General features: G+C 45.4%; 1 long non-coding RNA gene across 1 annotated transcript; it reads right to left on the reverse strand.

Moving 5' to 3' along the window:
• Nucleotides 1-50,107: 50,107 nt before the first annotated feature.
• On the reverse strand, nt 50,108-60,201 carry LOC141407443 (uncharacterized). The gene is made up of 2 exons (XR_012416565.1): nt 54,389-60,201; nt 50,108-50,763 (listed from the first exon to the last, which is right to left on the reverse strand). It is a non-coding gene; the product is annotated as an uncharacterized lncRNA (long non-coding RNA).
• Nucleotides 60,202-72,089: the final 11,888 nt, after the last annotated feature.

Below are 72,089 nucleotides of genomic sequence, written 5' to 3' on the forward strand. Positions count from 1 at the left end.
CACAAGTTTTTTAAAGTTCAACGATCTAAATAGGTTTCTTCCATGGGTAGAATATTTTTCCCCATTTGTTTTGAAGATCAAATAACTTTAGGATTCAAAAGAATGTGAAAGTCTTAGTACACGCTCAGATGAGTTGATCTTAAATTGCTATTCATGGAAAGCTTTTCAAGTCTGAAATATTAAGGAAACTCACTGTTTCCTTTAAAAAAAAAAAAAAGCTGGCTTTAGTTGTTGGTCTTTACTGAATGAATGGATTTTCCAGATAGACAAAAAATAGTTTTCTATTACTAGCACAGAAAGGGAAGAAATAAAGTGAATTACAAGAGGCCAGCATTCAGATGATGGCAAATCCAGGGCCCTAGTCTTTGATTAGAGGCTTAAGTGCTTAGAACCTATTAGAAGTTGTATTTGAAGAATAAAATAGTAACCAAAATAGTTTAAGTGGGTAAAAAATGAGTCAGACCTCACCTGAAATTTCAGAATGGTTAAATGTGGATGTAAAAGAAAACAAATGTATGAGAATTTAAGAAGAAAGTATATGTACATGTTTATAAATCTTAGATGAGGGAAGTCTTACTAAGCTAAACATATTGAAGCCAAAAAGGCATCAAAGGATTGACATAACCTGGGCAACGTGGCAAGACCCTATCTCTACAATAAAATTAAAAACTTAGCTGGGCGTGGCAGCCTGTGTCTGTGGTCCCAGCTACTCAGGAGGCTAAGGCAGGAGGATTGCTCAAGCCTGGGCGGTTGAGGTTGCAGTGAGCCATGATTGCACCACTGCACTTCATGCTGGGTGACAGAGTGAGACCCTGTTACAGAGAATAAATAAACTAAAACAGAAGATTGATAGATATGAGCACACGAACATCCAACATCTTCCATAAAACCTGTTTATGGACTAAATGTTTGTGTTCCCACAAAATTCACATGTTGAAGGCTTTACCCACAATGTGATGGCATTTGGAGTTGGGTCCTTCGGGAGGTAATTAGGGTTAGATGAGGTCCTGAGGGTGGAGACCTCGTAATAGGATTAGTATCTTCATAAGCAGAGATGACAAAAGGCCCTCTCTCTCTCTCTCTCTCTGTCTCTCTGTCTCTCTCTCTCGCATGTGAGGACACAGTGAGAAGGCAGCTATCTTCAAGCCAGGAAGAGAGCCCTCACTAGAAACCAACAATGCTTGCGCGATAATCTCAGATTTCCAGCCTCCAGGACTGTGAGAAAATAAATTTCTGTTGTGTGAGCCATCCAGTCTATAGTATTTTATTACGGCAACTGGAACAGAGTACTACATAGTAGCCTAAGGAAAGTTTAAAAACTAGAAGTGTGGAAAAAAGTGTTTGCAACCTATGTAATTGGCTACATGTTTACAACTCCAAAATTTATAAAAATTTTAAAATAAATCAGCTAGAAAAATACAAATATCCCAATAAAAAAATGAGCAAATGACACAGAGAGCATTTATGAAATAACTGCGAATTAACAACAAACAAAATAAAATGTGTTCTATATCATTACTGTGATGGCGGGAATAGCCCTTGAAAGATGTCCATATCCTAATCTCCAAAACTGAGTATGTTGCCTTACATGACAAAGGACCTTCGCAGGTGTGATTAAGTTAAGGATTTTGAGATGAGAGGATTATCTTAGATTATCTGGGTCAGCCCAATGTAATCACAAGGGTCCTTATAAGTGAAACAGAAAGTCAGAAGAGTCCAAGTCAAAGAAAGAGATGTGATGAAGGAAGCCAAGATTGGAGTGCTGTGCTCTGAAGACGGAGAAAGGGGCCACAAGCCAAGGAATGCTGGTAGCTTCTAGAAGCCGGAAAAGGCAGGGGAAATGAATTCTCTTCTAGAGCTTCCAGAAAGGAATACAACCCTGCCAGCATATTGACTTCAGCCCTGTAAGACTCATTTGGGACTTCTGACCTCCAGATCTGTAAGATAATAAATTCGTGTTGTTTTAAGTCATTAACTTTGTGGTAGTTTGTACAGCAGCAATAGGATACTAATACAGTCACTAGATAAGGACATCTAAATTAAAGGAATGATATGTATGCTTTTAAATCAGTATAAATGAAAAGTATTGGTGTGGCAGAATATAGGCACATATACTTTTGGTAGAAATGTAAATAAGTATGCCCTTTCTTGGTGAACAACAGTATTTATCAACCTGTATCAGATCTTTAAATGGGCATCTTTCACCTAACAACTTTATTTTTCTTTGACTATATTCTAAGCACCCGATTTCCAGTTGCATTTGTAGTGAAACTCTTCCTTCACACAAAATCGAGCAGAGGGAAGTGCATCTGTAATTGCCAAAGCAGTGTTAGGGGCTGCAGCCCTGAAGCCTGGCCTCCACCTCACCCCTGCAGAAGTCCCTCAGGCATTTCCAGGGCTCCATGCAACACACTTGAAGAATCACTGTCTTGGGGGAATAACCGGACAGGCAAACAAAAACTCCATACAAGGATGTTTATCACAACATTGTTTCCATTGCAAAAAATTAGAAATCACCTATATGCCTCCCAAGAAAAGTGACTTGTTAGGAAAAAATATTCAAAATCACTAATCATCAGGAAATGCAAAACTATAATGGGATATCACCTCACCCCTGTTAAAATGGCTATTATTGAAAAGATGAAAGATTAAAACTGTTGGACTAGGATGTGGAGAAAAGGGAACCCTTGTACACTATTGGTGGGAATGTAAATTGCTGTAGTCACTATGGAAAGTAGTATGGAGGTTCCTCAAAAAATTAAACATAGAACTACCATATGATTCTGCTGGGTATAGATCCAAAAGAAATAAAATGAGTATGTCAAAGACATATCTGCACTCCATATTTATCGCAGCACTATTCACAATAGCCAAGATATAGAATCAACTTAAGTATCCCTCCACAGATGAAGAAACAAACACAGATATGCAGACACACACACACACACACACACACACACACACACACACACACACGATGTAATACTAATCAGCTTTTAAAAAGAAGGAAATTTCTTTTTTGACAACATGGATGATCCTGAAGGACATGCAAAGTGAAAAAAAGCCAGGCACAGAAAAATAAATATCTCATGATCTCACCTACATGTGGAATCTAAAAAAGTGGCACTCGTTGAAGCTAAGAGTGGAATGGTGGTTGCCAGGGGCTGTGGGGTGGGGAATGGGGGAGATGTTGGTGAAAGGGTCCAAAGTTTCAGTGAGGAGAAATAAGTTTAGGGGCTCTATTGTATAATGTGATGACTGTAGTTAATAATGTATACTTGAAAGTTGCTAAGAGATTTTTATGATCTCAAAACAAAAAATGGTAAGTATGTGAGGTGATGAATATGTCAACTAGCTTGATTTAATACTTTCACAATGTGTGTATATATATATATATATCTATATATATATATATATCTCAAAGTATCACATTGTAGCACAAATATTTACAATTTTTTTATATTATTTTATTTATTTATTCTTTTTAGACAAAGTCTCATTCTCTCCCCCAGGCTGGAGTGCAGTGGTGTATCTCAGTTAGCTGCAACCTCCACCTCCAAGATTCAAGCAATTCTCCTGCTTCAGTTCCCAAGTAGTTGGGATTAAAAGCGCCTGCCACCATGCCAGGCTAATTTTTATATTTTTAGTAGAGACAGGATTTTGCCATGTTGGCCAGGCTGGTCTTGAACTCCTGACCTCAGGTGATCTGTTTACCTCGGCCTCCCAAAGTGCTGGGATTACAGGTGCCAGCCACCATGCCCAGCCAATATATACAATTTTTATTTGTCAACTATACGTTAATAAAAAATTTTAAAAAGTGACTTATGGCTGAGCACGGTGGCTCATGCCTGTAATGCCAGCACTTCGGGAGGCTGAGGCGGGTGGATCTCCTGAGGTCAGGAGTTTGAGAGCAGCCTGCCCAACATAGTGGAACCCCATCTCTACTAAAAATACAAAAATTAGCCAGGTGTGTTGGCAGATGCCTATAATCCCAGCTACTAGGGAGGCTGAGGCAGGAGAATTGCTTGAACCCGGGAGGGTGAGGTTGCAGTGAGCTGAGGTCACACCATTGCACTCCAGCCTGGGCGACAAGAGTGAAACTCCATCTCAAAAGAAAAAAAAAGTGATTTGTTATGATTTATTCATAAAATAGAATACTATGCAGCCATTAAAAATGTTGAAGTATGCCTATATTGACATAGAAAGAGTTATGTAATTTATTGAGAGGGAACATTATGTTATAAAACATCTTGGCATGGTAGGATTCGTTTCTGAAATATGCATACAAATGTGTATAAATTATAAAGATACATAAAGAGATAGGATTAAAGCATTAACAGTAATCATCTCTGGGTGGTGGAATTAAATTGATCTTCACTTTCTTCTTAACTTCTTTGTGTATTTTCTATATTTTGAAAAAATCTATATTGTATATTCAGAAAAAAAGCTGATTATACCATGAATAATGAATGAACAAAAAAAGGAATAAATGGCATGTGTGTGTATGTGTGCAAGTGCATGCATGTAAGAGAGGGAGAAAGAAAGAGAACAGAAATGGAGTCAGAAATTTATCTTCATGAGCTTAGGTAGCTAATGGAGTGAGATATAAACATATTTTATGCGACAAGGTGTGAGCAAAGCATTAATGTTGGGTATCTTCCATTCGCCCCTGTAGCTCCACTTTCTCCCTTTCTCTTCTGCTCTGCTCTTGGTGAGGTTAGCCCATGTGGACACCATCGACATCTCCCTTGCCTCTTGGCTTCTAGTTGGGTTTCCCATGGGGATGCACCAGGAGAGATTAGAAAGTGGGGGTGAGATATACTCCCCAAGCTCCCTCTCTATGTCAATGCCAAGAGTGTGCTTTGGGCTGCACATGACCTCCTTCTAGCAAAGTCCACAGCTCCTATCTGGAGGACCTGGCCCTGAAGCATCCTCTCTGGGTTCCCCCCTCTCCCTTTTCAGGTCTAATGGTGAAGTTTCTTGCTTTGGTTAACCTCAGGGTACAGCATGATCCCTTGATAGTTTTGGTAAAGCCTACCTATAAATGTGTAAATTACCCATCTTGAGCCTGTCATCTGTTTTCAGCTGGAATCTTTACTATTAGGTTGACGCAAAAGTAATTGTGGTTTTTGCCATTGAAAGTAATGACAAAACCTGCAATTACTTTGGCACTAGCCTAATAATACGCAATAGGTGTGTGTGTGTGTGTGTGTGTGTGTGTGTGTGTGTGTGTGTGCATGTAAACGACTATAAAGGGAGACGGTTTTCTTCAAATATGTTACAGTCTTATTTAAAAGTCCCATTTATCTCCCATGAGTATGTGGCTGGTATGTATCATACATCTCAGTCCACAAAAACAGGCACTAAAGAAATAATATTTTCATCATTTTCTGTAGCTCAACTTAATTCTATCTTGTGTCACTATTCCACTGGGGTGGCAAAATGCAGGGTCACTCAGTTTGGGATTTACTCTTCCACCCACTTTCCCCCAGTTTTGTGACTAAATGGGAAGCCTACCTGGTGTCAAGATGTAGTGGATGGATGTCATGTCATCTGGTTAGGCGGGTAACTGCCAGGGCACCCCATGCTCAACCCCATGCTCGGTGAGCACTACAAGAGCTTGTATTTCCTTCTCCCACTGCTATGCTACCCATGGGCGCTCAGGGATGGCTCTGCTGCTCCTGTATGATTCTTCAGTGTAGGAAGCTCTGGGAGGCTGCCTAAGCCCCATCTGGCAGGTGATATGATATAGCCACTTCTTCGTTAGGGTCTTGCAACTTCCTTAGGGATCTATAGGAAAACGCAAGTTTCATTGCTGCTCACACCCTCACGTTCCACACCCTACTTGGGCATCTTACGGTCTTCCCAGGGCTTAGCTTGTGGTATGAGGACAAGACCGCTTTCTCTGGAACCCACCAATGCCCACACTAAATTATTTCCCTTGCGGCTTTCCTTGTTTTCCCCCTACCCAGGAAAATATATTTTCCAGACTGTGTTTGGGAAGCTTTCTCATTATGTATTCTCCTAAATATTTGGTTTAGATAGTTAAAAGATGTAAAAATGTTCCCTAAATTGATATATTGATTCAATGCATTCACTAATGTATTGAAAATCCCAGCATGTTTTTTGGGAACATTCATAAGCTGATTCTAAAATGTATATAGAAATGCAAGAGGCCAAGACTACTACAGACAATATTAAAGAAGCAAGTTGGAAGATAATCTATCAGATAAAAAAGACTTACTATAAAGCTACAATAATTAAGGCAGAATAGTAATGGTACAAGAATAGGCAAGTAGACCAATGGAACAAAATAGGGAGTCAAAGAACAGACCCACACATTAATGGACACTTGATTTATGACAAAAGTGGCATGTTGAGCCATAGCAGAAAGGACAATCTTCTTACTAAGTGGTTCTGGGTCAATGGGATATCCATACACAAACATCAATTTCAGGTGGACTATAGCCCTAAATGTGAAAGGTCAAAGAATAAGTTTCTAGATATCACAGCAGAAGATCCTAATGACCATAAATTAACTTTTTAAAAAATTTGAGATAGTCTTGCTCTGTCATGCACGGCTTGCTGCAGCCTCAACCTTCCACACTCAAGTGATCCTCCCATCTCAGCCTCCTGAGTAGCTGGGATTACAGGTGTATGCCACTACATCCAGCTAATTTTTTTAAAGTTTTTTGTAGAGACTGGTCTTATTATGTTGCCCAAGCTGATCTCCAACTCCTGGGCTCAAGCCATCCTCCCACCTCAGACTTCCAAGGTGCTAGGATTATAGGCGTGAGCCACCAGGCCCAGCCCAATTAAATTTTTAATTGGGCTGCTTTAAAATTAAGAAGTTTTCTTTTTATCATGAAAAGATACCACTGAAAGACTGAAAAAGCAAAAATGAGAAAAAATATTTGTAGCACATGTACCCACCCCATCTGTCAAGGAAGCTGTTTGGGGTTCATGACTTCAGAGCAGAAAAAAGCGATGGCAGAGAAAAGAGAGTGCCACCCTGGCTTTTGAGTTTCCAAAAGCTTGATCCTTCAGGGAACATAAAAGACTTACAACATAAACCAAATGTTTATTTTTTGTAAATAGACTCACATCCAGAATATATAAAGAAGTTCTACAGAGGTGTTGTTTGTTTGGTTGGTTGGTTGGTTGGTTGGTTGGTTGGTTTTTTTGTTTTTTGTTTTTTTTTTACTTTTTTTTATTATTATTATACTTTAAGTTCTAGGGTACATGTGCATAACGTGCAGGTTTGTTACATACGTATACTTGTGCCATGTTGGTGTGCTGCACCCATCAATTCGTCAGCACCCATCAACTCGTCATTTACATCAGGTATAACTCCCAATGCAATCCCTCTCCCCCCCCCCCCATAATAGGCCCCGGTGTGTGATGTTCCCCTTCCCGAGTCCAAGTGATCTCATTGTTCAGTTCCCACCTATGAGTAAGAACATGCGGTGTTTGGTTTTCTGTTCTTGCGATAGTTTGCTGAGAATGATGGTTTCGAGCTGCATCCATGTCCCTACAAAGGACACAAACTCATCCTTTTTTCTGGCTGCATAGTATTCCATGGTGTGTATGTGCCACATTTTCTTAATCCAGTCTGTCACTGATGGACATTTGGGTTGATTCCAAGTCTTTGCTATTGTGAATAGTGCCGCAATAAACATACGTGTGCATGTGTCTTTATAGCAGCATGATTTATAATCCTTTGGGTATATACCCAGTAATGGGATGGCTGGGTCATATGGTACTTCTAGTTCTAGATCCTTGAGGAATCGCCATACTGTTTTCCATAATGGTTGAATTAGTTTACAATCCCACCAACAGTGTAAAAGTGTTCCTATTTCTCCACATCCTCTCCAGCACCTGTTGTTTCCTGACTTTTTAATGATTGCCATTCTAACTGGTGTGAGATGGTATCTCATTGTGGTTTTGATTTGCATTTCTCTGATGGCCAGTGATGATGAGCATTTTTTCATGTGTCTGTTGGCTGTATGCATTTCTTCTTTTGAGAAGTGTCTGTTCATATCCTTTGTCCACTTTTTGATGGGGTTGTTTGTTTTTTTCTTGTAAATTTGTTTGAGTTCTTTGTAGGTTCTGGATATTAGCCCTTTGTCAGATAAGTAGATTGCAAAAATTTTCTCCCATTCTGTAGGTTGCCTGTTCACTCTGATGGCAGTTTCTTTTGCTGTGCAGAAGCTCTTTAGTTTAATTAGATCCCATTTGTCAATTTTGGCTTTTGTTGGCATTGCTTTTGGTGTTTTAGACATGAAGTCCTTGCCCATGCCTATGTCCTGAATGGTATTACCTAGGTTTTCTTCTAGGGTTTTTATGGTATTAGGTCTAACATTTAAGTCTCTAATCCATCTTGAATTAATTTTCATATAAGGAATAAGGAAAGGATCCAGTTTCAGCTTTCTACTTATGGCTAGCCAATTTTCCCAGCACCATTTATTAAATAGGGAATCCTTTCCCCCCATTTCTTGTTTCTCTCAGGTTTGTCAAAGATCAGATGGCTGTAGATGTGTGGTATTATTTCTGAGGACTCTGTTCTGTTCCATTGGTCTATAACTCTATTTTGGTACCAGTGCCATGCTGTTTTGGTTACTGTAGCCTTGTAGTATAGTTTGAAGTCAGGTAGCATGATGCCTCCAGCTTTGTTCTTTTGACTTAGGATTGTCTTGGCAATGCGGGCTCTTTTTTGGTTCCGTATGAACTTTAAAGCAGTTTTTTCCAATTCTATGAAGAAACTCATTGGTAGCTTGATGGGGATGGCATTGAATCTATAAATTACCTTGGGCAGTATGGCCATTTTCACGATATTGATTCTTCCTATCCATGAGCATGGTATGTTCTTCCATTTGTTTGTGTCCTCTTTGATTTCACTGAGCAGTGGTTTGTAGTTCTCCTTGAAGAGGTCCTTTACATCCCTTGTGGTTGGTTGGTTTTTGAGACAGGGTCTCACTTTGTCACCCAGGCTGGAGTGCAGGGCTGCCATTACAACTCACTGTGCCTCGACCTCCTGGGTTCAAGGGATCCTCCCCCTCAGCCTCCTAAGTAGCTGGAACTATAGGTGCATGCCTCCACACCTGGCTATTTAAAAAAATTTTTTTTAGTAGAGACGAGGTCTTACTATGTTGCCCAAGCTGGTCTCAAATTCCTGTGCTCAAGCAATCTGCCCACCTCAGTCTCCCGAAGTGCTGGGATTACAGACATGAGCCACCCCGCCCAGCCGAAAAGTTTTTAATAGAGTCATTATATTCTAATTTTCTCTCTCACATGCTATTTGTAACTGTGTGCATTTAAAACTTTGGAGGAAAACAGTTTTAAGATAGGTTTATGGGACTTTTTTATTAAAGACAATACTGTACTCCTAAAAATTAAAAACCTGTCCGTTTTTCTTTCGACGTAATTTAACCCAAAGCCTCCCAAATTGGATGGGTACAAAAGTTTCACAATTTACAACTTTTAAAAAGTCGTTTATTTGGCGTGGATGGGCCAGGACTGCAGGTATAATTTCCTGCCACTAGATGTCTCTGAGTCTTAAAGTAGCAGACTCGTGGGTTTTTGTCTATTTATACATACAGATCACCTACCTCCCTGTTAACAGAGTTTCATAATCCTCTTATGTAACGCTGGGTTGTCAGCTACAGTTAATCATCAGCTGGGAGATGGGCAGGCGGGGACCCCAAGGACTTCATGTCCTCGAGACAGGGCTGGACGTGTTGAGAGAAGGGTCTGACCAGGTGTGACCAAGTAAAACCCCATGACTCTGAAATTCATCCCCGCCTAGGCCAGGGAATGATGGAAAACAAAGAGCTGGCTGCTGCAGCACGTGACGGCTGGATGCGGAGACCACGGTATCCACTTCTTACAGTTGGGAGCCAGCAGAGGAGCTAGTGGGCCGGGAAAGCCCTCAGTCCTGCGTTTCGCCTTGGCTGGCTGCGGGCGCCACTTGAAAACACGCCAGTCACGCCTCTCCCAACCCTACCCCCATCCGCTGGAACCTAACGGCCGGCAGAAGCCACGAATTCTCTCCGGAATCCTGGAGCACATCTCCAGGGCATCTAATCAGTCTGTTTTCCATGGTGTTTTCTTGTATGCTTCTGTCTGCCAGACTAGACAGAGAGGCCCAGAGGGCACAAACCTCGTCTTGTTCAGCACCACATCCAATTATTTTTGTACACAGTAGGCAAGTGTTCATTGAAATCAATGTGTGATTAGAAAAACTGCCTGAAAGACTGATGAAATAATCACTGATAAGTTATTGAATCTTAAGAAATCCTGGCCGGGCACGACGGCTCACGCCTGTAATTCCAGCACTTTGGGAGTTCGAGGCTGACAGATCACCTGAGGTCAGGAGTTCGAGACCAGCCCTGACCAACATGGTGAAACCCTGTCTCTACTAAAAGTACAAAAATTAGCTGGGTGTGGTGGCAGGCACCTGTAATTGCAGCTACTTGGGAGGCTGAGGTAGGAGAATCACTTGAACCTGGGAAGTGGAGGTTGCAGTGAGCCGAGATCTCGCCACTGCACTCCAGTCTAGGCAACAGAGTGAGGTTCCATCTCAAAAAAAAAAAATCTTGTATCCTCTGATAAGAGAAATGGCTTCTCATTAATGGCCCCAAATTGTTATTTGGAGGCTGGTTTATGCAGCTCCTTAAATCCTATGTGTTTCAGTGGAAAAGTAAAGGGGATGAACTCTGGAGTAAAACTGTGTGGGTAAAACCCCAGCTCCAACATTTATCAGCTATGTGACTTTGGGCAAGCGATTTAATCTTTCTCCATCTCAATGGAGAACGGGAACAATAATAGTATTTATTTCATGGGTTTGTCATGGGGATTAAATAAGTTAAATACTCATAGCAGGCTTCACACAGCTTCTGGCACATAGTGGTGTCTCAACAATGGTTCAGAATTAGGGTCCTAACAAGAATGCCTCCAGTTCAAACCCTTGTGTGTAATTGACAAGTTATCTAACCTCTTTAGGCCCCAGTTTATTCATTGTAAGTTGGGGGTAACAGTACTCACTACATAGAGTTGGTATGGGCAGTAAGTGAGACAGGAAGCTTCTAGTCGGGCCACTGCTGTCATTGCCCTGAAGCACTTAGAACATGATGTGAACAGCCCGTGGATAGTCAGGCAGGCGCTTAGTAATCAGTCATCAAATTAACTTTCCCAACACTGGCACCCCCTGACTTTTCTTTAACTCTTTACTTTTGTAGAATTTTAGAAGGTATTTTTATGTTTATTATTTTACTTGGATCATAAAGCCCTTTTTAATCCTGAGGTTGGTTAGTGATGAGTGAAGCAATTGGGTCTCAGTATAGTGAGGCATCAGGCTATGTGGGGAGCCAAGAAGAGGGAAGATGCTTGTGCAGAGGGAAGGAGGGAGGAAGGAGAGTTTGGAAGGGGCCTGTGAGCTTCATCTAAGCCTCTAAGCTTCCTGCCCTTTTATGGTTGGTGGGGTTGTTTTAGAGCTCTTTTGAACATGCAGCAAAAGCTATGAATATTCACCCAGAAAACGGTACATGCACACAACATCCTCATTCATTTTCATAGACTTTATACAGTGTCAGATTGAGAATTGTGGCAGGCCACAATTTGGCACCCCTTTCGAATTGATTTTTTTAATTTAATATTTGTAGTAGTATCAGTGAGAAACCAATTGTATACTAATAAAAATCACGCACCCCTTTGTGTCTGAGATTACAATCGATCACATACAAGCAGTTTTCTGAAACTCGAACCCATTTAAAAGTTAGGTAAATAGCTGACTGATTTCTGGTAGTCAGCACAACCCCATGAATTACTCTATTGATTGTGAATATCAAGTAGCTGTCCATGCAAAGTGTTCAGCAGAAAGAGCCCCAGTGAGGGGCATTCTCTTTCTCTCACTCGAGGCTGAGAGTGAAAGCGATTTAGATTTTTCCACTCTGGAAGGGTTGTGTGGGAGCCTTAGTTAGCTGACACCATTCTTCCGATTTACTCTAATGCTGTCTGTGGGCACTTCACAGATGAATGCCTCAGCACCTGCTGACCTGCCCACCCTTCAGTCCCCATCTGGATTCAGGTCCCAGGTTAAGACATGTGGACTAGACAGTCCGTGTTTAAACACCGACGAGGCCATTAGCAGCTCTGAACATGCAAATGCCTTACTCTGCACCTGAAGTACATAGAATAGGAAGAAGCGGCCAAGGAGGGAGAGAGGACAAAAGAAAAAGAGACTGCCTGAAAGTCAAGGAGTCCATGGAAGCTTTGAGAAGGGGCACCTGAATGCATTTTCTGGAAGGCTGGTGTTCTAGAATCCCCAGCCAAAGTGCCTTCTCTTTGCCAGTCAGGGCACTTGTCTCAGGTTTTTGGTTTGCTTTTTGGGACAAGGTCTCACTCTCACCCAGGCTGGGGTGCAGTGATGCAATCATGGTTTACTTCAGCTTCTACCTCCTGGGCTTAAGTGATCCTCCCACCTCAGCCTGCTGAGAAGCTGGGACTATAGATACACCACCACATCCAGCTAATTTTATTTTTTGTAGAAACAGGGGTCTTGCTATGTTGCCCAGGCTGGTCTCAAACCCCTGGACTCAAGTGATCCTCCCACCTCGGCTTCCCGAAGTCCTGGGATTACAAGTGAGCCACTGGGCCCGACTCTGGTTTTGAATACAAGGCTGGGGGACAGACTCTTTATGGCTGAAAGGACTCCTGTGTAATATATTTATTCATGCCTCAACTGCCAGGCCCTAGGGGTCTTGATATCAGTTGGCAGGGAAAGCCGTTCTCAGACCTCCTGCCGGGTCATGTCCCAGCTCGGGGCCTTCCACAGCAGGTCTGAAAGAGGGTGTCCCTGGGGTGGGTTGGTCAGGAGATCAGGGGAGCTTTTGCATCTGTTTTCAGAGCCAGGAATCCATGGGTCTAATGGTTGTAATGATTTGGTTCATCCCCAACACAGTGGGGTGCTTGTCAGCAAGTTTGCGCCACAGCGAACACTTTGTGTGGGGAATCAGGACAGCAGTGAGAGGGCTGCGGCCACGGGGTGTCTGTCTTCTGGCCTCCAGGCAGCTTTTGCTGATGCTGACCAACTCAGCGCTAGGAGAGGCAGAACGGATGGCCCCCCTGGCCTGGCTGGCAGTGAAAATTTAGCAGTCAGTACTGGAACAGTGTCATGCCTCAGAGGCCTCAGAGAGGAGAAGGCAGTGTTACAGAAAGCAGTGGCTGTCAAAATGCAGCTCCTTTTGCAGCAGTAGCCACATCATCTGGGAGAGCTTGTAAGAAATGCACATTTTCGGCCAGGCGCGGTGGCTCAAGCCTGTAATCCCAGCACTTTGGGAGGCCGAGGCGGACGGATCACAAGGTCAGGAGATCGAGACCACAGTGAAACCCCGTCTCTACTAAAAATACAAAAAATTAGCCGGGCGCGGTGGCGGGCGCCTGTAGTCCCAGCTACTCAGGAGGCTGAGGCAGGAGAATGGCGTGAACCCGGGAGGCGGAGCTTGCAGTGAGCCGAGATCACGCCACTGCACTCCAGCCTGGGCAACAGCGTGAGACTCCGTCTCAAAAAAAAAAAAAAAAAAAAAAGAAATGTACATTTTCCTCAGATGCTGATACTTTGGGAAGCTGAGGCCGGATGATTGCTTGAGTGCAGGAGTTCGAGATCAGCCTGGAGAATATACCAAGACCTCATTTCTACTAAAAAGCAAACAAACAGACATAAAAAACAGGCATGGTGGTGCACACCTTGTAGTCCCAACTACTTGGGAGGCTGATGTGGAAGGATTGCTTGAGTCTAGGAATTTGTGGTTACAGTGAGCTATGATGACGCCACAGCAATCCAGCCTTGGCAAGAGAGTGAGACCCTGTCTCTAAGAAAAAATTTTAAAAAAGAAGTACACATTCTCAGGCTCCACTCCAGACCCTTGGAATCAGAAGCTCTGGGGTGGGGCCTGGTGCAATGAGCCCTACAAGGGAGGCAGGCTGGGGGGCAGGCAAGGGTCTGGTTGTGCAATTCCAACACTCCCTTCACCCTTGGAGCCAGCCAGAATTCAGTCTTGGGGATGCGTGCAGGGAAGCTGCCGCTCTGCTACAGCCGGAAGTCTTCTCTGCGAAATCCTGCACTGCCCACAGCAGCCCCCGTGGCCAGACCCAGGAATCTGCAAAGCCCTGTGCCACGTGCCCCGAATGGCATGGGTCCCTGGCTCCTGAAAGGTGCTGAGGAGGCTGGGCCCCCACACTCACATCCTTTCTTGGGAACGGCCAGAGCTGCAGCAGACATGGATGAGGGGCTTCTGAGCAGGAGGGCCAGTGTGTACAAAACGCTGGGAGGTGAGTGGGCTGCCCAGGTCCCTTCTAATGGCCGACCCACTCCATGGTAAAAGAGCTGGAGAGGTGGCCTGCCATCTCTGTGACTCCCCATGACTGAGGCAAGATGAATGCTCACTGTGGAGGACCTCCACGCTGTGGCTACATGGGGAAGGCTACTGTGTGTTTTCCCATAAGCCAAGGGAAGAGTACTGGGGCAAAGCAGATTACCTCATACTGAGAAGTACAGAGAGGCACAGGACACAGAAGCTTCTCCAGGGCTAGTCCCAGCCTGGGGGCCTCAGCTCCCAGGAGCACAGAGCCTGCGGAGAGACATGAGGAGGCCACCTCCGCTCCCGGGAGCCTTCCTCATCTGCTCTGCTGGCAGGAACTGCACCTGTGAAGTTAAAGCAGGGAGCCCAGCCAATGCAGAATGCAGATCTTCAAGCAGTGCACTTTATGTTGACCCTCTGTTTACTAGAACATAGATTCCTGAGTGCAATATAGATTCATCAACCCGTGTCCATTGGGAGAGTCCAAAATTTAAAAAAAAAAAATCCAATAAACAAACAGTTCTCAAATAAGACCTGTGCAGTGCACCAGTTTTCACTATTAAACATCCACTTGGCCAGGGACAATACTTCTTTTGCATGGTGTGGTGGTGGAGCATACAGGCCCCGGGGGCGAACTCTCTGGGTTTAAATCTCAGCTCTGCCATTTACTGGCTCTGTGTCTTTAGGTAAGTTGCCTCACCTCTCTGTTCTCAGTTTCCACATCTGTAAAATAGGGTTATTAATAATAATAGCTACCTCATAGGAGCATTACAAAAGTTAAATAAGTTAATGTACATAAATTGCTTAGGATAGTAGCTGGCACTCAGTTATAGGTGCGTTATGAATGTTAAATGTGCTATATGAGTGTTAAGCAAGATCTCAAAGGAAGCTGTGGTGGCTTTGTAATGTGTCACCCTGGCCAGGCTGAACTACATTTCCCAGAATTTCATTCCTTGTATATTTCAGTTAGGGCAGGCCACAAAAGAGATTCTTGGGAGATTTGAGGGTAGAAATGAAGCAGTAGCCAATTTGCAGCTCAAATGATCTGATGGCTCATCTGGTGTGCAGGGCCACCAGGACTGCCACTGCTCCATCTTCCCCTGGGTCCTCCTTCATCTGCTCTGACTACTGGGACAGGTGTGTATTTGGCCCCCATGACCAAAGGTAGCCACCCACACTACACCACCCAGGGCAGAGGAACTGGCAGGGGTCTCGGTCCATCCCTGCGGGTCTCTGGCCTGTGCTTATGGCTCTACCTGGTCCTTGATCTTCTCACGTTACCTCCATCTTCCCTCACCAACTTCCTGCCTTCTGGAATGCAAGCTGATTAATAAGAGTTCCACAGACAGCAAACATGAAAAATACGGGTAGAAAATCATCAAAGAAATAACAAAATAATTTTCTTAAGCTGAAGCACACAAATCTTCAAAGTGAAATATTTATAATATGAATAATTATATTTATAATACACAGAAAACCCTTTATAATTGACAAGAAGGCACAAAAGAGAATGAAAGAGGCCAGACACAGTGGCTCCAGCCTGTAATCCCAGCACTTTGGGAGGCTGAGGTGGGCGGATTGCTTGAGGCCAGGAGTTTGAGACCAGCCTGGGCAATGTAGTGAGACCCTGTCTCTACAACTTAAAAGAAGAAGACAAAAAAGAAAGAGAAAATGAAAGAAAAGAAGACAAGAAAATGACAGTTGAGAGACAGGCAGCTCTTGATAGCCACAAACATCTGAAAAGATACCCAAACTCACCAGACATCAGAGAAATGCAAATTAAAGTAACTTTATGTCTACTAGACTGGAAAAAAAATGAAAATAGCTATGACACCTTTATTGGCAGTGATGCAGAGAAAAGGGAACTCTCACGCACTGTTGGAATTGCAAATGGCTACAGGCATTTGGGAACGCAATCTGGCAACATCTATTACAATAAAAGATTTTAATTTTTGACTTGACAGTTCTACTCCTGGGAGTCTACCCAACAGAAGCCGAAGCACCCAAGCTGAATGTACAAAGATGTTTACAGCCACATTATTTGTAATGGCAGACACCTGGGGGAGGGGTGAGGCCGAAGGAGGCAGAATAAATGATGGGGCATCGTGTGGTGGCTCAGCGTGTGGCAGGGAGGCTGGCATAGGCTGAGCTATGCTTAGTAGGTAGCCCTTTGCCCTCGAAGGCCAGGGTCTGCAGCTTGCACCCCAATTACAGGCTGCTCACAAGTCTCTCCATTTCTCCATCCCATGGAACCAAGGAGCTGGTGGTAACTCCTGCCACTCTGTCCTCATGGCCAGCAGAGGTGGCCTTCCTGCCCATGTCCCCTACTCCCCCACTTCTTGTTGGTATATCACGGAGAAGGATGTTGAGTCCTGGATCTCTCCCTGACTAGGGCAAGGCTGCTCCCCTTCCACCAGAAGCACTGGACTTCTACTCATACCCCTAGAAGCAGCCCCTCTTGCTTTCGGAGGTCCTTATCTTTGCTGGTTCTAGCTCCCAGCTGAGGTTCCTGAGGGAGGGGCCGCAGTACAGCAGACAAACATCCATATAATGTGTCCACACCATCATCGATGTGCACTGTGAATGCTGTCCCCACCTCTGTCCTATCTGCATTCCCATCTGTCCATCAGGGTAGGCAGCAGCGACTCGTCTCTCTCTCTCTCTCTCTCTCAAGAACAGGGAAGCTCCATGGGGCGGGGAGCCTGCCCTGCGAGCCATTTTGTCCTCAGGTTGCTGGCTGGGTGAAATTTAGATAGCAGCGAACTTAGGAACATCCTTTTCCTGCTCTCCTCGCCCTCTCTTTTCCTCTCCCTTCCCCTAAAGCAATGCCTTTGATAACACAGAATGAGTAGAGAGAGAATAAGACGGAAGAAAAGAGGAAAGACTTTAGCCAGTGAGACCGAGTCCATTCACAACAAAGAGCTGGTAACTGAGGAGAAAGAAAGGCAGAAAAACCACCTGAACTGGGCTGGAGTGAGTCTGTAACTTAGGATGCCAGAGAATGAAGGAACTTTGGGAATTCGAGAACCAGCGAGCAGAGAAAAAAAGCATTGCAGACGTGTTGCTGTGGGTTATTATTCCCTTGAATGTTCTTTGAGTAAAGAGTGGAATTTCTTCACAGTTACTACGGTGGTCAGAGGATGCTTCTTTGACGGAAACTCCATATAGAACCGACTAGGCAGAGCATTCGAATCAAAAGAATCTGGAAGCCAGATTGCTCCCAGAGAGTTCGATTGTGAAGTACAAATCATCACGGCTCTGCACAGATGTGGGCAACTTCACCCTTAAAGAGAATGGTTTGGTCTTAGCTGGGAAGAGCTGGCAGGGAGCTGCCTGAAGGCATGCACATGTTCAAAAAAGGGATGTGTAAATCAGGTGAGAAAAATGCTCAGACAAGGAAGCCGAGTGATGTCAGCATCTGCAGGGTGGGTCCCCAGCCCTGCCAAACAAGTTCCCGGTCTGTTTGCCAGGTACTGCAGAGCTTGGCAACATCTGCACTTAGGATCCACTTAGGATCCGCTAGCTCACTACCCATCCATCTTGGATCTCAGGCTGAACAGGCAGCCTCCTGGTTATAACCTAGTTTTCCATGTACGTGCATCTCCAAGCCTCAAGGAGGAGCAAGTATCAACCAACAAATGCACGTGTATTCCAAACGGCCTGAGAGTTCCTCTTTTCATCAACTTTCTGGGTTTTGTGAGACAGGTGCCTCAAGCTCACTCAGCCTGGGAGTAAGCAGCAACTGAATTTCTCAGCCTACACAACAGGGGCCAGACTTGGAACGGTGGGGTTATATCAAGGAGCGGCCGCATGGCAGGGACCCGTCTGGAGGTGCAGGGGAGATGGCCTTCCCAGGGTGATTTCTCCCTCCCCCCAGCCGTCTCACCACAAGCTTTTCTGGTAAAATTACACAACTTCCTTGGTGGTGGCCTCTGAAATGTTAAGAATGAGAAAGAATATTCCCCAGACACAACTGTTGTTTTGGTCGCTTGTTTAATAAATATTGAATGTCCTGGATGCCGTGTAAGGACACTTTGATGAAAAAGCACAGCCTCTCCACTCCCCTTAAAACCACAGCCTGGAGAGGAGACAGATGAGAGAGAAAATAAAACAACATAGCGTGCAAGTCCCCCAACAGAGCTATAACGTGAGCGGCAGGGCCACCAAGTGAGGGACTAGTCAACTCTGCATACACAGCCATTTCCTCATTATTTTTTATTTAAAAGAAAGCCCAGAAGGTATAAAAGATTAAGGGAAACTCAGACTTTTTTTTTTTTTTTTTTTTGAGACAGAATCTCACTCTGTCCCCCAGGCTGGAGTGCAGTGGTGTGACCTCAGCTCACTGCAACCTAGCTCCAGGGTTCGAGAGAGTCTTGTGCCTCAGCCTCCAGAGTAGCTGGAACTACAGGTGCGCGCCACCACGCCCAGTTAATTTTTGTGTTTTCAGTAGAGATGGGGTTTTGACGTGTTGGCCAGGCTGGTCTCAAACTCCTGACCTCAAGCGATCCACCTGCCTCGGCCTCCCAAAGTGTTGGGATTATAGGAGTGACCCACCACATCCAGCCTGGAAACTCAGACTTTAAAAAGGGGGAAAAAAATCAGATTTTACATTATCAAAAAAAAAAACATAGTCCACAAAAAAGGTAATTCAAAACTACAATGTGTGTGGATTTGTGTAAACTGAATTTGCTATATAACTCTAATTTACTTAATTAGTTCTTATTTTGGTTTTGTCACTGATGAGTTAAGCCAGTTCATCTTTAGGGGCTCTGTGAGGAATTTTCTCTCTACTCTGGCCACTATTTTTAGTTGAGCATGGTATTTATTGGTGAAGTTTTTAGTCAGAAAGAAATAGAATCTCACAGTCATAAGAGACAAAGGTAGATGCGGGAGGGAAGGAGAATTAATTGACTTGCATAACTGAGTTACCTCTTAGGAGAGTTAAGAGAATTGAAGGACTATCTTTCATTGAAGGAGTATTCTCAGATTAACATCTTATGGTCTGAGATAATTCTTAATACTTTAATTATCTCATTCCCATTCCACCCATCAGGGAAAAGGAAGAAACTGAAATGAAGAAAAGAGGTGAAGGATGATCATTCCATCTTTTAAGGACGTTTTCAGGAAACTGGCCCACAGCACTTTTCTTATATTTCATTGGCCAGCATTTACTCACATGACCACCCCTCAATGCAAAGGAGACTGGGATATGTAGTCTTCATTCTGTGAAGCCATGTGCCCAACCAATAATTGGGAGTTCTGCTACTATAAAAAAAAAAAAAAAAAAAAAAAAAGACAGATGTAAAACAAGACAGCCACCAGTTTCTGACACACTCCTGCAGGCTGCTAACTTTTCTGTATCTTTTCTACTTCTCCTCCTCTTAATGTTACTGTTGTCTTTTCTCCCTCAATGTCAAGTTCTTGCTGGTGTGATTTCCTATCCCTACTCAGGATCCCCCTCCACTTATTAGCCTTAATTTATAAAAAGCCCCAGGATGGGAAGTGTATTAATGGGTGAGGACAACAAGAAGGGGATAGTGAACAAGTTATACTAGATTTTTCCTTCTGAATAAGAAGAAAGGGTCTCTATATAAGCATACATGAAGTTTTGACACCTTTGGATAGATAGAATAAATAGATAGATTTATGTTAAAAATAAAAGAACAAACTATATTACATTTTTTTTCTTTAAAAAATTTTTTTAAGAAGGTCTTGCTCTGTTGCCAAGGCTGATCTCTCTATCCTGCTAGTCTCAAGTGATCCTCCTGCTAAGCTGGGATTACAGGCACAAGCCACCATGTCTTGCCAATAATGATTTCTTTTTCTTTTTGAAACGGGTTTCTCTCTGTTCCCCAGGCTGGAAGGCAATGGCATCATCACAGCTCACTGCAGCCTCCACCTCCCCAGCTGAAGGGATCCTTCCACCTTAGACCCCAACCTCCCCTTAGTAGCTGGGACTACAGAGGTGCACCATCAATTTTTTAAATTTTTGGTAGAGACGAGATCTCATTGTGTTGCCCAGGCAACATAATGAGGATTGAACTCAAGCAATCCTCCCAAAATGTTGGGATTACAGGTGCAAGCCACAGTGCCCAGTCCAATAATGGTATTTATAAAATGTACCAAATGGCTTTGCAGGCATTCTAGATCTCAACTAGTGGTTGAAGGAGCCAGATCCAGGCAGTACCACACCCACCACAGTACACCCACCCAGTACACCCACCACACATCTGAACGTGTGGTAGGTGTTCTGGGATTCTGGAAATGCCCCAGAAACAATTGAGAGAGAGAGAAGAATGAACAGGTCTGAAGGAGAAGACAGAGCTTTTCTGTTAAAAAGACAAAAGGCAATTAGGGGTGGGGTGCCTAACTGTTATAGGTGAGTTTCCCAGGAAGCAGACTCTGTGAGTAGAAGGGTCACTGGGGAGTGCTCTCGGGAACAATCAATGCCTGAGAGAGGGAGGCAAGCAGGTTTGGCAGAAGAGAAACAGAGCTCCATGGAGAGCTCAGGGCTGGGGTGCACTTTCAGCATTATTCCATTTTGAGGCAAGGAGACTGGGCCTTTGCACACCTCCATTGGCCATCGGGTGAAGGCTGCCCACAGGGAGGAGCCATAACCTGATGAAGAAGTTTTCTTGCATGGAGGGTAGTTCCTGAAGAACTCAGCTGAGAGTCTTCAACTCTCAACCTGAAGCAGGAGGATCTGGGTAGCACACCACAGTATCCACTACACTCACCCTCTTGAGATTAAGGAATATAGACATGTATTCCTGCTATTCTTTACATAAGACTCCAGAAAGCAGAGATTTAAAGGAGAATCAGGGATGAATACCTGAAGTGGTGGGATCTAACTGTGCTGGAAGCATCTGAGACAACTAGGCTGTCAGAAAACCTAAGGCAGTGACCACAGATATTAGCACCTGAAAATGGTGCAAGAGCCTAGATCCCCATTTTGGAATTCAATACAGATTTTACCTCCCAACACCAGCTGCTTCATCCTTTTCTTACCATTCTTTTTTTTTTTTTTTTTTTTTTTTTTTTTTGAGATGGAGTTTCGCTCTGTTACCCAGGCTGGAGTGCAGTGGCACAATCTTGGCTCATTGCAACCTCCACCTCCTGGGTTCAAGCAATTCTTCTGCTTCTGCCTCCCGGGTAGTTGGGATTACAGGCACGTGCCACCACACCTAGCTAATTTTTGTGTTTTTAGTAGAGACAGGGTTTCTCTATGTTGGCCAGGCTGATCTCAAACTCCTGACCTCAGGTGATCCGCCTGCCTCAGCCTCCCAAAGTGTTGGGATTACAGACATAAGCCACCACTCCCGGCCTCACCATTCTTTTAAAAGTGCCCTTGGGCTGGCACCCTTTTAGAGCCACTCTGTGGGGGTAGTGTGAGAGCAGGAGGAACTTTGAGAGCCCCTAGACATTAGAGTTTGACCCTAACAAATAATACTCACCTTTTATTTTATTTTTTAGAAATGTGTCTTGCTGTGTTGCCCAGGCTGGTCTCAGACTCCTAGCCTCAAGCAATTTTCCCACCTCAGCCTCCTGGATATCTGGGATTATAGGCATCCTGCCATGCCCAAGGATACTCACCTTTTAAATAGCAATTCAGAGAAAGAATATTTATGAAAGGGCCAGCACAGTGCCCAGCACATATCAGTACCTTATATGGTTAGCTGAGTTTAATTTTTAATCTGCTGCCACAGCCAACAAGGTTAAGAAAATACTGGCTGCGGCCAGGTGCAGTGGCTCAGGCCTGTAATCCCAGCACTTTGGAAGGCTGAGGCAGGCAGATCACTTGAACCCAGGAGTTTGAGACCAGCCTGGCCAACATGGCGAAACCCCGTCTCCACTAAAAATACAAAAATTAGCTAGGCGTGGTGGCACATGCCTGTAGTCCCAGCTACTTGGGAGGTTGAGGCACGAGAATCACTTGAACCCAGGAGGTGGAAGCTGGAGTGAGCCGAGATCACACCACTGCACTCCAGCCTGGGGGACAGAGCGAGACTCTGTGTCAAACAAAAGAAGGAAGAAAAGAAGGAAGGAAGGAAGGAAGGAAGGAAGGAAGGAAGGAAGGAAGGAAGGAAGGAAGGGAGGGAGGGAGGGAGGGAGGGAGGGAGGGAGGGAGGGAGGGAGGGAGGGAGGGAGGGAAAATGCTGGCTGCTATCAGGAAAAATGCGTGCCGCAAAGCTGACCCCCAGTTCCCCTCTAGGTGAGCCACAGAGCACCTGCGCAGCATAAATCCTGACCAACACTAAGTGTGAAGAATGCCTAGATAGCAAAGCCAAAGGGGTAAGGAATGGAATAAAAATTGGTGTGGAGATGTCGGATTTCTGAATGAGAACAGAGTAAATGTAAGAACTCTTATGCAGAAAGGACATGTTACACAAAACATCTATTGTTTGTAGAATCATATCCATGCTACAAATATGTACAAATATGCATGGGAAGGATGTACATTGGCTTCAGGATAGTGGTTTCCTCTGAAGAAGGAAGGAGGGAAATGAAATTAAGGAGACACTAAACTTGACAGGTTTTTTTTTGTTTTTTTGTTTTTTAAATTTCTTTAAAAGACATGAGGTTAGGTATGGTGGCTCATGCCTGTAATCCCATCACTTTGGGAAGCCAAGGCAGGAGGACTGCTTGAGCCCAGGAGTTCAAGTCCAGCCTGGGCAATGTAGCAAGACTTTATCTCTACAAAAAATACAAACTGGGCATGGTCGTGCATGCCTGTAGTCCCAGCTACTTGGGAGGCTGAGGTGGGTGGATCACTTGAGCCCAGGAGTTGGAGGCTGCAGTGAGCTGTGATAGTGCTACTACACCCCAGCCTGAGTGGCAGCATGAGACCCAATCTCCTAAAAAAAAAAAAAAAAAAGAAAGAAAGAGAAAAAAGAAATCTGAGGGGGAGAGGAATCTTTGTAGGTAATGTCTGGGTGGTCTGGGTAAGGATGATTTAATCAACTGTACAAAAATCATCAAGTGGCCAGTAAGATAAACATGGATATTGCCATCATATCCCAGGATAACAGTACTAAGGGGCATCTCCTGAAATGTGATAGACATCATTTTCAGACTAAGTGATACAAATAATTATTATCATTTACTGAAGACATGCTCTGTGTACTACAGTTCCATAAGATCAATGCTAGTGTTCTCATTTTACAGACAGAGAAACCAAGGCTGAGAGTCTGGTTGCATGGTTAGGAAGTGATGGAGCTGTGATTTTAATTCAGGCCTGCTAGACTCAAAGTTTTTTTCCGTCATACCACACTGCCTTTATATAGCGGTTCAGTAAAAATTTAAAGCAAAACAGTGGGTTGTGAAATTAATTTCCATAAACAAGATTAAAATAGAAATAGCTTCGGTAAAGGTTTAGATCAGTTGCTGGGTGAAGGATCCATTCTGGCTTTTTAGGGAATCCGGGCATTTCGACTTTTTGTAGTTGGAATAGTGGAAAGCAAATGCCCTTGGGTGGCCCTGCCTGTTAGACAGGGACTATGGACTAAGCAGCCAGGATGAATACAAAAACAAGGCTAAGAATGAAACAATTTGTATTCTAGTTCAGGCCAGAGGTGGGTCTATTTTTATGTTTTGTTGTTTTGTTTTGTTTTTGAGACAGGGTCTCATTCTATCACCCAGGCTGGAGTGCAGTGGTACAATCGTGGCTTACTACAGCCTCGGTCTCTGGGGCTCGAGCGATCTTCCCACCTCAGCCTCCTGAGTAGCTGGCACTACATGCATGTGCCATCATTCCTGCTGATTGTTTTTTTATTTTTAGTAGAGGCGATATCTCGCTATGTTACCCAGGCTGGTCTTGAACTCCTGGGCTCAAGCAATCTGCCAGCCTCATCCTCCCAAAATACTGGGATTATATGCATGAGCCACTGCGCCAGGCCAGAGATGGGTTTAAATCCCAGCTTTACTACTTGCTAGTTTCATGAGCTTGAATAAGTTCTTCAGAATTTCCAAGTCTTGGTTTACTTACCTGAGAAGTGGGGATAACAAGAGTACCTCCCTCTAAAGTTTTGAGAAGAGCAAATATGATGAGCATAAATTGTTCAGTGCAGTGCTTGACACATGGCACTCAATGCCATCATCATTATTATTACTTAACCCTTTGAACCCAAGACTGTATCATTTAGGATTTGTTCAGCTGCAAGTAACAGAAAAACTAATCAATCAGGGCATCCATGAGAGACATTTAATTGTCTCGTAATGAAACATCTAGAGAGGGGCCAACTCCAGGTTTGGTGCAGTGCAGCTCACTAGTACCATTAGGGACTCAGGCTGTTCGTCTTCTCGTTGGCTTCTTGCCTCTTGGTTGCAAGATGGCTGCCACAGTGCCAGGGGTTAAGGCAGGGAGAAAGGGAATGAACAAAAGGTCATGAGCCGCTGTTTTTTATTCAGGGATAAATTTTTCTTAGAGACCTCCCTGCAGACTTCCCATTACTCAGGGGTAAAGTTCAAGATATTTAACAACCAGTGTGGCATGGATATTGGATAATCACAACAGATCAAATGCTAGTTACAGCCCTGGAACAAAGTCTTGGGATGCCCTTCTATACCAGATGTAACCTGTAGATGCTGGACTGTGGGAGATGCAGGGGGTCCGGGGCAAGGGACAGGGAGACCAGAGACCAGGGAAGCAGTATTAATCACCTGGTATAGAAGTATTTCAACATTTTAACTACAGCCACTATTCTCGTATGTTCCAGCTCAATGTCAGTCCTGCTCTTATGTCTCGTTGGCCAGAACAGGGCTACACACCCACTCCTAGGGCAATCACTACAGAGGGAAATGGAATTGCCCTACCCGGTTTGGACCAATCATGATTCATTCCTGGAGATAAAAGAAATGTCTAACTGCTAACCAAATACAATGGGTTCCTGTTAGCAGGTACTCATTCATTTGTTCATCTAACAGTGATTTCCTGAGCACTACATGCTGGGTATGGCGTGGAGGATGGTGGGGGTGTGGCAGAGGGAACATGATGGGAGGTAAGTGCTGCCGTCATTCACATCAGGGCTCACTCTTGGTAGGTGGTGCAGATTTGGGCAAATCTGCGATGGCATGTATTCACCACTGCAGTATCACACAGAGTAGTTTCACTGTTCTAAAAATCCTATGTGCTTGGCCTATTCGTTCATCACTCTTCCCAACCCTTGGCAACCACTGATCATTCTTACTGTCTCCATAGTTTTGCCTTTTCCAGAATGTCCCATAGTTGAAATCATATAGTACGTAGCTTTTTGAGATTGGCCTCTTTCACTTTCACCTAACAATATCCATTTAGTCTTCCTCTATGCCTTTTATTTATTTTTATTTCTTTATATTTTTTGAGACAGCATCTCACTCTGTCGTCCAGGCTGGAGTGCAGTGGCCTGATCTTGGCTCATTGCAGCCCTGACCTCCTAGCTTCAAGCAATCCTTCCACCTCAGCCTCCTCCTGAGTAGCTGGTACTACAGGTATGTGTCACCATGCCCGGCTAATTTTTGTAATTTTTTTGGTAGAGATGGGATTTTGCCATGTTTCCCAGGCTGGTCTTGAACTCCTGGGCTCAAATGATTCACCCACCTCGGCCTCCCAAAGTGCTGGACCAGCCTCCCTCCCAGTCTTTTTCTGATTCGATAGCTCCTTTCTTTTTAGCACGGAATAATATTCTATTGTATGGATATACCACAGTTTGTTTACCTATTCAGTTTCTAAAGGACACTGCCACGGTTTTTGCACCTGTAAAAGGGGGGGTGATTAAAATAGTATCTACCTCATGGAGGTATTACTAGAATCAAACAGGAGGATGCTGGAGCTTAGTAAATGCATCAGACTATGCATATAAAACTTCTCAGCTGGAGATTCCATCAGTTGGCCCACAGGATCTCCCTTTTGTTAACTTTGTTCAGTTGCTTGTCTTTAGGAGGAGCTATCCTTAAGTCACCCCGGGCTGGTGAGAATTTAGCCCACTACTGAAGGCTGCCAGGGAGGAGGTGCCATTCCCTGCCCAAGCAACCCATCGTGTGTCTCTCTGCCCTCCCATGGAACACAGATTCTTATCGAGAAGTCGTCACTGGAAATGTGAGCTGCTTGCTTTTTCTTTTCTTCCCAGGCGAAAGTTTATTTTTAAATAAATTGTTCCTTTCAGAACAAGGCTTGGATCTTACTGTGTAGTCATTTTATTCCAAAGTAGATACAATAGTTTGCCTTAACTCACCCCAGGACTTGTGGGCGCTCAACAGAGTGACAGCAGGAGGCCGTGCGCATCCACTGGCCTTGTCTGTCCTCCTGCTGAATGTGATCGGCGGGGTCACGGGGCCCACTGACTGCAGAAACCCTCCGCTTTGTAGGAAGAGTAAGCATTGAATGAAAATCCTTCTGTGAACTGACCCGTAGTCATTTGATCTCACCTGCGCTTGTCTCTCTATCGCCCGAGTAAAAATAAAGCCTTCCTAATTTAACTCACTTCTCGGGGAGGGCAACGTCCATCTGATCCCAAAATTAACTTGGTGATTCTGAGCAGACTCTGCTTTGTGACTGTGTCCAACGCCCTGAGCTTGGTTTCACCTGGTGTTGGTCAGCCTCTTTCTCCTGGGGAAGACAGCCTGGGGGCAGGCTGAGAGGTCAAGATTTGGTCGTGTGCTTTTACTATGCATAGCGACAGGATCTCCCCTTCCACTTTTCCTGTCTACAGAGCCTCTGGGTGGGGACTGGTGAGCACAAAACAGTGAGTGTTTCTGCGGTCACAAGAGTGGTCTTGCCAGCAGAGAAAAACTTCTCACAGGTGCACACAGTGCTGAGTGCTCCTGCAAACTCTGGGAGGCCGAGGCCGTGCACAGCCCCTCTCGCTGAGGGGAGGAGGACCCCCTGTTGCAGACAACTCAGGACAGGCAGCCTATAGGTGGCACCCGGCCACGCTGCAGCGAAGCCCACCTGCCTCTCCTCGTACTCATGCTACTCACTGAAGGCTCAAAGGCAGGTCTTGTTAATCCTAACAGAGGGTGAAACTGAGGCGCTGAGAGCTTGAATGGCTTGTCCCGGGTGACTTGCTGTTAAATCATAACACTGGGGTTCAAATCCAAAGTTATGTGACTAGAGAGCCTCAGGCTTTTGTTTTTCCTGCTATGCTGCTTTGCTAAACAAGTGTCACTGACTGACTGACAGGGATCATCGCCAGTTTTTAAGTTCCTAATAATTTGAAAAAAAAAAAAAAAAAAGTAAAAGAACCAAAATGCATTTCTCCTCAGAAGTCAGGGAGGAATATGTCCTCTGGACCTGGAAAATGAATACGTGAATGAACAAATGAATGAATGAATGAATGAATGAATGAATGAATGAATGAATGCAGCAAATGTATCCTCCTTATTCTAACTAGAACCATGCTCCAGGGCCTCCCTGGCTTTCTGGCCTCCCTCGCACCCGTTTCACGAGGCGGTTGGGCGTATGGATCCCCATCCTGGGCTGTGTCCGTCTTTCCCCTTCTTGGGCCATGTGGTGGGAAAGCCTTGAACAGGGAGTGAGGAACCTGGCTCCTGAGTCGCTGAGACTTGCAGAGCTTCAGGGGCCTCCTTTTTAACAAGGGACGAGAAGCGCCCTTCAGTGCTGCCTCGAGGCTCTGAGAAGGTGAAGCTGCTGCAGGCAGCTGGCCAAGCGCACCAGGCGCGGGGCAGGGGCGGCTTTGGAATGAGGCGGCTCCACATCTCGCCATAGCAGGGCCAGGCAGGACCCAGGGGCTGAACCTCCTCTACTGTGGAGCCGGAGACCCCTGGAGTCAGGCTGTCAGTTCCCAGAAGACAGCCGGGAGACTGGGCTGCAGGAAGGCCGGGCTGCAGGCGGGGCGGGGCAGTCCAGCTGTGGCCGCGCCCTCCATTGCCTGAGCTGGGACTCAAGTGACATCTGTTGTACTATCCCGTTGATGTCTAAAAAGACAACCCACAGCCCGCTTTCACTCCAGGGGAATTACCTGTCTACACTGTGCACAGTCTGGTGGGACAGTTAAGCTGATGTTCTCTTTCTCTGCCGTTTGGATTCTAGAGCAGAAGAACAGAAAGTTGGAAACAGTGGGCCCTCGCGAACCCCCTCAGAGTGCCCTGAAAGAACCCCAGCCTGGAGTTCCCTGGTTGCCTCCTGCATTTGCTTCCTGGGGCTGCCTTAACATAGTACCAGAAACTGAAGAGGCTTAAACCATCAGTCCCCAACGCTTTTGGCACTGTCTTCATAGAAGGCAATTTTTCCATGGATGGAGGTCGGTTTGGGGATGAAACTGTTCCACTTCAGATCATCAGGCATTAGATTCTCATAAGGAGAGCACAACCTAGATCCCTGGCCTGCACAGTTCACGACAGGTTCACACTCTGGGCTGATCTCACAGGAGGCCAAGCTCAGGCGGTAATGCTTGCTCTCTGCTCACCTCCTGCTGTGCAGCCTGGTTCTAACAGGCCACTGACTGGTAATGGTCTGCAGCCCAAGGGGTTGGGGCCCCCTGGCTTAAACAACAGGAATGGTATCATCTCACAGTTCTGGAGGCTGGAAGTCTAAAATCAAGGTGCCAGCAGGGTGGTTCCTCCTGAGGCCTGTCTCCTTGGCTTGTAGATGTCTTCGTGCTCACACAGCATTTCCCTCTGTATTTATGAGTCTGTCTCTAAATTTTTGCTTTTTATAAGAACACCAATCATACTGGATTAGGGCCCACCCTAATGACATCATCTTAACTAATTATTTCTTCAACAACCTTATTTCCAAAGAAGGCCACATTCTGAGCTACTGAAGGTTAAGACTTCAGCATATGGACTTTTGGGGGCCACAATTCAGCTCATAACATCCTCCTTTCTCAGTCCAGTTCCCCTGTCTCCTTGTCAGTTCTGTGACTTCATATCATGCCAGTCAATTCTTTTTTCACTTAAGTTCTCTGAAGTCTATTTCTGTTGCTGGCAACCCAAGAACTCTGATGAAACATGGGCTCCTATCAGCCAGAAGGAGGGCTCTGTCTTCAGACACACTCCGGATTTCCCGACTAGAACTCAGACGGCTGAAGAACACCTCCACCTCAAAGGGGTTGGATGCCACCTTGACCCTCTGAGGTTCCCCTAAGGAGTAACTGTGAGTTGTCGGGCAGCAGCCAACAGAGGGCAGCTTAGCTCAATGCCACAGGGGAGCCCTAGTGACACACTGAGTCAGCCTCAGGGCTGGCTCAGTCAGGGGCAAGGGAGCTGGCATTCTTATACCCCACACTAGACACCACGGCCCAGGGCTTGGTGTGTACATTCTCAGGTAGCCTGGAACAGCCCTCCAACAAAGAAACAAGCATGCTGCCACCGGAATGAAAACCCCCAGAACGTTAAAGAACCAGCCTGAGGGGAGATCTGCAGAGCTCTGAGGGTCTGCCATGATCTTCCACATTTTGAGTCTGTGTCCTCACTTCCCATAACAAACCCTGCTGTGTGCTTTCCGGATTTGACCTGTGTGAGGCTGGCTCAGCCAGGTTGGGGCCCTGACACCCAGAGTGACTCCAGACACCTCTGCCCTCTTAGGCTTAGGCCCCGGCTTGACCACAGCAGGCGCCTCCCACTGCCTCTTCCCATCCCCCACCAAATGGGACACATAGACTGTCCTGAGCTGTATTACTTCTTCATATCAGCAGCCAAAATGTACTGACCTCTGCACCGAGCTCTTTAAACCCATTGTCTTATTTAATCTTTATATATTTATTTATTATTTTTTGAGACGGAGTCCCATTCCATTGCCCAGGCTGGAGTGCAGTAATGCCATCTCCGCTCACTGCAACCTCCACCTCCCAGGTTCAAGTCATTCTGCTGCCTCAGCCTCCCGAGTAGCTGGGATTACAAGTGTGCACCACCATGCCCAGCTAATTTTTGTATTTTAGCAGAGAAGGCTTTCACCATGTTGACCAGGCTGGTCTCAAACTCCTGACCTCAAGTGATCCACCCGCCTCAACCTCCCAAAGTGCTGGGATTACAGGCGTGAACCACCACACTCAGCCTCATTTAATGTTTATAGCAACCAGACAACACAGGAATAGCATTAATCTCATCCTCAGATGAGGCACTGAGAGGTTTAATAACTAACTCAAGGTCATGCTGCTAGAAAATGGCAGAACCAGGACATATCCCATGTATGTCCACCTTCCATGCCCTCCTCCTAGCCCATTCCCCACCTCTAGGCTGGACCAGGGAATATGCTCAGGTTCAAGGACAGGTGAAGATGGTGGCGTAGACTCAATAGAAGTTCCTTTTACTTTGATTTACTTCCTAAGTAAATGCGAAGGATACAAATGCAATTCTAGTGCAGGTGAGTAGATGAGCTCCCCATTACTTCTCTTCGGTTTCATGAAGGCCCATCCAAAGTTTGGTGGTCTTAGAGGCCACACAGGTGTAATGAGACATTGGCTATACTGGAGAAGCACAGAACTGTGGGCTGGCCGCCTTTAATACCCTGAGCTACATCACCACCCAGAAACAACTTCAACTGCCTTATTAAGCAATGATCCTGCTCCTTGGTGAGTCATGTCGCCAAATCTCATCTGAAGGTGGGGGTTCCAGGCTGGACTGGAAGTTCTTGCAGTGTCAACACCAGGGCAGCTGCCCCTTATTGGTGCCAGCATTGCATAGGCCTCAGAGTTTCCCATTCATATCCACTTGAGGGCTTTCCATGGGCAGGGCTGGACACACCTATCCACCATGCTGTCCCTCAGGCCTGGGGCTGGAGCTGCGGCCCTTCCACGGAGGCTCTGTGAGTAAGGCAACCCATTCTGTCCTACATCAGCTTCACATGTGTCACTCTGCAATGGCCTCTGCATTTGTGAAATTCCTCCTCAGAAGGAGGCCCAGCTTCTGATGGCTTTGGGAAGTGATCATGGTTAATTTCACGTGTCAACTTGACTGGGCTAAGGGATGCCCCCATAGTTGGTAAAACATGATTTCTTGGTGTGTTTGTGAGGGCATTTCTGGAAGAGATTGGCATTTGGATTGGTAGACTGAGTGAAGAAGAGCCCCCCTCGCCAATATCAGCGAGCATCATCCAATCCTTTGAGGACCTAAACGGCACAGAAGAGGTGGAGGAAGGACAGATTTGCTCTCTGCCTGAGCTGGGACATCCATTTCCTCCTGCCTTGGACATCAGCACTCCCGGTTCTCTGGCTGGTGGCTGGCAGATCACAGAACTTCTCTGCCTCCACAATCATGGGAGCCAATCCTCACAAATCTCTTTCTGTAGATCCATGTCTATCCTATTGATTCTGTGTCTCTGGAGAACCCTGACTTACGCAGCCCCTTAGCACGTTTCACCTCAGAGATGCTTGCAGGCCCAGGCAGGCAGTGGTGACTGCCCTCAAGGTTTCTCTCAGGACTCCTAGCTGGAAAAGTGGTCTGGGGGGCTTTGTTCTGGGCTGTGTGCTATATCGACTTTTCCAGGACCACTTCCAGACTCCAGCCACTGTATACAGCTGTGCATAGCCCGACTCTAGGAGGTGCCCTTTTTAATCACACACCCTTGGCAATGTGAGGAGTGCCCCTGGCGGGGTGCAGGGCACAGGGTGCATGGCTGTACAGGGCAGCCCTACTCCAACCTGCCCATTGTTACTTCCCATTTCCCCCAAGGTTGCTCTGGCCTAGAGTCCGAGCTGTGTGGTCAGAAATCTTTGACTCCTTCCTCTTCCTCATCCTCCATAGCCAATCAGTGTTCAAGTCCATTCAAGACTTTCCTCCTAACCACCCCGCACCCCACCCACATCAGACGCTTCCTTTGATTTCCACTTCTCCAAGCACCATCCATACCTCTCGGGCTCACATCTGGTTGGCTGCAGGGGCATCTGACCTGGCTGTCCTGCCTCCAGTCTCATGCCCGCCATCCATTCACTGTCCAGCATACCTTTACTAAGCACCTACTCTGTGTTGGGCACTCCATCAGGCACTGGGCATGTAAAGAAGTAGGACAACTGGGTACGTGGGCTCACGCCTGTAATCCCAGCACTTTGGGAAGCCAAGGCAGGCAGTTCATAAGGTCAGGAGATCGAGACCACCTGGCCAACATGGTGAAACTCCATCTCCACTAAAAATACAAAAATTAGCTGGGTGTGGTGGCACGTGCCTGTAATCCCAGCTACTCAGGAGGCTGAGGCAGGAGAATTGCTTGAACCAGAGAGTCAGAGATGGTGGTGAGCCAAGATCATGCCACTGCAGTCCAGCCTAACAACAGAGCGAGACTCCACCTCAAAAAGAAAGAAAGAAAGAAAGAAAGAAAGAAAGAAAGAAAGAAAGAAAGAAAGAAAGAAAGAAAGAAAGAAAGAAAGAAAGAAAGAAAGAAAGAAAGAAAGAAAGAGAAAGAAAGAAAGAGGGCAGACACACCCACACAATTCTATCATCCAAGTATTCCCTTTCTACATCTGTACACACACCCTCTAAGAAGGTTTTTAAGTTTTCATTCTCAGCCTTTAGGACTTTTGTTAGGCTGAGCAGGGTGAGGCCCAGAGAAATGAATTGGAAGGAGCCAGGAAAACAAAAACAAAAACAAAACAAAACTAACAAGCCTAGAGAAGCCAGGAGAGCCTAGAGGGGCCAGGAGAGCCTAGAAAGGCCAGCTTGCTTTAGACTGGAAAAAGCAGAACAAGTTAGAACCAGGAAGGAGAGGAAAGAGTATTAAGTGCTGACTGTCATGGCAAGTGCTTTGGGAGTTGAGGGGGGAAAACCATGGAGAACAGGGACAGCCGTCCCGCAGTGATAAGCAGGGCTTTCATGAGGTAGCTGTTTTAGAAATTCCATCCTTTCAAAAAACTTCAGTAGAGATATATTTTTAAAAAATGGCATCAGACTGATGTTTTTAAAAAAATGTGGCCCAGTGCTTACATGGGCCACGACATGACCCAGGTTATAGAGGAGTAAGGCATGGGTCTTTGTCAAGAGCACAGTCTAGTTGGCAGAGACAGCTATATTAAGAAAATAATTTCAATCCACTCTACTCAGGCTTCGCTCTCTTGTCATCGTTAAGATCCCTCTTTGTTGGCCGGGCGCGGTGGCTCAAGCCTGTAATCCCAGCACTTTGGGAGGCCGAGACGGGTGGATCACGAGGTCAGGAGATCGAGACCATCCTGGTGAACACAGTGAAACCCCGTCTCTACTAAAACTACAAAAAACTAGCCGGGCAAGGTGGCGGGCGCCTGTAGTCCCAGCTACTCGGGAGGCTGAGGCAGGAGAATGGCGTGAACCCGGGAGGCGGAGCTTGCAGTGAGCTGAGATCAGGCCACTGCACTCCAGCCTGGGCGACAGAGCGAGACTCCGTCTCAAAAAAAAAAAAAAAAAAAAAAAAAAAAAGATCCCTCTTTGCAAAGCCTCCCACGGCTTACCATTACCTGTAGGAGAGAGTCCCACATGCTTAGCCCTATGATGAATCATCCACTCACTCAACCAGATACTTTGTCTATTCCCTGAAACCCACTGATTAGCCACATGCTAGTTCCTTCAAGGTTCTGAGCCTCAGGTGTGCATCTGAAAAAGGGACATACTACTTGTTTATTGTGTCTGAGATACATGAATATAGCCTATACCAGTGTTCAGCACAGAAGAGATTCTCAATAAAAAACCTTCAACTTCGATAACAAAAGCAAACCTTCTAAGCACGTGCCATGTGCTAGAGAGCCTGCTCTGCAAACACCCAGGTGGGACCAGGCCTATCCAAGTGTAAAAACTCTCCACAGCTCAACCCCCATGGGCCTTCCTCTCTTTTCATTCTACACTTCCCGATCCGATACTGCTAAATTACTGCAAGCAGATGAGTTTTACAAATCCTTAGACAGGCAAAAATGGGAGTTCATCTTCCCATAACCCAACAGAACTTTGCTCTTATCCTCATTCCTGTGCTAAGAGTTGTTTCATCATAACTTTAATGATTTCCTTCTTTCTCACCAGCTGGTAGAATGTTCACTCCTCTCCTTTCTCAGAGATGGGGAAAGACTGCTCTTCTAGCGCCACCCCTCGCTCTGTCGCCCCTGATTTTACTTACTCCATGGTTTATGGCAAGGGCTGGCAGACTTCTTCTATAAAGGGCCAGATAGTAAATATTTTTTGTTTTGTAGAACATTCTGTCTTTGGGGCAACTACTGAACTGTGCCGTTGTGGCTGGAAAGCGGCCTATACAATATGTAAATGAATGGGTGTGACTGTGTTTCAATAAATCTTTATTTACAAAACACGTAGCAGACCCTAGTTTGCTGACTCCTGGTTTATGGTATTAGCACTATGATCTCATTCTTGGAGACTTTAGCTTTTAAAACCCACAAGACCCTTTTCTACCTCAAGCCTTGGTCCCTGCATTTGTAAATCACAGCTTTTATTAGTTATTACTTATTGCCTCTCTGATAGAGATTTATGAAAGTCTCCTTAACAGACAGGGGCCAAGAATCCGACTCTTTGTTCTTTAAATATCTACTCTTGCCCCTAAACCTGCTGAATGTAGCAGGAGGGTCCCTGGTGTAGCCCTAATAGGTCTGTTGCCCAGTGCACATGGCAAGTCAACATGCCAAAAAACCAGGTTGCAGCAGAGAAAGGAGTTTAATCATTCGGTCACCTAACGAGGATATAGGAGGAGACCTCAAATCCATCTCCTCAATGAATTTGGGTTTAGAATTTTCAAGGGTTTTGGAGTGAACCAAAGTATGCAAATCATTGACTGGTCAAAGAGTTCAGGGTGAAGTCAGGGACAGGGAGACGAAGAAGCTGTATTCTCAGGCTGATCCTGTTCCTCTGCTGGGGTCTCCAAACTGGTTGCTGGAATTCAGGGTCTGAAAAACATCTTAAGCGATCCTTAAACAAAAGCCTTCTGGTTCTAATGTCAGAGATGCTGTCTGTAGGAACAATGAGGATGCAAATCAATTCTTAAGCACATCATTAGAAATGCAAAAATGGAACTTCATTCTCCTATAACTGAACACAACTTTGCTGCTATCCTCATTCAAGTCAGAAATCCTATCTACAGGAACAACAGAGATGCAGATGGTTAGTATCTAGTGCTATATGACTTTTAGCAGTAAGGAAGTGGGCCAGAGTGCAGCCAGATTAATGCTTAATTACAGCTATATTTCTGTACAGAGCCCAGCATGCAATTTTCATCAACCCTGTAGGGATGCTTTCTCTGGGAAATAACAATTTTTCTTCTCTCAAGTCTTATTCCACTACAGCAGTGGTTCTTAAAGAGTGATTCCCAGGCCAGCAGCACCAGGTCCCCAGACAGCGTGTTAGAAATGCAGATTCTTGGGCCTTACTCCAAATCTATGGGATGGAAGACTCGGAGTGGGGCCAGCTGTCCTGATGTGGGATTCCCACACCTGCTGAAGGCTGAGAGCCCTGCGCCGAAACCTCACACCTCGCATCCTGTTTTCCTTGCCCTCATATTTTGTCTGTGCTTTTCCCTCCACTCCAAATGCTTCTCATGAGTCTCTTCCATCCTCCGTCAAACCTTCTGCCTCTAAAAGTCAGCTGAGAATTGTGTGCTACCTTGAGACAGCCCCATGTGATCGCCATCATTAATTACCTCCTATCCTGTTAATGTTTCGCATATTAAGGTTTTGCCTCTGTAATGGGCCAGAAAGCATTTTCCGACAAAGAATCTGGCCTTCAATGTTTTTGTGCTGCTCACATCACCTAGCAAACTTCCTGTCTCAGGTCATTTTCTTAGAAGGGATTCTAAGAAAGGACTTCAGAGCCTACGACCTTCTGAGCCAGTGCCCTGTGAGAATCCTTGTGAGGGAGTAGGGGAGGCAGAGAACAGGGAAGGGGGAAATATGAGAGGGAAGTGGTTCCATCAATGCTAGAATTGAAATGGTTTATTTTTTGCTTTGTAGAGATGGCGGTTGGCGGGGCTCTCACTTTGTTTCCCAGGCTGGTCTTGAATGCCTGGCCTCGAGTGATCCTCTTGCCTCAGCCGCCCAAAGTAGCTTTGATTTTGAGGAGCATAAGCCACACCCCATGTGAGGCAAGGGGCTGGCATTCTGTTCTCCCTGTCAGCAACTCATGGGCTGTGAGTCACCCTGAGGAGCACCCGTTTTTGGGGAAGGAGTGCCCATTGACTGAGGCTCTCCTCCCCAGAGGACGGGAGCTGAGAGCCATCTGCAGCCACCATAGCAGAGCAGTGGTGGGATAGGCATCCCAGCTACAGAAAGGGGATCTGGGCAGGGCTCTAGCACCATCTCTGTCTTATACAAAGCAGGTTTTCAATAAACATTTGGTGATTAATTGATTCCTTCTACCCTCTCATTCCCTGTCTATATAAGTTAATTCTACCATAAGAGTACTGGGTCAATGAGTGCTCTAGCCCTCACAAAGCATTTTATAGACACACTCTGTTGAAGAAATACCAAGTTCACTTTGTGAACTGGAATAGGAGCAGCCTGGAGAATTCATGCCTCACTGTCTACGGGGGTGAGTGTGGACACGCGGGTGTAGAGAAAACGCACCATCTGGAACCATTGAGAAGCAAGAGGAAAAGTTACAGGCCCAAGCACCACAGCCCTATGTGAACAAATACAATTTTGTGTTTCATCTGGCGTGTGAGTCATTTCTCACTTTCTTCTCCTCGTCCTCCCTAAAGTCCAAGTCAACCCAGGAGGAGCTCCAGATGGCTCACCCACAATTAGGTCTTCTTTGATTGTTCTAGGAGGATTGATTAGTCACCACCATGAGTATAAAGACCAAATCAAGAGGCAATATGGCAGAGGAAGAGAGAGGGAGGGAGAGACCCGCCTGCTGCTGAGGCAGGCACAGAAGGGCCTGTGGATTACACAGATGGTGTGTCATTCAGGCTCTCTTCTGGAGAACACTAACGTGGGGATGGGCTAGGTGTGTTAAACACTCCTGTTCAATGATTCATAGTCCTGGCTACACCCTAGAATCACCTGGGGAGCTTTAAAAAATACTGACGCCCAGGCCCTGCCCTGAGCTTCTGGTGTAAGTGGTGCATTGGAGCCTGGGGATGAATATTTCCTTTTTAAAAGCTCCCTGACTGGATCAATGTACACTTAGTGTTGAAGAACAATGTTGCAGTGCTTGCAATTTATTTGAACTGCAGTCAGTTTATTGCATTTCCCAAAGTATTTGTCATCTATCTGCCCAGTCCTGTGTTTGGCACTACAGAGAAAACAAGACAATAGAAACCAGAAATAGCAAAGGATGTGGAGAGTCAAAAGGTTTGGGTTCAAAGTCCAAGTCTGCCATTTTCCTGCTGTGTGACTTTGGGGAAGCCAAGTCCTTGAGGGGGTGGCACGATTGTGAAGTTGAAAGAGAACAGAACTAGGGCCAAGGGCCCTGGGCTCTAATCCTTTCACCTTTGCTGTTAACTTTTGGTGTCACTTGAGCCAGTCACACCACCTCTCTAGGCTTCTGTTTTTCTGTGGATAAAAGGAAAGGATGAGACTAGATCAGTGGTTTCCAAATTTGGATTTGACAGACAGAACCTTCACGGAGCAGGTGTTTTTTGGTTGAAGTGTGGGAGGGCAAGGAGACCCATCTTAGGGACTCCTGCTTCTCCTTCCAGAAAATCCCTGCTGTTACTCGAGGGGACTCATTTGAAATCCACTGGACTAGAAGATGTGCTCCCAGGCCCCTTGCTGTGAAGTCCTGTGGTCCTGTCTCTCACTTGCTCTGGACAAACACTCTGAGCAGTACTTTCTGCACTTAGGTGCTTATGAATACTTTCACGTGATGAGCGGGAATGGGTCCTGGACCTTGTCCACTGGGCACATTTTCCTCCTAAGTGCATTGCTACTTCCTCCTCCCTGACTTCCTCTTGCATCCTATTATTGATTAGTTCTACTTGGTAAGTTTGTCTTAATTTCCAATTCTCTCTGCCAAGTTCCTCATTCCTTGAAGGATGAGCTGGCTTTGAAGACAATGATGCATATGTTCATTGTGGATTCTAGAAAAAGGGGAAACTTCCCAGAATATTTGTTCCTGTGATTTCCATGACACTTCTCTACCAGGGGCTGTGGGCCGCCTCCCTCAGCTCTGATCTGGGAGAGCAATATCTATTCCAATAGTCAAGCTTGCTCCAGATTGCATTAAAGGAGGAGGAGACAGGGTGTTTCTTAATCGATGATGCCCTTATTAAAATTGTATACGTTGCAAACTCTCACAGGGCCTGAATCAGAACCAGGAGGCTGTGGCCACAGGGGACCATCAGAGTTGTTTTCAACCCCTCCGTGCCAGTTTAAGTCTTCTGAGAAGCAGGTACCAAAATGGGGTTAGATGTTGCAGAGACATATGGAGGGAAATGCCTGTCCAGGTTGCAGGGAAGAAATTGGGAGGAGGCAGGGGAAGAATTGGGAGGAGGCAGGGAGAGGTTTCTGGCCACAGTACAGATCTGACATCTGTGAAAGGTGATTAGGAAGGAGAGTATAAGACAGGAAGAATAGGCCGGGCGCGGTGGCTCACGCCTGTAATCCCAGCACTTTGGGAGGCCGAGGCGGGCGGATCACAAGGTCAGGAGATCGAGACCACAGTGAAACCCCGTCTCTACTAAAAATACAAAAAATTAGCCGGGTGCGGTTGTGGGCGCCTGTAGTCCCAGCTACTCGGGAGGCTGAGGCAGGAGAATGGCGTGAACCTGGGAGGCGGAGCTTGCAGTGAGCCGAGATCGCGCCACTGCATTCCAGCCTGGGCGACAGAGCGAGACTCTGTCTAAAAAAAAAAAAAAAAAAAAAAAAGACAGGAAGAATCTCGGAATTCAGGGCCATTCTGAGGGAGCCTCCTCAGACAACCAGGAATCCCCAGGCAAAGGCTGCCCACCTCGAGCAGAAACACCCAGCTCTCAGGCTCTGTCGTGTGAGCCATGACTGGGAGCAGCCCTGGGGGAGCATCATCTCAGTGTGAACATGCATGGTGAGGACAAAGGCGCACAGCTGGAGGTTGGCAGAAGGTTGGAGGGGAGCACCTCCTTCCCCACCACACCTCTGCTCTCAGTTCAACTGGTGTAGATTTCACCAGGAGGCCCAAAGAAATCACAGCACCCTTGTCTTGGCTGATACAACTTCTGCTGGAAGGTGGCGCACTGGCTGGTTCTGTGTCGCTGGAGATGGCAGTGTCCTAGGGGACAGTATTTGAAGACCTGGAAGCACTCAATCTCTTTGGAATATCCACCTTCACTAGACCTGCTATTGTACATGTAAGCCACTTCACAAGTTAAGGCCCTTTTGCAGACACGAGGATAGTAGCCTCCACATTAAAGAGCACGCTTCAGATGAAATCCATCAAAATTCAATTGGACTATGATAGCAGCTCTGGAAGAAAGCCTGGGAGGGTCTAAATTTCTCCCACTGACAGATGGGAAAATTGAGGCTCAGAGAGGCTGAAGTGAATGACCCTGAGTCACAGACTCAGTAGATGATGGAGGGAGAGAGCTAGATTAAGAGCCAAGGGTTGATTCCCTCAACATGAGCACGTAGTACTTCAACTTTCAAGCATTGAGGATGCAGCTGTGTCTGTTGACAGACAATATCCCTGCCCTCAGGAAGCTTACACGGCTTTTGGGGGAGAGAAGTGATAAATGTATAAACATAATCATTTCAAATCGTGATAAGTGCAATGAAGAAAACGAGATAGACCAATAGGACAGGAGAGGAAGAGGAGGAGAAAAAAGCCCCCAAGAGTGGTCAGGGGAGGCTTCACTGGGGTGTGGATTTGCTCTGAGTCGTGAGTGAGAACATGCAAGCCACTGAAAGGTCTGGGAGCAAGGCCAGGCGCAGTGGCTCATGCCTCTAATCCCAGCACTTTGGGAAGCCGAGGCAGGAAGATTACTTGAGCTCAAGAGTTTGAGACCAGCCTGGGCAGCATGCCGAGACCCCATCTCTTCAAAAAAATACAAAAACTAGCGAGGTGTGGTGGCACATGCCTGTAGTCTCAGCTTCTCAGGAGGCTGAGATGGGAGCTCAGGAGGTCGAGGCTGCAGTGAGCTGAGATTCATGCCTGGGCAACAGAGAGACCCTCTCAAAAAAAAAAAAAAAGACCTGGAAGCAGAGCATGGTGGATGGGAAGGACCACAGGCCCTGTGGCAGGAATGGGCTGAGCTTAAGACTCAAGCCAGAGGGTGGACACACCTGGGAAAAGGGTCAGGAGACTGGTTGGAGAATTGCAGGGGTTTTGTTGGTCCTCTAGTGAGTTTAGATTTTTATTCTAATTTCAACGGAAGCCAATCCATGAGAAGTGCTGGAATGGCATTGAGAGGTTAATGAGATGGGGAATGAACTCCTGGAGGGGCAAAACCCACCAGCTGTCATGTCACAGTCTCGATGAGCTTCTGCGCTGGGGGCAGGAACCCATCTTCTAGAGGTGCTTTCAGTGACAGAGATAGTACCGAACCCACAAGGTGAGGTGGGTGGGTGACTTCACCCTGGGGACTCATTCCTGCAGAAAGGAGAGCAGGGAGGAGCACCACCACTGCCTCCTTCCTCCCCTCCCCACCTCCACCCCCAGCCTCCTTCTCCAGAGCGCTCGCCCTCAGAATCATGGTTCCTAACCTGGGCTCCATGGGGGGCATTTGGGGAACTTTATTTTTATTTATTTATTTATTTATTTAGGGACACGGTCTCGCTCTGTTACCCAGGCTGGGGTGCAGTGGCGAGATCTCAGCTCACTACAACCTCCACCTCGTGGGTTCAAGTGATTCTCTGCAAAGGTCATTGCGGTTTTTGTAAGTACTTTTAATTGCAAAAATAGGTGATTCCGATGCATGCCACAGTTGGAGGACCACTGTTCTAAACAAACTTTGAGCAGACATTTAGTAATATTGGTTTGAAAGGTCAGCAATCATTAGCCTCCTTGGGATGCCCATGTGTCTTCCCATTTGAGATGTGTTGTGTCCATCCATGAATAACGACTCACTGAGCACGTACTTGAGCTCCTGGTGCTATTCTAAGTGCTTCACATGCATTATCTTTCGTAACAATCCTAGGAGGTAGGAACCATTATTGCTGCTACTTAGTATTCCTGTCCCTAGCCAGGATTCAAGCCCAGGCAGTCTGGCACTAGAGCCTGGCGCATAATCTTGCCCTTCTAGTTGGCACAAAATCTCAGTGACCATTTAGCTCATTGTCTGGCAGTGTGGAGTAAATGCTCATTAATTCTGAATATGCACAGATATAGGTTGGGAAGGAGAATTCTTAGGGCATGGAATTTGCAGGGAATAGGGAACGTCAGGGGTGGGGTGGGAGGCCGCAGGGGAAAGGAGAGAAGAGAAGAGAGAGCCAGGAGGCACTGTGGATTTAGCAGATGCCTGCAAGAGGACCCTGAAAGAAGGAAAGAGAGGAAGCCACTCATTGCGAGATCAGCCATGAGCCCCACCTGTCCTGGGGCCAGGTCAATCTACCAGCCAGAAAGGAGGCCAACATCAAGCCAGGGCCTCTTCTGTGCTTTGGGAGCATCCAGAATGAGGGAGTGCAGGTTCAATTCCTCAAGGCGCTTATCTTCCCTCTCCTGCAACTGTCCCATCTCGGCCACTTCTGAAGGCATCTCCAGCCCCGCATATCCTGTCTATACAGGGAATGCATAATTAGGATGACAAAACAAGAATTTTGAGCCACAAACCTTCATTTCTCCAGCATACTCAGGAAGCTGTACAGACTGGGCTTTGGACAGTGGAATTAAGGAAATTAGAAAGATGGAGTCCTGTCCTTAAGGAGCTTGCAGTCTAATGGGGAAGATAGATAAACACACACAAAGTCAAGAGAATAAGAACTTGATAGCGGTGCAAACAAAACCTCGCTTGAGTTCTAGCACTCTGGAAGAAAAAAAAAACTCTTGAAGCCACCAAGGAAGGAATAGTGAAAAACTTCAGAAGAAAAGTAATATATGAACAGAGCCTTCAAGGGCAAGTAAGAGTTTCTCAGGCCAATTATGTAGTAGGAAGGGTATTCCAGGCAGAAGGAACAGCATAAGCTAAGGCATAGAGTGAAGAAAGTTTAAGAAGTGTTCACCGGGTGCGGTGGCTTACACCTGTAATCACAGCACTTTAGGAGGCTGAGGCGGGAGGATTGCTTGAGCCCGGGAGTTTGAGACCAGCCTGGGCAACACAGTGAGACTCTGTCTCTATAAAAATAAATAAATAAACAAAGAAGAGAAAGTTTAACAAATGTTAAGGAGAAATAATGAATGATTTTGTGGCTGAAGCAAAAGATGGGTGCACAGAGAAGACAGGGGGAAGGCAAAAGATCCAGTATGACATGTGGGGAGGAAAAGTAGGATCTTATTAGCTGCATCTTCGGTGGCAGGTAAAAACTCACTGTAGTTGGCTTACACCAAAAAGAAGAATTTGCTATAAAGAAATAGGAAATCTCTCAGAGCCCAAAGACAGAGACACACTGGGGTGTCAGGAAGTATTAAAAATTGAAAGCACCAGGCCAGGGTGAGCCCAGGCAGTGTTCGCGCTCCATCTTTTTACCCGTTTCTCTCTGCAGGCAGGACTCTATTCCCTCCTCTCTCTGTCCAGAGGGGAATTTTGCACAATCCAGTTCACATGAGAGACACGTGACCTGCTCATAGCTCTAGGGTTTATATGATACAGATTGAGACACGTGGAGAAAATAGTTCTGTGATTCCAATTCCAATTCTTAGGGAGGGATCTCTGAGTGGTACAGCTCAGGTCCTATAACTGCTCCTCGTCCAGTCAGCTATGGCTGAGAGGCAAGGTCACATTTTGCAAATATGATACCCTGGAGGGTAAAGGGAACAGTTCCCAAAGGAAGCAGGGATCTGTAACACATAGACTGAGTGGGTACCCTAGAAATTCTCAACCATACCTTCATAAGCCACGGTAGGGAGTTTAGACTTTATCCAATAACCAATTGGAGGGACTGGAAGGCATGACAGGATGGAATTTGTCTTTAGAACTGTTGTAGACAATGTGAAGGATGAATTACGGAGAGAGCATGAAGGCTAGGAGGCCACTTGAGAAAGTGCTGAAATAACCAGGCCGCGGAATGATGAGACTCAAATAGGACAAAGGCAGTGAGAGTGGAGAGGCATTTCAAGGATGGAAATAAGGCCTTGGTGATGACTGAAAGTGGGGGCTGAGGATGAAAGAGCTGAATGGCTCCTTGTTTCCTGCCGATGTGACAGGGGACAGTGATGCTGCTAAGTGCAACAGCGGCTACAGAAAGGGGGAGAATTGGGGAGGGGGGCACAGAACATACATAGTACCTGGGAAAGCGAGGCTAGCTTGCAGCATGCTGAGCTGGAGAGGTGACCAGATGGAGAAACCGATGGCTCTCATCTGCTGTTGCTTTCCTCAGATGCCTTGACATAAGCTGCATTGCCAAGAAAGGGGAATTGGGTGGCATTACAAAATTCTTCTCATCTTATTGGTTGAGAATTGAGAAATCAGGAAGAAGCCAAGTCTAGAAGAGAGAGTGGGGGTATTGGAGTCTGCCAGACAGTGTGTGTGCCAGTCAACTGTGTGACCTTGAGAAAATTACTCAGCCTCTCTGAGTCTCAATTTTCCCAAAGGTGAAATGGTATACTAGGCTAACCTCATGACGGAGGTTAAGTGTGGTAATATTTGTAGTGTCCTTACAATATAAAGAAGCTCTCAGTAAGTGGTCATTGGGATTATTATTGTGTTTTTTATTTTTTTCCCAAGAAATGCTGCATTCATAGTCTTGGCTCTGAAGCTGGGTTTCCCTGACAAATGTATCTACTCCCTGGGCTCCTTCTAAAATGATTACTCTACCAAATTATTACTTCACTGAGTTCTTCTCTACCATAGCAATAGTATCCTAAATTAATTCAAAATTTGGGTCTGGACCAGCAGTCAACTGACTCTGAACGAACTGACAAATCTGACTATGTAGTGGATCAAATCACTGGGGAAGATAATAACAATAGCCTCTGTTGGCTGTTTACTATATGTTGGGCACTGTTCTGAGGGCTTGACAAAGTATTTACTCCAAAAATTCTCACACATAACCCTACAAAGTCAGTGCCATTATTCTCATCCCATTTTACAGATGAGGAAACTGAGGCCCAGAGATGTGAAGTAACCTACCAAGATTGTACAGCTAGGATGCTATAGAGCCAAGATTTGCATCCAGGGAGTCGGCTCCAGAGCCCACAGTCTCATCCAGTCATACATACTACATAATTCACTCTTATTTTTCACTGTTCCTCCAGAGAACATCTCACTGTTCCACGGAACATTGATTCTCAAGTCTGTCTCAACCCAACATGAGGCATTTTGAAAACAATTTATTTGGAACTGATTTTCTCTTTAAAATAAATTGAGAGCAATTAGCTCTTTCACCCATCCTCACTTGCATTCAAATATTCTCTTTAAGAAGGAAAAGGAAAGTAGGCCAGGCATGGTGGCTCATGCCTGTAATCCCAGCACTTTGGGAGGCCGAGGCGAGTGGATCATTTGAGGTCAGGAGTTCGAGACCAACCTGGACAACATGGTGAAACCCCATCTCTACTAAGAATACAAAAACATTGGCCAGGAGTGGTGGCTTGTGCCTGTAGTCCCAGCTACTTGGGAGGCTGAGGCAGGAGGATTGCTTGAACGCAGAAGGTGGAGGTTGCAGTGAGCCAAGATTGTGCCACTGCACTACAGCCTGGGCAACAGAGCAAGACACTGTTAAAAAAAAAAAAAAAAGAAGAAGAAGAAGGAAAGTAACCCCTACTAAGGGAGCAGAGATAGTGTCTTCGTCTGTTTGAGCTGTTATAACAAGATACTTAAACTGGGTAGTTTATAAACAACAGAGATTTATTGCTCACAGTTCTGGAAGCTGGGAAGTCCACTATCAAGGTCCTGGCAGATTCAGTGTAGTGAGGCCCTGCCCCTCAAAGATGGTGCCTCCCAAGGTCCTCATACAGTGGGATAGTCAAAGGGGCCAAGAAGCTCCCTCAAGCCTTTTACAAGAGCATGAATCCCACTCATCTTCATGATCACCTCCCCGACACCACTGCACAGGGGATTAAGGTTCAGCCTATGAATTCTGGGGAGACACGCACATTCAGCCCTTAGCCGATAGTCATGGCAATTGTAAGTTGTCACGGTGCTCTACTCTCTGTCACAATTTGAGCAGATGGTGGTGTCAAAATCTGAGCATGCCTATGAGAAGATGGTCACTTTCCATGGTTGGCTCAGAAGACAGTTTCAGAAATGTTCATTCAGATCAAGATTTTAACTTTCAAGGACTCCCTTGAAAATCTAAAGAAAGTTACTTGACAACACATGTAGATGAGGGGGAAAAAAGTTACTGACATTCTCCTCATAAAAATGTACAAGGTCAGGCATGGCAGCTCACACCTGTAATCCTAACATTTTGGGAGGCCAAAGTGGGAAGATTGCTTGAGCATTCAAGACCAGCCTGGGCAACATAGAGAGACCCCACTGCTATGAAAAAAAATTTTTTTTAATTAACTGGGCATGGTGGCACATACCTGTGGTCCCAGCTACTCAGAAAACTGAGACAGAAGGATTGCTTGAGCCCAAGAGGTCAAGGCTACAATGAGCCGTGATCATACCACTGCACTCCAGCCTAAGCATCAGAGTGAGAACCTGTCTCAAAAGAAAAGAAAAAAAAAAAAAAGGCCAGGTGTGGTGGCTCATATCTATAATTCCAGCACTTTGAGAGGCCAAGGCAAGAAAATTGCTTGAGCCCAAGAGTTCGAGACTAGCCTGGGAGACATAATGAGACCCTGTCTCTCTAAAAATAGTAATAATAAATGTGTAAGCATGGCTCTAAACAAAATCCCTGCCTCAGAAAAAGATAAATAAATAAAACCCCATGTAATTTTGGAGAGAGGCATGGATCTTCTGAAACCCATCCCTGAACCTCAAGAAGGTCTGCCATGGGAGATAGGCTAGCCAGATACTCTAACCATCCCTCCGAATTCAGTCTTGGCTTATTAATTTTTAATGTAACTCCCTGGGAATATCTCCATAAAACTGAAATTCATTTTGCTCACTTATCATGCTCTGCCCTTGAGACACTTGTGAAATTAGCTGCAGAGAACAATTCGGACGGGCAGGCACCATTTCTCACTGGATGCGGCATTATATCAGGAATTATGCCCTGCCTTCCCCAGTCTGGGGTACAAAATAAAGTTGTGCCTCTTTGAAAATTCAAATCAAATGACTCTAAACTCTCTTCTTGATTGTAAAGGAAGCACTGTTCTTATTATAAGGTTCTGCTCCCCTAAATATGTTTTGAAAACCCAAAGGAATTGCTCCATTGTCAGTGAGGAATCCCTCCAGCTGCTTTTGAAGCCCACTCCACTGCCCTCTGGGCACCTTCCATCCGGGTCAAGGCACGCAATGCCCCATGTACCAGAGCTGGTCAGCAGCTCAATGAGGCGTTCTCTTCCAACACCTTCGTCTGAAGAGTCAGAGCTATTATTTCGCCCTGTGGTGACGACGGTGGCGCGTGGGGGTATTGTTATAGTTTCCATTGACCAGTTCTTCCAGCTAACACATGGCTTCATGTATTGCTCAAGTGGTGGACATTCATTGAATCAAGAGCTATAGAAATGTAACTACACATGCACTTACCAGTTTGCATATAAATTTAATGTATTTACTTATGTATTAAACCATTCAAGCGATAGACCTGTAATAGATTTCAAGCCAGTGTGCATTATGTGGATTTCCTCTAGCTCTTCCCAGCAGGACAATTCTAGCCCACAGATTAAGTAGGCAGGAGGCATGGGTCAGGACAGGAGGTGTTGTGCAAAGAAATCTCCCTCCACCCTTCCCCAGGGCCTGAGTTTAATTACGTGCAGTACACAAGTACCCTAGAAAAGGTACCTGACTGGTTGGCTCATAGTCTCACCCTTCATTGTGAATTTAACTGGGCAGCTATCCTCCCACGAATTCACAAGTCTGAGAGACTGGAAAGCTTATGGAGTATTGGCAGAAAGACCTAGGTAGAGCTGGGAAACCATAGTAGACTGTTCTGGGTAGCCACAAAGCACTAAGTATCTGAGCAGTGAGAGATGAGAATGATGGAGAAATAAGAAAGATGAGATGTCTAAGACAAACACACTTGATTCATAATTAGGCCCAAGGCCAGTACTACCCTTCCCAGATTCACTCAAGAGGTAACTTACATAATAAATGCCTATTGCTGTATGGGTCAGATGAAACTTATTTTCCCATAGCCTAATGTCATTTAGGTCCTGCCTGATTTCTTTTTCACAATGGACCTGTGATAAATACTAATTTGCAAAGTCATTTTATTGTCCTTTGCAAAATAAACCACTCCAAAATTTAATGGCTTGGAATAAAACTATAATTACCTTGAGCAACATTTTTTTTTTCTGAGACAGGGTTTCACTCCCATTGCCCAGGCTGGAGTGCAATGTCATGATCATGGCTCGTTGCAGCCTTGACCTCCCAGGCTCAAGTGATCCTTCCACCTCTCAGCCTCTGGAGTAGCTGGGATCATAGGCATGCACCATGATACCTGGCTAATTTTTAGGTTTTCTGTAGACAGGACCTTGCCATGTTGCCTAGGCTGCTCTCAAGCTGCTGGACTCAAGTGATCCTCCTGCTTCGGCCTCCCAGTGTGCTGGAATTACAGGCATGAGCCACCATGTGGCTCATGAGTTCGAGACCAACCTGGACAACATGGTGAAACCCCATCTCTACTAAGAATACAGGTTGAGCAACTTTTAAAGAAAGTATTCGGACTTTGCCTTGAGGCTAGAGCCAAAAACTGTAAACATGGAATGCCAATCAGTAGTTTTGGTTTGCTGTTTCCCCTGCAGAAGTATGGGTTAACAATTTTGAAAGCATTCTCTGTATATTTTAGGATTAAGAAAATAAGACAATATGTCATAGATAATAGGAGCCATGTTTTTAACCGTTAGAAAAGGAAGTTAACAAATATGAAAAGGGAGGGAGCTAGAATGAAACCTTATGGATTTATTCCATAAGGTTGGATTAGAATTGGAAGTATCAGTATGAACTCATGGTTTGAACTAATCATTTTTAATATAGACAGATAGATATAAAAATAGACAGAGTGTGGGTATATATGTATGTGTGCACATGGACACATATATATACTTCCTGGGTCTGGCCACTAAGAGAGCCTAAAAGCAATGGTGCCCAGTAGCAATGAGCATGCCTACCACCAAGATCTTGGTTTCTAAATACCTTTCCTCACTAAAAAGACCCAAAACTCCTTAGGAAAATGATTGATTCAAAGGCTGGAGCAGGGACAATACAAGCTGAGCCTGGAACATCTTGTGCCAGAAAAGTATGTAAGTGCTCAGAGAATCATGGGCACATATGAAAAGGACTTGCGACTAGTTGGAAGAGGCTCTCAAAGGCTAAATCTGGGAATTTAAGCATCAGAATAAATCATGATATTAACAGATTATAACCCACTGACTCAAATGGAAATCACTTAGTTAAAACTGTTACAACTAAGTACGTGGGGGGAAAGGGAAAGCTCTTTCTTGCAGTAGAATGCCAATTAATAAGTATAGAAGAAGTGATGAAATTAGAAAATCACCATTTGCAATCATCATGGTAGAAACTGATTAATCAATTGAATCATCAATGGATACTAAAGCTAGTGGCTCAAAAATCATGAACAACAGGATCGTTACATGGTCTCAAAGCATCACTCTGTAAAATACTTATTAATTACAAGCAAAAAACTCATAACCTTGCACTGAGTAAATTTATAAAACTGTCAGATGCCATCATAACCTAACATTTAAGTTCAATATCACCTGTGATGGGATGAATCAACATTGCTTACCTCCTGATATTATGCACTGAGAAAATACAAAATCTCCTTTGTTGTATTTCTGCCAAAAAATGTGTAACCTGAATCTAATTGTGAGAAAATACCAGATAAATTCACGTTGAGGGACATTCTATAAACTAACTAACCAGTACTCTTCAAAAGTGTTAATGTCATGCAAAGCAAAGAAAACCTGGGAACTGGCCCAGGTTAAAGGAGGTTATAGAAACATGACAAGTGAATGCAATGCGTGATCCAGGATTTTCTTTTGCTAAAAAGGTCATTTTGGGGACAATTGGCAAAATTTGAACAAGGTCTGTAGATTAGATAATAGCATTATAAAATGTAATTTTCTGGCTTTTATAATTATATTGTGTTTATGTAGAGAATTTTCTTGCTTTTAGGAGATACACACTGCCTTATATAGGGGTATGCAACTTACTTTTAACTTTTAACATTTGCCCTGTCCTCCTGCAATTGTTTAACATTTGGGCAATTTGGGTGAAAGACGTGGGATTTTTTTTTGGTGCTATTTTTATATCTTCTCTGTAAGTTTATAATTATATCAAAATAGAAAGGGCTTACAAACAACTATTTTTTTTTTTTTAAAGACAGAGTCTCCCTCTGTCACTCAGGCTAGAGTGCAGTGGTGCCATCTTGGCTCACTGCAACCTCCACCTGCCGGATTCAAGCAATCCTCATGCCTCAGCCTCACAAATAGCTGGTATTACAAGTGTGCACCACCATGCTTAGCTAATTTTTGTATTTTTAGTAGAGACAGTTTCTCTGTGTTGCCCAGGCTGGTCTTGAACTCCTGTGCTCAAGCGATCCACCCGCCTTGGCTTCCCAAAGTTCTGGGATTACAGGCGTGAGCCACTGCACCCAGCCAAACAACTATTTTCTTGCTTCTCCTGTGTCAGGTTCAAGTCCAGGTTCCGGCACATGCTGAGGTCCGAAGGAAGTGGGTGGATGAATGGCAGATAGCTGAAAGAACACTCGGGGCCGTCAGTAGGGGAAATAAGGCTTTATTCAGCAGCTCGCTCATCAGCAGGTCTCCTACACTGTCTGTTCTGTCTCAGCGGCTTGCTGCAGCTGCCCCGCTGTGCCGCCAGCTCTTCCTTCAGGGTCAGCAGCTTATCTCCTTCTATCTCTGGGCATGAGTACAAGAGCCATGTCAAGCCATGCCCAAGAGCCAAGCCAAAACATGTCCTCCACTGACAGTGTCAGCAGGGCAGTTATACCTTTTACAGATAATAGTGGCTCCAAGGCAAGTATGAGCTTACATGAACAGGTTATACAACAAATGGAGTATGCATCCTAAACTTGCTAAGTCATGCAGGCTCAGATGTCTGCCTTGCCTACTGTTAACCAAAGGTACTGTGGGTCATCTGGGGCTCAGCTGGTCAGCTTTTCTTCTGTCCTTACTCATGATCTCTTGCATGTGCCATCAAATGCTGGGGCAGAAACATTCCAGAAGGCTCCATGTGCATGTCCTCTCCTGTTCTTTGGTGAAGGTGGCTGGGAGGCTGGGCTCAGCCCCGATACTAGGACAGCAGGCCCCTCTCTCCATAGAGTCTTGGGGCTTCTTCCCCTCCAGGCTTCTCCACATGGTATCTCCAGCAGGGTGGCAGGATTTGTTACATGGTGGCTTAGGGTTCCTGAAAGTACTGAAGCAGAAGTCACCAGACCTTCTTGAATCTTAGAGCCAGGAGAGGCATGTGTTACTTCCCCTGTATTCTGTTCATTCAAAAGACCTACAGGGTCAGCCAGATTCAATGTGAGAGGAACTTTACCAAGATGTGATGATCAGGAGGTATGGCTCACGAATGGCCATTGTTTGGAGACCAGTTACAATGACAACAATCGAGGTTCCATCTGGGAAGCATAACCACTATGCATAGTGCAGAATAAGAGGTTTGTTAAATGTCCAGGACCTCACAGAATTGTGGGAGGAAGGCGAAAGAGGGGTTGATAAGGAGGGGCTAGAAGCTCAGCCAAAGCAGTGACATGGATGGGCAAGTCAGAGCTTGCAGGAAACCTGGGGAGCCAGGTACATCCGGCTGCTGGAGTGGGATGACAGGAAGGCTGGTAGGGATCAAGCGGGCACTGTGGCCTCTGTGTGTGGCGGTGTGGCTTGGAGTTGCTGTTGGTCAGCAAGGCCAATGATCAGGAGGAAGAGGTGGTCACAGAGCCAGAGAGTGTGAGGACAAACGGGAATCTGACAGCACCTCTGCATTGGTCTTTCTCTGCACTGAAATCACAATGACTTTCTGAAAACATTGGTTGCTGTTTTCCTTCTACCCTCCAAATCTCACACACTGTTTCTCTTTGGCTGAGTCTAAGCTGGAACCACAGAGAGAAGGGGATCGTGACAAACCTCGTTCTAGCTTAGCCAATGTAACATAGTATAAAACCATCATGAGAGGAAAAGAGAAAGGACCATAACTGAGTGCTTGCAACTTGGCTGGAATCTGTGAGCACATTTTTTTTGTAACCAGAAAAGAACCCCAATACAAAAGGTCATAATTGAGAGCATTTGCTAAGCCTCATAAATATAATGAAATCATAAGCGAGAGCATCGCTTTCCCACGGACTGTGTTGAACTGAATCTCCTTTGTACCAATGGTTTCCAATAAAACCTCGATGAACATGAAAAAAAATGGTTGAAATTTAAAGCTTAAGTTAAATTCCTTAAAAAGAACAAAAGAGTCTCAAATTCAAATCAGGAATTTATCTAAAACCATTTTCTAGCTTGAACGAGCAACAATGATGATGATAGCCAGCATTCTTATACTCACGGGTACTTACCAGGCACTGTTCTAAGAGTGTTAATTCATTTAACCTTTGTTACAACCCTATAAATAGGCATTATTATCTCCACTTTATACATGAGGACACTGAGGCACTGAGAGGTTAGAAGCCTGCCCAAGGTCACATGCTGTTAAGTATCAAAGACAGGGTTTGAACCCCAGGAGTGCAGTGCTCAAGGCTGCTCCACACCAGCAAGCTAAATTGCCTGTCATACCCTGCCTTCCACAGCATGGCATCCAAGGATTGGTCCATAAGAACATATGTTCCCAATAAGAGCCTTGGGCATTGTCAGATACTTCTGTTTGTAATAAACTTGTTTATTCATTCAGTCAGTCAAGATGAACTCAAAACTTATCATGTACCAGACATGCTAAGCTCGGGGGTCACCACAGTGATCAAACCCTGACCTGGCCCCTTTTCTCCTGGAGCCTACCGGTCAGTGGAAAAAGAAGTCACTCCAGTGATCTCACAAATGAGAGTGCACTTGCTGGCTGGTGTATATGTTCTAAGGAGGATGAGTCAACCAACCTCGGTTCTATTATTTTCTGCCCATTGCAGCAGGAAAGTGGAAAGTGTATATTCTGGAGAACTTTTTGCTAAAAGGGTTGATATGGTTTGGCTGTGTCCCCACCCAAATCTCACCTGGAATTGTAATAATCCCCATGTGTCAAGGACAGGGCCAGGTGGAGATAATTGAATCATGGAGGTGGTTTCTCTCATACTGTTCTTGTGGTAGTGAATAAGTGTCAACAGATCTGATGGTTTTATAAATGGGAGTCCCCCTGCACATGCCCTCTTGCCTGCTGCCATGTAAGATGTGTCTTGCTTTGCCTTCGCTTTCCACCATGACTGTGAGGCCTCCCCAGTCATGCAGTACTGTGAGTCAATTAAACTTCTTACTTTATAAATTACCCAGGCTTGGGTACATCTTTATTAGCAACATGAGAACAGACTAATACAAGGGTTCAATTCCTTCTTAATTTTTACTTAAACAGAAACGCCGATTCTCTGAGTATTCCTACTCCCCGACTCCCTCTCACTCCTTCAAGTTCCTCCTGCCCGTGCCTGTGGGCTGAGCTCATACTTAGCTCCCTGTGTCTGCCTTTCCTATCAGTCTTTCTCTGATTGGCAAATTTTCCCTTCTCTTCCTAATATTGCTTTTACCTGTTGGGTTTGTTTGTCTACCAGCCCTCTTCCTACCTCTGCTGAAGAAATGTAATTACAGAGAGCAAAGGGAAAATTATCAGTTGGCTAATTATTAAGGAGCCTTTCCCAAGAACACTGAGGACATTTTAAAATTGCACACAGCAGGGTGCAATAGCCCGTGACTGTAATCTCAGCACTTTGGAAGGTTGAGGTGGGAGGATCACTTGAGGCCAGCAGTTCAAGACCAGCCTGGGCAACATAGCGAGGCCTTGTCCTTGTCTCTCTAAAACAAAATTGTCAAAAAAAATTGGCTGAGCATAATGGTTCACCCCTATAGTCCTAGCTACCAGAAGGCTGAAGCAGGAGGATACCATGAGCACAAGGAGTTGGAGGTTGCAGTGAGCTATGATCATGCCACTGAGGAAGAGAGAGAAAGATCCTATCTCTAAAATAAAATTTAAAAAATGATAGATTACAGAGTTATCCCCCCATTAGATCAGGTAGGCCTGGAAAACAATGAGTGGTTTTAAATCTCTCCAAGAAGGGTATGAATGGAAAATGTGCAATTTAAACCAAAACAACCTCTCTCGTGCCCTGAGAGCTGAATGTGGTTGGAATGTCTCTTCATCCTAACATACTTCTAGGGACAACTGAAGCTAGCTTGACAGCTAGTGCAAAGGCTCTAAACATGAGGAAAGGGATTTTCACCAGTGTCTGTTGTGTTACACGTTAAAGCACAGCGCTGTTTGGGGTTACTGTTTTGCTCTAGGGGTTGCAGCTGGAAGGTAGCATGGACTGAATGTCCCCCCAAAAAAACTCATATGTTGAAGTCTAATCCCCAGTGTGATGGTATTTGGAGGTGGCATCTTCAAATTAGGGTGGAGCCCTCATGAATGAGATTAATACCCTTATGAAAGGAGACATGAGAGAGAGAATCTCCCTCTCCCCAATGTGAGGACACAGTGAGATGGTAGGCACCTGCCAGTCACCCGCCAGCCACCTGCCAGCCAGGAAGGCAGCCCTCACTAATAGCCAGATCATGCTGGCACCCTGATCTCAGACTTCTAGCCTCCAGAATTGTGAGGAATACATGTCATTTACACCACCCAGTCTATGATAGTTTTGCTATAGCAACCTGAACAGACTAAGACAGAAGGAGTGAAAATACGAAGGAACGGAAACACAAATTTTCATAGACTTTATAAGTTGTCTGAAGTCATTATGTGTATTCATTTCACATACAGAGAATTTTTGTATTCTCAAATGTAAAACTTGAATCTCAACTCCTGAAGGATGACATGGAAGTACCAAAACCTGCAGTAACTAATGACTCACCAGTTGTAGTTGTGTCTCCGCGGCTGGTGGGCAGGAGTTAGTCACTTAGTGTAAGTGGGGCTAACTGACCTCCTAGCAGTCCCCGCTCAGTATGGCTGTGTGGTTCTCAAGAATTACTCAATCCCATTTACTCATCACGTCCACCCTCTGGGATAGCAGAGTGACACACTGCTGCTTACCAACACGTCAGGTTCTCCTGTGTTTCCAGCAAGGAGGATAGTGCTTCCTTGCCCCTTTGAAATTAGGTTTCTCCATCTAACTTGCTTTGACCAGTGAAATGTAAATGGCAGGGACACATTTTATGTCTGCATGGAAGCATTTAAACGTCATCTTCTCCTGTTGCAGCGATCTTGGAAGCACATGTTGATATCAAGGTGCCTTAAGACCAAAGGCCCCTGGAAAGCTGAAACAATCCATGGAGAACAGTTGCCCTGGAGAATTAACTGGACCCATGGTGGGCATTTTGCATGAGTGAGAGACAAATGTTAGTGCGGTTTTTTTTAATTTTAATTTTAATTTTCAATTTTTGAGACAGAGTCTCGCTCTGTTACCTGGGCTGGAGTGCAACAGCATGATCTCGGCTCACTGCAACCTCCACCTTCTGGATTCAAGCAATTCTCCTGCCTCAGCCTCCCGAGTAGCTGAGATTACAGGCACCCGCCATCATGCCTGGCTAATTTTGGTATTTTTGTAGAAATGGGGGTTTCACCATGTTGGCCAGGCTGATCTTGAACTCCTGACCTCAGGTTATCCACCTGCCTCGGCCTCCCAAGATGCTGGGATTATAGGCGTGAGCCACTGTGCCCAGCCAAATGTTAGTGTTATTAAACAACTGAGATTTGGGAGGTCTTTGTTACTAAAGCATAAAATAGCCTATGCTGTCTGATGCAAGCAAATACTATTACCTGATTTTAAAGATAAGGAAACTGCAGAATTGATATATGATGGTTAAAAACTAAAAATTCAAAGATCTTTAAGAACTTTGGTGTCTCCCTCCCATAACTTATGATGACATCTATCTCTTTTTTTCATTCTTTTTCTTTTATCTCTTTTACAACTTCTCAGCATCCCAAACTCTGGCCAAATTCCAACTCCTCCTTCCATTGTTCCCCATGTTACTAAGTAAGGTTGTTGAGGGCAGAGACTGTACCACTAAGTGTTGTGCACATAGCAGATGCTTAAAAAAGATTCGTTTATTTGAGTCATTTCCAACAATGTCATGCTCGCATTATTTTTAAAGATACAAAACAGCCCATTCTATAATGATTTTTCTTTTGGAAAGTCAAGCATTTTGAGAAAAATAAAATTATTTGTTAGAGAAAACCACCATGGCACATGTATACCTATGTAAGAAACCTGCACATTCTGCACATGTATTCCAGAACTTAAAGTAAAATAAAATTTGTAAAAAATTATTATACATTTAAAAATTATGATTAGCAGCCAGGTGCGGTGGCTCACATCTGTAATCCCACCACTTTGGGAGGCCAAGGCGGGTAGATCACGAGGTCAAGAGAGTGAGACCATCCTGGGCAACATGATGAAACCCCATCTCTACTAAAAATACAACAATTAGCTGGGCATGGTGGCGTGTGCTTGTAATCCCAGCTACTCGGGAGGCTGAGGCAGGAGAATCACTTGAACCTGGGAGGTGGAGGTTGCAGTGAGCCGAGATCATGCCACTGCACTCCAGCCTGGGCGACAGAGCAAGACTCTGTCTCAAAAAAGAAAAAAAAAAGTTTAGCAAGAATACATTGAATGCCAGACACTGTGCTATGCATTTACATAAATTATCTGATTGGATCCTGGTGTGGCAGGTAGTTTCCAACCGTGGCTGCCAGTAAGTCCTCCCTTCCCTGTGTGCACATGCTGCCACTCCTCCCACCAAGAGGTGGAGTCCATTTTCCTACCCTTGGACCTGGGCTGGCCTTGTGACTTGCTTTGACCAATAGACTAAGGTGGAAGTGGTGCTGTGCCAGTTCTGGACCTACCTCTTAAGAGACCTGATAACTTTCACTTTCACTTTGAGGAAGCCAGGAACCAGGCATAAAGAAGCTCAGGCTAGATGAATGAATAATAGAAAGACCAGGTGGAGACAGGCCACTGGGAGGAGCACTGAGAAACCTGACATGTGAGTGAAGCCTTCTTGGACCTTCCAGCCAAGGTGAATGGCCAGCTAAATGCAGCCATGAGAACAGCCCCAGCCAATGCCAGGTGAAGCAGAAGAACTACCCACCTGAGCCTTTCCTGAATTCCTGACCTACAGAATCATAATAAAATTGCTCTTCTAAGACACTGTTTCGAGGTAGTTGCTGCACAGCAATAATCAATGAGACTACCTGATACCAACTTTATAATATAAGGACTACTGAGGCTGGGAGAGGTTAAGTATCTTCCTCTAACGTCACATAGTTAACAACTCAGGATAAGAACCTGAGACAGAGTCAGGATAAGAACCCAGTTTTGTGTGATTGTGCACACCTGTAATCCTGGCTACTCTGGTGGCCAGCAGGCAGGAGGTGCAAGAATTGCTTGAAGCCAGAAGGCAGAAGTGCAGTGAGCCAAGATCATGCCACTGTACTCGAGCCTGGCAACAGAGTGAGACTCTGTTTCAAAACAAAACAAAACAAACAAACAAAAAAACCCACTTTTATTGCTCATTGGACTCCAAAGCCTAAAGTCTTAATTATTCCCTGTATTGCCTCTGAAGTTAAGTCATTAGTTTAGGAACTTTAAAATATATTAGGTATTACGTGGCCTTTTCATTGACTCAACACAAGTAACATACAAAGAAATTCAAAAGGAATTGTAAACTTTCCAAAGTTTATTGCTTAGTAACCTCTCTGTAGGTGGCACAACATGAACTTCATGTTTATGCCACGCTTCCTCAAAGCCTTAAGAAAATGAAGGATGCATCATGGCTGTCATTTCAACCATTGACAATGGCATCCACCAGGGAGTCTGGAATGAATAGGACCATTGGATTAACGTGTGCCACATGACATAAGGTGTGCATATGGAGCATTTGTAAGATTATAGAAACGATTGTTTTCTTGCACAGTTTTTTGTTTTGCTTTGTTTTTTTTTGTTTTTTGTTTTTTGTTTTGTTTTGTTTTTTGGAGACGGAGTCTCGCTCTGTCACCCAGGCTGGAGTGCAGAGGTGCAATCTTAGCTCACTGCAACCTCCGCCTCCTGGGTTCAATCGATTCTCCTGCCTCAGCCTCCCGAGTAGCTGGGACTACAGGTGCATGCCACCCCGCCCAGCAAATTTTTTTGTATTTTAATAGATACAGGGTTTCACCACGTTGCCCAGGCTGGTCTTGAACTCCTGAGCTCAGGCAATCTGCCCACCTCAGCCTCCCAAAATGCTAGGATTACAGGTGTGAGCCACCACAACTGGCCTGCAAATTAGTTTTAACTATGTTATATATTCATACATAACGTAGTTATTCAGTGTGGCAGACTTGAGTGTGGATATAGATATGTATCTCCCATTTCACATGTTCTTCTGCAATGCAGACTTGCCATTCTGCCATCAAGTGGGGAGTCTATTTCTCCACTCCTTCGGCCTTGGAGGACTCCATGCCTACTTTCATCAATATTCTATGGTGGAAATGATCCAATGCCACTTCATGTCATAACCCTTAATTGGCCTGGCTCCTGGAAGCAGCTACCCTGAGAATGAAGCATCACATGGGGGAAGAGAGAGAGACACCAAGGAGCACCAAAGGGGCCAGATGTATGAGTGAAAATCCATCTTGGAAGTGGGTCTTTCAGTGGCCCCAGATGTAGAACAGAGATAAACCATTCAACTGAGCCTCCCAAAATTCCCGACCTACGAAATCACAAGTAAAATAAATGATTGTTTTAAGCCATTAAATGTTGGACCATTTTGTTTCAAAACTAGATAACCAGAACACTGAATAATAAATACTTGAAAGTAACTGACGATTAATTTTTAATCCCTTTGTATTTAGGACATACATCATATGTTGCAGGCTTCCATAGCCTATGAGGTCCAGAGAGATCATATGAAAATTAACGCCAAAATTCAGTGGCTCTGAGCCCCTGCCCCACTCATGGGAACATCATAGACCTTGCCACCATCATCACCATTCAATACTTCTAGGAGCCCATATGTCCCCTAAATCAATCTGCCAGTTGCAGTTGCCATGGAGTGCCCCCACATTACTCCTCTTCTGCTCCAAATCCCACTCATTCATGTCCACTTCCTGAGATGCCACCTAAACCTGTCTCATTATCACCACTGCTAACTGGTCTTGTCACATGCTGTCCCTGGATGCTCTCTCTGCCACCAATCCCAGGCCTGTCCGGGGAGTGTGAGATGAGTCCGGGGTCTCGCAAAGTCTCTTGTCAAACCAGTACCTTCAGCTCTGGCCCTCTAATTCCGAGCAATGGCTTCTGTACAGTTCAAGGTGTCAGGTGGGGGACAGTCAGCCCACCGTTGAGCCCGTCATCCCTGATCCCAACCTCCCAACCCTGCTTCTTGCTGGTGGCCACTCTGCAGCACTACCTCCGTGATCCCACACAACACTGCAGCTCCTAGACAATTACCAGGTACGAAGGAGGCATCAGAAGGCATGCTGCTAGTCCCTGTCATCAGCTACCCTGTTTTAAGAATGTGCAAGGATTTGGGGGAAAAACCAAGCAACAAACAAATAAAAACCTACACATATTCCTACACACAAATAGAAACCTTTTTGGGCACAGCAGAGAACTAAGAGTTTTTAAATACATTTTACAGCAAGATATAGATGTGGGGAATTCTACAAAATTTGTAAGGTATCCACACAGGATGACATAGACCAGCCTTAGAGAAAGAGTAGAAAGATAAGATGGGGGCTGGGCGTGGTGGCTCCTGTCTGTAATGCCAGCACTTCAGGAGGCCGAGGCAGGTGGATCATGAGGTCAGGAGATCGAGACCATCCTGGCCAACATGGTGAAACCCCGTCTCCAGTACAAAACAAAAAAAGTAGCTGGGAGTGGTGGTGGGCCCCTGTAGTCCCACCTGCCCGGGAGGCTGAGGTAGGAGAATCGCTTGAACCGGGGAGGCGGAGGTTGCAGTGAACTGAGATCATGGCACTGCACTCCAGCCCGGTGACAGAGCAAGATTCTGTCAGGAAGAAAGAAAGAAAGAGAGAAAGAGAGAAAGAAAGGAAGGAAGGAAGGAAGGAAGGAAGGAAGGAAGGAAGGAAGGAAGGAAGGAAGGAAGGAAGGAAAGAAGGAAGCAAGCAGGGAGGGAGGGAGGGAAGGAAGGAAGGAAGGAGGGGAAGGAAGGAAGGAGGGGAAGGAAAGAAAGAAAGAAAGAGAGAAAGAAAGAAAGAAAGAAAGAAAGAAAGAAAGAAAGAAAGAAAGAAAGAGAAAGAAAAGAGAGAGAAAGAGAGAGACAGAGAGACAGAGAGACAGAGAGAGAGAGAGACAGAGAGAGAGACAGAGAGAGAGAGAGACAGAGAGAGAGACAGAGAGAAAGAGAGAGAGAGAAAGAGAGAGAGAAAGAGAAAGAGAGAGAGAAAAAGAGAGACAGAGAGAGAAAGACAGAAAGAAAGAGAGAGAGAAAGAAAGACAGAGAGAAAGAGAGAGAAAGAGAGAAGGAAAGAAAGAGAGAAAAAGAGAAAGAAAGAGAGAAAGAAAGAGGAAAGAAGGAAGGAAAGAAGGGAGCAAAGAGAGAGAGAGAGGAGAAGGAAAGGAAGGAAGGAAGGAAGGAAAGAAGGAAGGAAGGAAAGAAGAAAGGAAGGAAGAAAGAAAGAGAAAGGAAGGAAGGAGAGAGGGAGGGAGGGAAGGAAGGAAGGAAGGAAGGAAGGAAGGAAGGAGGGGAAGGAAAGAAAGAAAGAGAGAAAGAAAGAAAGAAAGAGAAAGAAAAGAGAGAGAAAGAGAGAGACAGAGAGAGAGAAAGAGAGAGACAGAGAGAGAGACAGAGAGAGAGAGAAAGAGAAAGAGAGAGAGAAAAAGAGAGACAGAGAGAGAAAGACAGAAAGAAAGAGAGAGAGAAAGACAGAGAGAAAGAGAGAGAAAGAGAGAAGGAAAGAAAGAGAGAAAAAGAGAAAGAAAGAGAGAAAGAAAGAGGAAGGAAGGAAGGAAAGAAGGGAGCAAAGAGAGAGAGAGAGGAGAAGGAAAGGAAGGAAGGAAGGAAGGAAAGAAGGAAGGAAGGAAAGAAGAAAGGAAGGAAGAAAGAAAGAAAGAGAAAGGAAGGAAGGAGAGAGGGAGGGAGGGAAGGAAGGAAGGAAGGAGGGGAAGGAAGGAAAGAGAAAGAAAGAAGAGAGAGAGAGAAAGAGAGAGAGAGACAGAGAGAGAGAACGAGAGAAACAGAGCAAGAGAAAAAGAGAGAGAGAAAGAGAGAAAGAGAGACAGAGAGAGAGAGAAAGAAAGAGAGAGAGAGAAAGAGTGAAAGAGAGAGAGAAGGAAAGAAAGAGAAAGAGAGAAAAAGAGAAAGAAAGAGAGAAAGAAAGAGGAAGGAAGGAAGGAAAGAAGGGAGCAAAGAGAGAGAGAGAGGAGAAGGAAATGAAGGAAGGAAGGAAGGAAAGAAGGAAGGAAGGAAAGAAGAAAGGAAGGAAGAAAGAAAGAAAGAGAAAGGAAGGAAGGAGAGAGGGAGGGAGGGAAGGAAGGAAGGAAGGAGGGGAAGGAAGGAAAGAGAAAGAAAGAAGAGAGAGAGAGAAAGAGAGAGACAGAGAGAGAGAACGAGAGAAACAGAGCAAGAGAAAAAGAGAAAGAGAGAAAGAGAGACAGAGAGAGAGAAAGAGTGAAAGAGAGAGAGAAGGAAAGAAAGAGAGAAAGAGAGAAAAAGAGAAAGAAAAAGAGAAAGAAGGAGGAAGGAAGGAAGGAAGGAAGGAAAGAAGGAAGGAAAGAGAGAGAGAAGAGAAAGAAAGGAAGGAAGAAAGAAAGAAAGAAAGAAAGGTGGAATGAAGGGCAGAGAGAGGAAGGGAGAAGTAGTGGGGGAAGGCATTGCCTAGAGCAGAAACCCCTAGCACTCAGGGCAAGGCTGTAAGTACCCAGTTAATAATGAATGCAGCTAGTCCACTCCTTGGGGACCACGCTGGAGCCTCTATTCCTGAGACAGTTACATAATTGATGGAAAATATATAATGTTATGGCCTGAGCTACAGTTGGAAGACAAGCTGACAGCACTTTAAATTTATTCTGCCCCCAGTAAAGTAGCGGCCACTCTCTGATTTTCAGAGGCGCTTGAGGCCCCAGCAGGTGACGATGCTGAAGAGGTCAGGGTTTTCGAAAGGTCTGTGGCTCTCCCTCGCCAGGTCTAGAGGCAGGAGACCTTGGACAGAAGGGTGGGCTTACCTGCTGATGTTCTTTATTTATGTGTGAATCCCCGAGAACTGTGAATGGTTCCTCCAGGTCTCCATGCAAACGAGCCAACCTTGGGCACTTCCCAAGCAACACCCATTCTCCACTCTCATCTGCCCGGTCTTGCTGACTTCAGGTTGGAGCCTCTAGTAGCCTGCTAGGGCTGCCGTAACAAAGTATGGCAATCTGGGTGGCTTAACCAACAGATATCTATGATCTCACAGCTCTGGAGGCTGGAAGTCCGAGACCAAGTAGCTGGCAGGGTTGGTTCCTCCTGAGGGCTGTGAGGGAAGACCTGTTCCACGCCTCTCTCCCAGCTGCTGGTAGTTTCTTTGGTGTTCTTTGGCTTGTAGATGCATCTCCGTGATCTCTGCATCTTTATGTTCTGCATGGCATCTCCCTGTGTGTGTGTTTGTGTCTCTGGGTGAAATGTTCCCTTTTTATAAGGACACAGTCATATTGAATTAGGACCCATTCTAATAACCTCATCTTAACTTGATTATATTGCAAAGACCCTATTTCCAAATAAGGTCACATTCACAGGTACTAGGGGTTAGGACTTCAACATCTTTTGGGGGAACACAATTCAACCTTGTTACTAAACCAGGCTTTCTTTTGTCTGCACTGACTCCTGGCGCCCATCGTAGAGAAGGCTCTTCATTCTGTTTCTGGGGCCCAACCTCAGGGAAAGGAATGGCCCAGAGAATGATTATCAAGTTTCTGGAGATTTTTTTTTTTTTTTTCCCTCACCAGAAGATGGAGAAAAGTATGTGCAACCTGCATTTCATCAAAAGAGAACTGGAAATCTCTAGTCTATCTCCTACTCTGCTAAGCCTTTGCAGAACTGCCCAAGGCACTCTGTTTGCCTTTCAGAATTGCTTTATCTGGCCATAAGCCCAGACCTCCCTGCTTACCTAGACAACTCCAGGGCTGGCTCAGGGGAATGGGTAAAGGGGGTGCAGCTTCATTTAGGGAACAGATTCCGGAAGGCTGAGGGCCAGGTATGGTGCTACATAGCGGAGCTGCAAAGATAAGGCAGGGTCACTACCTGTCAGAAAAAAGCTGTAACAGAAGCCCCACAGGCACTATGGGGGCCCACAGGAACGAGTTCTCAAGTCTACATGGAGGCATCAGGAAGCCTTCACAGAAGAGCTAAGACTCAAAGGATATAAGGTGCCTGCCAAGTAGAAAAACAAGGTGAGGGTGTTCCAAGCAAAGGGAGGAGCATGCACAAAGGCAGAGAGGTGTGGCGGGGCTTGGGGATCCTGTCACCCAGAAGCAGTTAAGTGTTGCTGGATCCCAAGCTCAAGGTGGGAGGAGCAGAAAATGAGGTGAGTCGGGCTGAGAGGCTTGGACTGTTACTTGAGGTGCTACAGGAGTGTACAGGAAAGGGATTCAGTGAGATCTGGGATCCAGATGGTGCATCACCCAAGGTTCTGCAGCCAGGGAGAGGGGGCACCAGGAATGCAGGCCTAGAAGCAGCACGGCAAGTGGAGGTCAGGGGACTGGGCAGGAGGGAAGACCTGGCACTGGACAAGTTCTTTAACCTCTCCTGGTCTCTGCTGGGATGTGGGCATAATAGAATCTGCACTTCAACGTGTTGTGATTATGAGAAATCATGCAGATGAGATTGTGGTAAGTGGTGCCTGGCTTAGAGGAGGCCCTCAATACACAGAAGTCATGCGACTTAGTCACAGTGAGATTATGCAAATTGAACCAGCCATACTTAGTAACCACCTCATCAAAACAAAGTGCAAGAAATTGCAAAGATATGGAACCAACCTAAGTGCCCATCTACCAACAAGTGGATAAAGAAAATGTGATATATATACACCATGAAATATTACTTAGCCATAAAAAGGAACAAAATTATGTCCTTTGCAGCAACTCAGATGGAGCTAGAGGCCATTATTCTTTTTCTTTTCTTTTCTTTTTTTTTTTTTTGAGACAGAGTCTTGCTCTTGTCATACAGGCTGGAGTGCAATGGCACAATCTCGGCTCACTGCAAACTCCACCTCCCGGGTACAAATGATTCTCCTGCCTCAGCCTCCCGAGTAGCTGGGATTACAGGCACCTGCCACCATGCCCGGCTAATTTTGGTATTTTTAGTAGAGATGGGTTTTCGCCATGTTGGTAAGGCTGGTCTTGAACTCCTGACCTCATGATCCTCCTGCCTTGGCCTCCCAAAGTGCTAAGATTACAGGTATGAGCCACTGCACCTGGCCTGGAGGCCATTATTCTAAGGAGGTAACTCAGAAATGAAAAAAACAAATACTGTTATGTTCTCACTTATAAGTAGGAGCTAAGCTATGAAGACTCAAAGACATACAGAGTGACACAATGGACTTTGGGGACTGATGAAGGGGAAGCTAGGAAGGGGGTGAGTGATAAAAGACTACATTTTGGGTACAGTGTACACTGCTCAGGTGACAGGTGCACTAAAATCTCAGAATACAACACTAAAGAACTCATCCATGTCACCAAAACCACGTGCACCCCAAAAACTATTGAAATAAAAATATAAAATATTTTTAGCATTCAAAAGAAGACAAGGGTTTCATTTTACTTATTGTGGTGCATTAAAGATGGCTGCAAATTCTTTGACACTCCTCCCATAGATAGGTGGGGTTTGTGTCACTTTCCCTTGACTTTAGAAGGCTTTGTGACTACTTCGACCAATAGAATACAGTAAAAACGGATCTCTCCAGTGTCCAGGGCTACGCATTAAGAAACAATCAGCTCCCACTTTCTGTCTCTTGGAACACCCTCTGAAAGCCTAGGGCCACCATAGCAGAGGTCCTACTACCCTGAGGCCCCATGTTTGAGAAACCACAGATAGGAGCTCTAGCAGGCAGTCCCACCTGCACCCGGCCTTGCAGCTGTCCCAGCCAATGCACAAGGCATATGAGTGAAGCCATCATGGAGCCTCTAGACCAGCTCATTACCAGCTGAATACCACGGAGTGACCTCAGTCAATGCCATAAGGGGCAGAAGAGCCATCCATCTGAGCCCTGCCTGAACTCCTGCCCCACTGAATCTGAGATATAATCAATGGCTGTGTTTTAAACTAATAAATTTAGGGCTAATTTGTTACACAGCAGCAAGAGTAGATAACTGGAAATATACATATTCTTCTATTCTCACAACAATCTGGTGAGATAGGAATTATTATTATGTCCATTTTACAGATGAGGAAACTAAGGTAAAGACAGTTGAAGTCATTTTCCTAAGTCACACAGCTGGAAAGCAGTGGAGCCAGGCTCCAGCCCTGAGTTCAAATCTCCATGCTGAGAAGTCCTTGGTCTTCTTGCCATACCACAGCATGTCTGTTCCTTCCCGACTTTTACCCAGGGTGTAAAAGGGGATAGGAAGGGAGAACAGAGACCGCCAGGCAGAGCTAGGCAAACTCAGGGTTGGTAGAGTGTGCTTCTCCCTATGCGTGCAATGCTCAGTCCCTATTCCATGGCCTGGGCCACGTGGAAGGTGGATGGCAGGCCTCCTACACAGGCTGACAAAGTTGGTAACAGCCTCCCTGGGGAAACAGGTAGACTCTCTTACCCCACTTATCAACCTCAGTGCCTGTCAGAGTAGTATCAATACACCATAATTCTTGTGTTGAAGCACTTTAAGTGACAAGGACAAAGCAGATGCCCTTGGAAGGGACCTGGTTTAAGGTAAGATGGTGGCCAGTGGTCCCCCAGAGGCCATTAGTGAACCATTGGATGTGAGCCAGGTCCGGAGCACACAGGATAAGCTGTCTTCTCACAAGCTTTGTTTTATTTTGTCTAATTGTTTTGTCTTCACTACAACTCTATTTTGAAGTAAATATCGTTATTTCCAAAAATGATAATGGAGAAACTGAGTCTCAGAAAGGAAAAAAATAATCTGCCAAGTAATCATTTGGCATTGGATCCCAATCCAAGTCTTCTGACTCCATATAGGAGAGAGGTGTCACAAAACAGGGGACTCCAAAAGAGTGTCCCTTGGTTTATGGAGTTGCCGAGGGCAGTCCTGAAATAGTCAAGGATGCTGTAGGCTCTGCTGCTTGGTCTCAATTTGCCTGTCTTCACTCCTGAACAGATTCATTCCTTATGTTAAAATGAAGTTTAAAAACAAACCTAGAAAACAGTGCAACTTGTCATTTTGGAATCTTAGAGCGAAAAGAATGGGGCATGAACGAGGTCATGGACAATGTCATAGACTGCTGACAGTGGGAGGGGAGTATTGATTACGTTGTCAAATGGAGCACAGAGTCAAGACTCAGTCATTACGGCCTAGAGCCAGGCTGGCCTGGAGTGGAACATTTAAATGTCCCTGACGGAGGTCAGGGAAGTGGGGCTTTTTAATTCTAGCACTGCCCAGCTAGGGGCCACTCACCGCCCACTCTGGAACTCAGTTTTCTTGACCCTAGTGTGCAGGTTTGGACTCAGATGATTGTAAAGATCATTTTTAGCTCAAACTTCCTGCTTCTCTGCTTTGGGGACTAGGGAATTATTTTTCCTCTCTCTGCCTGCCAGGAGGTGAACCTTTGCAATTCTCCCACAGCAAGGGTTTAAATGGATGATCTGATCAGACTGAGCACAGTAGGAAGGCTAACATCCAGGTTCTGGAATCAGGCAGACCCAATTTCAAATTCCAACTTGGCTAGTTATTAGTGGTGTGACCTTGGGCAGTTATTTCACCTCTTCATGGTTTCAGTTTCCCTATTTACTGGGAATATACATTGTTAATGTGTGTCATGGACTGAGCGTGTCCCCCTCTAAAACTTATATGTTGAAGCTCTAACATCCAATGTGATTGTATTTGGAGGCAGGACCTTTGGGAGGTGATTAGGGCTAGGTAAAGTCATGAGGGTGGGGCCTCCATGGTGGGATAAGTGTCCCTGTACGAAGAGGAAGAGAGACTAGAGTTGACTCTTTCTTTCTACCATGTGAGAACAGTGAGAAGATGGACATCCGTAAGTCAGAAAGAGGGCCCTCAACAGTCCCTGAGTCAGCCAGCACCTTGACCTTTCCAGCCTCCAGAACTGTGAGAAATAAATGTCTGTCATTTAAGCCACCCAGTCTGCAGTTTTTTGTTACAGCAGCCTGAGCTGTCTAATACATACTGTGATGAGGATAAAATGAAAAAACACACATCACAGTTCTTTGCTCACATAGTCTGTTGAACAGTGAGCCCTCAATGCAGTCTCCCTATTGGTTTAATGGCCCCTCCCTTTATTTGCTCTGATGTAATCCTGATTTTCTGATTTTTTTCCAACAACTGGAGCATTTCCTGAGAAGTGGCTGGCCTCAGTAGTTGCATTTTGTGGAGGTATTTCTTTAGGGAAGACTGTCCTTGCAATGCATCACGGGACATTTAGCATCCCTGACCCCTCCCCTTTAATGCCAGTGCTGACTTTCTTCTTACCCCTGTCATTGTGATAACCAAAATGCCCCGTAACAGGGACAGTTCCACCTCTAGCTGAAAGCTGTAAAGAAAAAAATGCCCCTCCTTTGTTCCTACATTTCTGCAGGCCTGAGTCTCTGGGACTGACCTCTTGATGCATTGGTTGGATGGGCATTGTGATGTGCTTGGTTTCTAATAGCTGAATGAGCCACCAGAGACCTTGATGGGCCAGGAGCTGAGGAAAGTCATTCAGTCAGACACTAAAGAAAAGATGGCGGCCGGGCGCGGTGGCTCAAGCCTGTAATCCCAGCACTTTGGGAGGCCAAGACCGGCGGATCACGAGGTCAGGAGATTGAGACCATCCTGGCTAACCCGGTGAAACCCCGTCTCTACTAAAAAAAAAATACAGAAAACTAGCCGGGCGAGGTGGCGGGCGCCTGTAGTCCCAGCTACTCCGGAGGATGAGGCAGGAGAATGGCGTAAACCCAGGAGGCGGAACTTGCAGTGAGCCGAGATCCGGCCACTGCACGCCAGCCTGGGCAACAGAGCGAGACTCTGTCTCAAAAAGAAAAGAAAAGAAAAGATGGCAAAGACTGGGCCAAGAGTCCCCTCTGGTTTCCTGTTGTTTTCATGGAATTTATTAATTCATTCTTCTTTCATTAACCAGAACATATGTAGTACCAATAGCCATGAATAAAATGCAAGTCAAAACCCCCATGAAATATCACTTCACACTTAGGATGGCTATAATGAAAAATACAAGTAATTACAAATGTTGGTGAGGATGTGGAGAAATTGAAACCCTCACCCATTGCTAGTGGGAATGTAAAAGGATGCAGCTGATTTGGAAAACAGTCTAGCAGTAACTCATGAGGTTAAACATGGAGTTACCATATGACCCAGTAAGTTCACTCCTAAGTATATACCCAAGAGAAATGAAAACATCTATCCACACAAAACCTTAGGCACAAATGTTCATAGCAGCATTATTTATAACAGCCAAAGAGTGGAAACAACCCAAATGTTCATCCATGGATGAATGGATAAACTGGTATATCCATAAAATGGAATATTATTTGGCAACGAAAAAGAATGAAGCACTGATACATGCCATGTATCATGGATGAACATTGGATGAACCTTGACAACATTATGCTAGGTGAAAGAAGCCAGTCACAAAGATCATATACTGTGTGATTCCATTTATGTCAAATATCCAGAATAGGAAAGGACAAAGCCTGTAGGATTTCACTAATGTGAGGTATCTAAAGTAGTCACATTCATAGACATAGAAAGTATGTAGAATGGTGGTCACTGGGGGCTGAGAGGCGGAGGAAGGGGAGTTGTTTAATGGGTACAGAGTTTCAGTTCTGCAAGAAGTTCTGGAGATCTGTTTCACAATGTGAACACAGTACTGAACTGTATACTGAAAATGGTTAAGATAGTAAATTTTGTGATATATGATTCTTATTATAATTTTTTAAATGTTTAAAACAATAATTCAGAATAGGTAAATCCATAGAGACAGAATGCAGATGGGTTTCTGCCTGGGGCTGGGGGGACAAGCAATGGTCCCAGGGGATAATAGGAAATGGCTGCTTCATGGGTTTGGGGTTTCCTTTTGGGGTAATGAAATCATTTTGGAACAAGATAGAGGTGGTAGTTGCATAAATTGTGAATGTATTAAATGTCACTGAATTATTCACTTTAAAATGTTTAATTTTCATATTGTATGAATTTCACCTCCATTAAAAAATAAAGATAGTGACTTTTGTGGCACATAAAAAAGTACTTATTGTAATTTGATTAAAATTTGAAGATTTCTTCCCCCTTATATGGGAGCTTCAAGGAACAGTTTGCATTTGTCAAAAATGCTGCCTGTTGGAGCTGTCGTGGAGGTCTGAGTGCAGAATGACAGGATGAGCCATTCTTTTTGACAAACCTGGTAGCTTTCTGGGTTTTCCAAAATGCTAAGATGATTTTCAACATATTAATTATTGGATTGTACCCAGCATATTTGTTTAATATATGTTTCTAGTTTATTTGTTTAATATATGTTTCTAGATCTCCCCCTCTTTTTGAGAAGAGGTCTTTGTTGCCCAGGCTAGAGTGCAGTGGCGTGATCACAGCTCACTGCAGCCTCACCCTCCCGGGCTCAAGTGATCTTCCCACCACCTCAGCCTCTCGAGTAGCTGGGACTACAGGTGCACATCACCATGCCCAGCTCATTTTTAAATTTTTCTAGAGACAGGGTCTCATTATGTTGCCCAGGCTAGTCTTGAACTCCTGGGCTCAAGCGATTCTCCTGCCTCAGCCTCCCAAAGTGGTGGGATTACAGGCATGAGCCACTGTGCCCAGCCTATATCTCATACATAGAAAAAATCCAAATGTGAACGCTTAGAATTTGGGGATTCTACTTAAAATTCTGTAAAGAATTGTTCTCTTATTAGAAGCATACTGATTAAAGGGTAACATTTTGAGGAAAAGACATCCCACACATTAGTGCTTTAGAGGAAAATGTGGCTAGTATAATCAGAGAAGGAATGATGTTTGCTTCTAGACCTTGCTCATTGCATGTAGCATTCTCGGTGGTGATGAGACATGATGGGAAATGCTTTGGGGAAGAAGAGAATAGGATGGCTGAGTCTGAGTTGAGCTCATAGGCCTGACTCTATGGTTCTGTGAGAGGTACAGGCCCGGAAGAACAGCCAGGGAGACACCTGCTGATGTGAAGTTAAGACCTGGCAGTGCTGCCCTAGTTCCTAGAGAGACCATGTCCTTCAAGACCTTGTCCTAGATTCACTGTTTGGTCCCTGGTGCAATGTGAGGGCTCTCAAAGGTGGGACTAAAAACCTTCAAGGATTGTCTTACCATTTTGGAGGAACCACTGCAGCTCATTCATTAAGGTGGAGGTAAAAACATGGATGTAGATTATGGGCATTTCTTCATAATCTTAATGAAATACCAAATTCAAGGGCAAGAGATGATGTCACCAGCTGGTTGATGATAGGCAAGTCACTCGTCTTTTCTATTCCCCACTGCACTTACCTGTCGGGTGATGGACAGCCCCAGAAACACTTCCCAGCAGCTGGTTCAAATTTGTATCATTCTAACAAAATGAAAATGTATATATCAAGGTTGATCAGCTAACCTATACATTTAAAGCCTGGGCCATAAAGGCCACACAAAGGTAAGGACTTTTGAGTGGAGATTTACGACACCAGTGCACTTCATTTTCTCAATCAACACTCATCTGTGGGGCAACTAATACTTTAGCGAGTGCTGTCCTGGGTGCTGGGAATACAAGGCAAGACATACCTGTACCCTTGCCTTGAAGGAGCTGAGAACCCAGAGAGAGAGAGACAGTTAAGTGAAGCGATGATTGCGGGGACAGTGGGGCAGTGGCAAGGGCTTGTGCAGGTGCAGAGGAGCCCCGGGTAGACCTGGTGTCTCCTCCTGCAGGGGCATTCAATCTGAGTCTTGGAGGATGATAATCTAGACATGGCTTTTTTTGGCTTCAAGTAATAAACATCTCTTCAAACTAGCAAAGGTGAAAAAGAAGCTTTTACTGATAGGACTGAGGGATCTTATAGCGCCCAAGATCAGGAAATGAGTTGTGGAGCCCAGGGTCACTGAACCGCCACGGGACACTGAGAAGTCTAGAATCTTCTACCTCCGCAGTCGGGCCTTCCCCCTCCCCTCCCGCAGCCCCCCACCCCGATTCCCTCTATGAGTCTCTGCTGTTCCAGTCTCTGTACTTCAGCCCCTTCCACGCACTCATCAGTTTGTAAGTGATCCCAAAACGGTGGCCATAGCCCCCAGGCCTACAATTCAGATAAACTTCTAATGTCCTTCATTGTGTTTTTGTCTCTTTATTTGATCACTCCCTGGCCATTTGTAGAGTTAATTCAAATTCTAGAGAGAAACAGCACTCGGATTGATCCAGCTCAGTTCTTCAATCCAGGCCACCTACTCACTAGTCAGCCAGTGAGCAATGCCGTCTTGGCTCAGGCGACTGTTCCCTGTCAGGCCAGCAGAGTGAGAGAGTCTAATGGGGTCCCTCTTCCCAGGGTGCAGGCCAGGCAAGTTATAGGGGAATGTTGTTTTGCTTAGTTCTTGTTTTCTAATCTGGTGGAGAAGAGACAAGAGGAGAAATGGGAAGGAAAACAGGGGCCTGTCTGGCAAGCAAGTCGCAGGTGTGAGGCCCGGAAGCCTGAACGGTAACAGCACATTGGAGGCACCTGAGAGGCTCAGTGAGGGCGTCTTCACCCAGAGGCATTATTCAAATAGCAACTGTGTGGCGTGGGCACAGCCACTCAGAACAGGCAGCAGCAGGGACAGCGGGATAGCAGGAAGGCCTGACCATCTGACCTGACCTGATGTGTCATGATGTTTCCTCGTGTGTGTGCATTTTTCTTGACGTGTGTGGCCATCTCTTATCAGCCTCTGTGACCTCACTTCCTCCTTTTCCAAACGAGCACTTCGAGGAGCCCAGGGGAAGGGTTGGCTTTGGAGGATTTGGCCAGGGTTGGGGGGCCAGGCCCCTGCGGAGTGGGCAGTGCAGTTGTGCCTTCCAGCTGCTGCTTGGGTCTTAGGGAAACTCATCTGCCCAAGGGGGCTTAGGAAATCTGATTTGCTTTTCCTTTTCTCAGCCTTTCTGGGCATAAGGGGAAGGAGGAAGCAGTTTGAATCCCATTTCGGGCTGCAGAGAGTTCTGGATGAGTAAGCATCAAAAACGTGGGAAGTTTCTGAAAAAGGTTTCTCAGCCGGCAGTGCTTTCACGCCTTGCTGGGGCGAGTCACTGCCATGCCGTGCAGATGACTCATCTGGGTAACTCCCTCGACAGAAGGAGCCAGTCAAGCTGCAGCGAATGTGGGTTGGGGGGATGGGGAAGAAAGGAATGAACACAGAGCATTCCCTGTCACTAGACGCTATGCTAGACACAATGTGTATCATCTTATTTAATGATCCCAAATACCCTGTGATGAGTCCATCC

This window comes from Macaca fascicularis, chromosome 8 (genome assembly GCF_037993035.2).
Source record: "Macaca fascicularis isolate 582-1 chromosome 8, T2T-MFA8v1.1".
Classification (NCBI taxonomy): domain Eukaryota; kingdom Metazoa; phylum Chordata; class Mammalia; order Primates; family Cercopithecidae; genus Macaca; species Macaca fascicularis.